At 43.6% G+C, this 72089-nt stretch overlaps 2 protein-coding genes across 8 annotated transcripts; both read left to right on the top strand.

Annotated features, from left to right (window-relative positions):
• Window positions 1-23458: 23458 nt before the first annotated feature.
• LOC122818774 (uncharacterized) lies at window positions 23459-58659 on the top strand. 7 transcript variants are annotated; one of them, XM_050890013.1, is made up of 3 exons: window positions 23461-24927; window positions 33062-33186; window positions 41687-41886. In XM_050890013.1, exons 1-3 carry the CDS (start codon window positions 24192-24194, stop codon window positions 41702-41704), a joined length of 879 nt encoding a protein of 292 aa, XP_050745970.1. In that variant the 5' UTR covers window positions 23461-24191; the 3' UTR covers window positions 41705-41886. The 7 variants fall into 7 exon arrangements, with proteins under 7 accessions (XP_050745968.1, XP_050745969.1, XP_050745964.1 ...); XM_050890011.1 differs by lacking the exon at window positions 41687-41886 and having other exon boundaries at window positions 23459-24927; window positions 33062-33429; XM_050890012.1 differs by lacking the exons at window positions 33062-33186; window positions 41687-41886 and adding an exon at window positions 58153-58659 and having other exon boundaries at window positions 23460-24927.
• A 12215-nt stretch (window positions 58660-70874) lies between these two features.
• Window positions 70875-71561, top strand: LOC122818776 (uncharacterized). Its single transcript, XM_044093881.1, has one exon. It carries the CDS (start codon window positions 70875-70877, stop codon window positions 71559-71561), a length of 687 nt encoding a protein of 228 aa, XP_043949816.1.
• The last annotated feature ends 528 nt before the right edge of the window (window positions 71562-72089 follow it).

The following is a 72089-nucleotide window of genomic DNA, read 5'->3' as shown; positions in this document are numbered from 1 at the left end:
ATTACTAAATGGAGAAAAATCTTTATGAAATAAAATAAGAGAAAATAAGAAAGGAAGTTAACTTTGGCAAGCCGAAGTTTGTATACCCTTGCAGTTATAAAAAATAATCGTATATGAGCGGTCAGTATGGGAACCATGCTGACTCGGCTCTAAACGCGGTATACTAAGAGTGCAGATTATATTACGTTTGCACTTGAAAAGGTTGTGGGCATTGGCACGCTGTCGCTGAGTGATAAAGGCAGTGCCCTATGTATATTATTGGCAAAACAACAAAGTACGCAATACTTCGGTTAACAAAGTGTTGCCGCTCAATATTTATGTTATGTGGTAAGAATGCATATGGAAATACATAACATCTCCCTCCTTTTGAAAAACTACGTAATTTCATGAAGTTATTTAAATTCTTATTATATATCAAATACAAATTTTTGGGTTTTGTTTTTTGTATTTGAGATTGTACTTAATAACGATAAAGAAAGTTAAATGATCAAAAATATTTATATATAAAAAAAAAATATCTATATATATAGTGACATATTCACATATTCAGTTATGTACCAAAAAATAAGAATATGCAGCGTAGGCGATCCCACGCTGAATCAATGTTAACAATCCACACGCGGAGCAGGCGGCGATACAATAAGAATAAGAATTGCACAAAATGAGGAATATATAATTTTGAATAGAACAAAAATACAGAAAACTGTAATAAAAATGCAAATACTCAGAATTCGAAAACACCAAAATTTAATACAAATACCGAAATCCCATATCAACCAAGTTACCCACAATATTCCCGACCATTCAAACCTAATTATAATCAATACATGCAATCATTTAGACCCAACTATACACAACAAATTCCTTACAACCAAGCTATGTGGCACGTACCAAATAATTTCGGTTCCAACCAATACATGAACACACAACAATAAATCATAAAAATCCTTTCCCACAACATTCCAATAAAATTCAAACTTCAAAACACTAACTTCCCGGTTACCTAACGACTAAGAACATCGGACAGTGAGCAAGTTAACAACCAACTCCCAACTTGGGCTGAGCAGGCCAATTCATATTCCCTTTATTAATATTAATCACTATTATTATATTATTATTACACTTCTTATACCACTCGTGTATGGTTCGCCTCAATTTGAGGTCCACCCTAATGAGCCCAAGTGCTGAGCCAACATATTGTGCCAACATATGGGCCGTGGCTTTGTCCCATTGGCTGACAGCGAACGTATGACTTCTGCAAAATGTGCATGGTCAGCGGTCTGCCACGGGCATCCGGTCATGCATGAGCCTTTGTTAATTCTTAAGTTCAGTTCATATAGGATATTCAATAAATAAAGAGCACCAGCTCCTATTAATGAAACTCCGGCACTTAGCCGTTAAATCTTTAATTAAAATATACTGACTGAGTCTCTAGGCCAGCAGGTAAAGAAGGGCAGTCACCCTTCCAACGTAAACTTCCTAATCTTCAGTGGATAGGAGTAGCCAGCCGGCTCCTCAAGAATCACCAACACCAAGTACGCGTGATCCCCCCTGGATCCAACACCCGTCCCATAAGAATTGGGACTGATATTAGTGACTGCTGCGTGGGACCTGCCCGCCAGCCGATCTGTATTATATAACAATTAGTGACTACTGCGTGGGACCTGCCCGCCAGCTAACCCCCATTAAATCTATAATTGGCGCCCAACTACTCTTCGAATCTCACCCTGAGGAAAACAAAATGTAAGTGACTGTGCGACGAAGATAGGTCACCCAGGTCAATACGAAATATTGTGACAGATAAGTGCCTACACAAATTCTCCATATTTACTTACAAACTTGTGCCAGAGCTAGCAATTTAAATTTAAAAATTTAAATTTAAAAATACACAAAGCAGTTATATGAAATATATATTTGTTTGCAATTTTAAGTGGTTATTACGCGTGGAAAATTTTCCCCTCCCCTATTCCCTTGATTATTCTATGATTATACTCGATTTGCATGCGTTTATTTAAAAAAAAAAAAAAAAAAACAGAAATTTTGTGTCCAGTGTACCTGTGTGATTACTAAGCCTGTTGTTTCGACCCAGCCATTTTCCAACCGGAATTTTTCTTGAGATATATAAATTCAGCGGGTTTTTTATTATAGTTTCTCTTCAAATTCGTTGTGCTTCACCCACCGCGCAGTTACTCCCCTAAATAATTGTCCATCGTCGCCTTTATTACTGCCGATTAACTCACTCAGCCCCATTTGCGGCCGATGAGTTGGGAATATAGGGAAGTTAAACAAGAAGTAGAGAGCGACGACAGTGAAGAAATCGGATTTTGCCCCACAACGACACAACCAGACTCAGAAATGAACCCAGAAATGATACAGGCCCTCATTACAAATGCTGTCAACGCCGCGCTAACCGCACAGGAGCAGCGCTGGCGGGCAGAAATTGAATCAGTTAGAAATCAGGTCAGCTCGTTAACTGTGCAGGCACCCCAAGTAGAAGTTTATGAAAGGGTAACACCGGACCCCGCCATAAAGTGCGATGTCAAATTAGATATTGTAAAATCGCTCCCAACCTTTAGTGGCAGCCACGATGAATACGTGTCGTGGAGGCAGGCCGCATCAGATGCGTATGAGGTATTCAAGAGATACAAAGGCAGCGAGGCCCACTATGAAGCAGTGGTTATTATCAAAAACAAAATTTGTGGTAATGCGCGATCGCTCCTCACGTTCCATAATACAGTGCTAAATTTCGATGCAATTCTGGCTAGGCTGGATTGCACATACGCGGACAAAACGTCCCTACGCGTACTGCGTCAAAATCTAGAGATGGTTCAACAGCGCGATGCCGATCTCATGGCATATTATGACGAGGTCGAGAGGAAACTCACGCTCGTCACGAACAAAATAGTTATGTCGCACACTGCAGACACGGCAACCATCCTGAATAAAGAAGTTAGGGGCGACGCCTTACACGCATTTATTGCTGGACTGAAAAGACCCCTTAGAGCACTGGTGCTGCCAGCACAGCCAAAAGACCTTCCGTCTGCGCTTGCGCTAGCGCGGGAGGCCGAAAATAGCATTGAAAGAAGTGCATTCGCGGCTTCCTACGCAAAAGCAATAGAAGACAAGTCCCTTGTCCACGATGGAAACAGGCGTAACAATAAATTTCAGGGAAAGCAATGGAAAGGAGAGGATAAAAATCCACACTTCGTTCCGAAGCAAAGCCAAAGCAAGCCCCAGGAGGACAGCCCCTGGCAGAAGCGCGGGGACCCCGAAGTTACAGACCATAACAAAGTACAGCCTATGGAGGTCGACCCTTCCACATCAAAGTTTAGGCAGGAGACTAATTGGGGAAAGCCTCAGAATAATAACAATCACAAAAGACAGAATTCATCTCAGCGTTATTCGGGGCAAAGACGCCAGCGCGTCAATAACATAACCCAGTCCCATGAGCAGGAGGAGGCAGATTACGCCGCCGCAGCTGAAGCGGAAGTCGCCAGCATTGAAGAAGGTAATGACTCCGACGAACTTAAGGACCTGCTACATTTTTTAGGGAGCGCTCCCGACTGCCGTTCATCGAACGACAGTTGGCTGATAGAACATTAAAAATACTTATCGACACGGGGGCGGCAAAAAATTACGTTAAGCCCGTAAAGGAGCTAAAAAACGTAATGCCGGTCGAGAACCCCTTTACTGTGAGCTCTATTCACGGCTCCAGTAGCGTCAAGCAAAAATGCATGATGCGCATTTTTGGGCTAAACGCCCCATTTTTTTTGTTAAATACGCTAAGCACGTTCGATGCCATAATTGGCTTTGACTCGCTAACGCGAGCAGGGGTCGCATTGGACTTAGGCAATGGCGTAATAAAATTCGCAAACTCCACGGAAAAACTAAAATTCTTTGACTGCGATAACGTGAATTTTACAAAAATCGACGACATCGTGGTACCAAATTCGGCGAAAGCCGAGTTCAAAAAAGTTATTCTGAAAAGAATAAAGGTGTTTTCGACCTCTAACGAGGCCCTAACATTCAACACCTCGGTCATCGCCACTATCCGAACTAAGAGTGACGAACCCGTCTACTCCAGGTTATACCCCTACCCCATGGGGGCAGCAGACTTTGTAAACAGCGAAATCAAGGAACTGCTGAGCAATGGCATAATCAGGCCTTCCAGATCCCCGTACAACAGCCCTACTTGGGTAGTTGACAAAAAAGGGACCGACGAGAATGGCATCAGGAAGAAACGTTTGGTAATCGACTTTAGGAAACTAAACGAGCAAACAATTGCCGATCGCTACCCTATGCCAAGCATTCCCATGATTCTAGCGAATTTAGGGAAAGCCAAATACTTTACTACCCTAGACTTGAAGTCAGGGTATCATCAGATATACTTGGCCGAGAAAGACCGGGAAAAAACCTCGTTCTCAGTTAACGGAGGAAAATACGAATTTTGTCGACTACCTTTCGGATTAAAAAACGCAGGTAGCATATTCCAAAGAGCCATCGATGATGTACTGCGGGAAGAAATAGGCAAGATATGTTACGTGTACGTCGATGACGTTATTGTTTTTTCCGAAAACGAAACCGAACATGTTAAGCACATCGATATAGTGCTTAAGCGACTGCTCGACGCCAACATGAAGGTGGCTCGAGAAAAGACTAAATTCTTTAAAGAAAGCGTAGAATTTTTAGGCTTCATAGTTACTAGAGGGGGAACAAAAACAGATCCCGAAAAAGTCAGGGCAATACAAGAATTCCCAGAACCTAAAACCCTCTTTAGCCTCAGGTCCTTCCTCGGCCTGGCGAGTTATTACAGAAGCTTTGTCAAAAATTTTGCCTCCATTGCCAGGCCCCTTACTCATATTCTCAAAGGGCAAAACGGAGCAGTCAGTAAAAACATGTCGAAAAAAGTTCCTATTACGTTTGATGAAGCCCAGCGCAATGCGTTTGACCACCTGCGCAATATCCTGGCATCAGAAGATGTCATTCTAACGTACCCCGACTTTAAATTACCATTCGACCTAACCACCGACGCTTCAGCCAGTGGAATAGGCGCGGTATTGTCCCAGAACAAGAGGCCCATTACAATGATATCGCGCACGCTTAAGGATTGCGAGCTAAATTACGCTACCAACGAAAGAGAATTGTTAGCGATAGTTTGGGCCATAGGCAAACTACAGAACTACCTTTACGGCACTCAGGAGGTTAGGATCTTCACAGACCACCAGCCGCTGACTTACGCGGTATCTGACAGAAACACCAACGCTAAAATCAAGCGATGGAAGGCCTTTATAGACGAAAACAACGGGAAGGTGTTTTACACGCCAGGGAAGCAAAACCTTGTAGCCGATGCGCTGTCTCGGCAACACTTGAACAACCTAGAGGCTGAGCCTCAGTCCGACGCTGCCACGGTGCATAGCGAGCTTTCGCTCTCATACACCATCGAGACTACGGATAAACCCCTAAACTGCTTCAGAAACCAAATTATTTTGGAAGAGGCAAACCAACCACTTCGGCGAGACTTCATTGTTTTTGGCAATAGAACTCGCCACGTCATTTACTTTAATAACAAAAACCTACTTGTCCAATCTGTTAAAGAAATTATCAACGCCAACGTCGTAAACGCGATCCACTGCGACTTTCCGACACTAGCTTGTGTTCAACATGCCTTGAGGCAGGAGTTCCCTGCAACGAAATTTTGGCATTGTAAAAACTTTGTCACTGACATTACAAATACCAATGAAAAGCTGGAAATTGTTAATGCCGAACACAACCGCGCCCACAGGGCTGCGCAGGAAAACGCCAAGCAAATTCTTCGCGACTACTATTTTCCCAACATGTCAAAGCTGGCCAGCGAAGTCGTCGCAAATTGCAAGGTCTGCAATAAAGCCAAATACGATCGCCACCCCAAACGACAGGAGTTAGGAAGCACCCCAATTCCTTCATATGTAGGGGAGATGTTACATATTGACATTTTTTCTACCGACAAAAAGATCTTCCTAACTTGCATCGATAAGTTCTCTAAGTTCGCCATCGTACAGCCCTTATCTTCTAGGGCAATAGTTGATGTACGGGCCCCTATACTCCAATTGGTAAATTTCTACCACAAAACTAAAACCATCTATTGTGACAATGAGGCTTCCTTCAATTCTGAAACGATTACGTCTTTGCTGAAAAATCAATACAGCATCGATGTCATTAATGCGCCACCGCTTCACAGTAGCTCCAATGGCCAAGTGGAAAGATTCCACAGTACCTTGGCAGAAATAGCCAGGTGCCTCAAAATCGATAAAAAAATTGACGACACTGTGGAATTAATTTTGCGGGCTACAGTAGAATATAATAGATCGTTGCACTCAGTCACGGATTGTAGGCCAGCAGAAGTTATCCATGCCAGCAGCGACGAGGCTAATTCGGCTATTAGAGCCAAGATCGACAAGGCGCAACAAACCAACCTCGATAGAATTAACACTTCAAGACAAAACAGAGTCTTTGAAGTTGGGGAAAAGGTCCTCGTGCGCAATAATAAAAGACTCGGAAATAAGCTGACGCCGCTCTACTCGGAAGAGCGCATAGAAGCAGACCTAAAAACGTCTGTTCTCATTAAAGGGAGGGTGGTCCATAAGGACAATATAAAATAAACATCTCCGCCATCCATACTCGCCCTTATGTTATTCAGAACTCAACATTACTACCATCTCCACAGGCTTGCCGTTATACTCGTCTTACTGCTGTCCATAGCGAATGCGAGAATTACCGACTTCTCTCACGCGAAGTATATTCCGGTACTGGACGGGAATGTCCTGGTGTGGGAACAATATGGCCTAGTTAGGCACTCGACAAATTTGTCTGAGTTCTCCAGCATAATTGACTCTACGGTCAGAATGCTGGAGCTGTTCCCACAGTCGCATATGAGGAAGTTATTGGAAGTGGACGTCGATCATGCCCAGAACATTCTGGATGAATTAACCGTGCACCATAGAATGGCCAGGAGCCTAGATTTCCTGGGCACTGCACTTAAGGTCGTGGCAGGCACGCCCGACGCGGAGGACCTCTATAGAATTAAGACTAACGAAGCAGCGCTGATCGAAGCAAACAATAGGCAGGTTGTAATCAATACAGAAACACAGAAACACATTAACCAACTTACAGATACAGTAAATAAAATCCTCAAGGAAAAAAGGGACGGGTTAGTTGACTCCGGCCACCTTTTCGAAACACTTCTAGCCAGGAATAGAATCCTCATTTCAGAATTACAAAATTGCATGCTCACAATCACACTTGCCAAGAACAACATTATAAATCCGGTTATATTTAATCACAATGACCTTAAATCTATCTTTGACGAACAGCTCACAGAGGTCCCCATAGTCAGTCTTATGGCTGTATCTAAGATTAAAATTTTTCAATCTAATGTCTTTATCCATGTCTTAGTTCAGTATCCTAAAGTTAAGCGTATTTGTAAAAAAGTCCTGCTCTTCCCGGTCGCGCACTACCATACTATTCTACAAATAGAAGATAACAGCGTGGCGGAATGCGACGACGAAGTCCTAGCAGTTTCCGACTGCGCCTCCACCAACTTGGCCACATTTTGTAAAAAGGCGCCGCACGACACCTGCGCCAGGCAATTACATGCAGGCGGGGCGGCTACATGCCGGACGCGGCCCAGTAATCTGGAACCACTTACAATCGTGGACGACGGAATAATGATCGTCAATGAAAAACTCACGAGGATCACCATCGATGACGGTCCCCCAACAACCATAATAGGGACCCACCTTATTACTTTCGAAAGGAAGGCGGCGGTTAATGACTCCGTGTTTTTGAACCTCGGCTTCTCTGTGAAAAAGAGCCCAGGGATCGCGGCCTCCCCATTAATCAACATAACGGGACATGATCACATATTGAGTTTGCCATTACTGCAACGGATGAACGAGCACAACCTGCGTCTGATGCAGGAACTCAGAGATGACGTGTCGGCGGGAGGTGCACCTAAGATGTGGTTCGCCGCGGGAGTTGCCGTCAGCTTTACATTATGCGGCCTGGTCCTGCTCCAACATCACTGCAGGCGCAAACGAGAGGCATCCCGATTACGAAAGTCCATCGACGAATTGGCTGTCACCGAGGACGGCGTCTAATTTAAAGGGGGGAGTAGTTAACAACCAACTCCCAACTTGGGCTGAGCAGGCCAATTCATATTCCCTTTATTAATATTAATCACTATTATTATATTATTATTACACTTCTTATACCACTCGTGTATGGTTCGCCTCAATTTGAGGTCCACCCTAATGAGCCCAAGTGCTGAGCCAACATATTGTGCCAACATATGGGCCGTGGCTTTGTCCCATTGGCTGACAGCGAACGTATGACTTCTGCAAAATGTGCATGGTCAGCGGTCTGCCACGGGCATCCGGTCATGCATGAGCCTTTGTTAATTCTTAAGTTCAGTTCATATAGGATATTCAATAAATAAAGAGCACCAGCTCCTATTAATGAAACTCCGGCACTTAGCCGTTAAATCTTTAATTAAAATATACTGACTGAGTCTCTAGGCCAGCAGGTAAAGAAGGGCAGTCACCCTTCCAACGTAAACTTCCTAATCTTCAGTGGATAGGAGTAGCCAGCCGGCTCCTCAAGAATCACCAACACCAAGTACGCGTGATCCCCCCTGGATCCAACACCCGTCCCATAAGAATTGGGACTGATATTAGTGACTGCTGCGTGGGACCTGCCCGCCAGCCGATCTGTATTATATAACAATTAGTGACTACTGCGTGGGACCTGCCCGCCAGCTAACCCCCATTAAATCTATAATTAGCAAACTAAAATGTCTATTGACGAATTGAGATTTCAAGACGGGCACGAAAACGAAGAATTACAACCCAATTATTATGAACAACAGTATTACAATCAATACCGTCTATTGATTAATGAAGGGCAACAACAGGTTAACAGCCCCGGACACCACCAGTACATAGAAATAGCATACAAAGGTTGCACATACAAATGCCTTATAGACACAGGATCTACAATAAATATAATCAATAAAATATATTTCATCTTCCTATACAAAATACTACATGTGAAGTTTTGACAAACAACTTGATTATGTTACCCAGCAATAGTATTTTTAAAACAAATGAACCATTTTATGTACACAGTTTTTCTAATAATTACGATATACTGTTTCGCAGAAAATTGTTGAAAAATGCACCATAAATAATAAATTATAGAAATAGCACAGTAAGCCTTTTTGATAAAACATACAAATTAATGACTTCAAAATCAGATAAAAACCAAAATTTTTATATTCAAAAGGCACCAGAAACAAATAAAAATTTAGCTCAGGAATCAATAAAAAAAAATTTTTTCAAAAACTGATGCTTCTGATAAAACTTAATATAGAGTAGTAATTAATTATAGGAAACTCAATGAAATAACCGTCAGATATCCCGACAGATATCCAATACCGAATATGGACAAAATCCTCGGTAAACTAGGAAATTGCCAATATTTTACTACTATTGATTTAGCAAAGGGATTTCATCAAATAGAAATGAACCAATATCTAAAACTGCATTTTCCGCCAAAGGCGGTCATTATAAATACCTCCGAATGCCATTTGGTCTTAGAAATGCACCCGCTACTTTTCGAAGGTGCATGAATAATAGCCTTCTACCGTGGCTTAACAAACACTGTTTAGTGTATTTAGATGTTATGATATTTAGACATTATAATTTTTCGACGTCTCTTACCGAACATTTAATTTCATTACTAGTTTTGCTTGCTTTGCAGAAGCTAATTTAAAATTGCAGTTAGACAAATGTGAATACTTAAAAAAAGAAGCTAGCTTTTTTGGTCACATCGTTACCCCTAATGGCATAAAGCCAAACCCCCCTTAAAGTTAAAGCCATAGTTTCATATCCAATTCCAACAAAAGTAAAAGAGATCCGAGCATTCCTTGGATTAACCGGCTATTATCGTAAATTTGTCCCAAACTGGGCAGATATCGCCAAACACATGATCAGATGTTTTAAAAAAGAAACAAAGATAGATACACAAAATCTCGAATACATAGAAGCATTCAAAAAACTTAAAGCTTTAATTATTAGAGAACCAATTCTTCAATTACCCGATTTCGCAAAAAAAATCACTTTAACCACAGATGCCAGTAATTTAGCCCTTGGAGCCTTGCTTTCTCAAAATGGCCATCCTATATCCTTTATTAGCAGAACACTCAATGAATTAAATTACAGTGCTATCGAAAAGGAGTTACTCGCCATAGTTTGGGCCACTTAAACTTTTCGACATTATTTACTAGGACGACATTTTCTCATTGCTAGTGACCATTAACCTCTTAGATGGCTGCATACATTAAAAGAACCGAATGCCAAGTTACAGAGATGGAGAGCTTTATTAAACGAATATCAATTTAAAATCGACTATATTAAAGGGAAGGAAAATTCATAATCAAGAATTAAAATTGAAGAAAATCATCATAGTGAAGTTACTCAACATAGTGCAGACAAAGATAATAGCAATCTTATTCATTTAATAGAAAAACCAATAAATTATTTCAAGAAAAAAATAATTTTCATTAAACCTGATAAAAATAAAGTAGAGAATTCAACAATATTTTGTAACTGCATTACCACAATTCAATATAATGAAACGACATTCGAAAAGGGCAAACAGATTTTACTAGATTATTTTATTCATAATAATTAATAATTCATTATTCATAATAATTAATTAATTAAAAAATAATAATTTATATTGAGAGCGATGTAGATTTTGAACTTATTCAAAGAGCACACAGAGAAATTATTAATACCACCTACACTAAAGTAATTCGCAGACTCTACCTTTTAAAGAATGTTTGTTCATATGCCGAATTTAAAGAAAATATACTTCAACCACATGAAAAACTCTTACATCCTGGTATACAGAAAATGAAAAAATTATTTAATGAAAATCACTTCTTTCCCAGTAGCCAGTTTTTAATTGAGAACATAATAAATAATGCAACATATGCAATCTGGCTAAAACAGAACACAGAAACACAAAAATCTCTTTTAAAATCACACCCAACCCTAAACATTGTAGAGAAAAATTTGTAATAGATATTTTTTCATCTGAGGGAAAACATTACATCAGTTGCATTGACATTTATTCTAAATTCGATACACTTGAACAAATTAAAAGTAAAATTAAGCAAGATAGAAACAATCCTTTACACATACAACCATAAAATTAAATATGACACTTCTGGACAAGCACCTGCTCAAATATTCTTATACGCCGGGCATCCAATATTAGACACTCACAATATTTAAGAAAGAAAAATAGATCAACTAAATGAAGATCGACAGGAATTTTACATTGACACTAGATACAGAAAAGGACCAATTCAAAAGGATAAACTAGAAAATCCATTTAAAGCAAATAAAAATGTAGAAAAATAGGCGAAGACTATTACAAAACTACTAATTGAAATAGACAAACCAAATACTACAAAACACATTTTAAGAAACGAAAGATAACTAATGCCGTTTAACTCCCACAGGAACCTCCTGTGCAATTATGTTGTTTCTATTATTCACCACGGGCCACACTCAACAAATTCAAATAACCAACCCAGATTCCGACCTTGGCTATTTACTCTTCTCAAGCATTCCAATTGAAATACCGGTAGTGTATGAACATTACTGGCTAAGAATTGTGAGGAGTTGAATAACTCCCCACAAATCCCAGCAGCAGATGGCCGGCCGCTCACCAGGTACGCGGCGAATTCGCGTAGTGGCGGCGCGTTGGAGATCGAGGACGGAGAACGTGAGAGTTTGGAGAACGTGAGAGTTTGGAGAGGAAGAGAGTTTGGAGAGAAAGAGAGTTTGGAGAGAAAGAGAGTTTGAAGACAAGGGAATTTGGAGAGCAGGAGAGTTTGGAGAGCAAAAGGGTTCGGAGACCAAGAGAGTTTGGAGACCAACAATGGAGACGGAGAGAGCGGAGACTTGGCGGGCGGAGCGAGAGTGCCGTGTGCAAAAAGGAGTAACGGGACGCCGCCGGACTTTGGACTATGGAAAGAGGGTGCCACATCTCAGCAACGGTGCGGCACACAAACATGTCGCATGCGTCCCCGGGATCAGCGGGACGGCAGCATCAGGCTGGACGGCGGCGGGAAGCAGTGCGTCAAGGACAAGAGGGTCAAACAGGGACCGTGGACTTTGGACCCGATGTGGAGAGTTTTGGCGTGCCGTGTGCAAAAGGGAAATAACGGTTCCCAGAGGCCCTATATAAACCCGCAGGGCGCTGGCAGCGAGATCAGTCAGTCAAGATCAATCGTTCGGGATCAGTCGTTGAGATCAGTCGGTCAAGAGCAGTCATTGAGAAGAGTCAGTCAAGTGAAGAGCATTCAGTCGAGAGCAGTCAGTCGAGATCAGTCAGTCAAGATCGAGCAGTCAGTCGAGAGCAAGGAGTCGTCGGAAGCAGCGCCGTGGGAGCCTACGAGGAGCAAGATCGTCACGTCGAGACGTTCGGGATTGGGATTACTAGGAATCTCCGAACTGAGACACAGGTGGCTGAGGTCTAAGGAGGCGCCACACGGCCAAGTTCTGTTCTGTCCTGCCGACGAAGTCCTGGCGGTACGCCTGGAGGGTCTACTAGACTGAGATTTGAAATCGAGAGTGGCAAGCCAGAAGGGAGTAGCGAGCCAGAAGGGAGAGAAGTCCCGGAGCGGCGCAACGGAACCCCTAGAGTAGCGGGCCAGAAGGGAGAGAAGTCCCGGAGCGGCGCAACAGAACCCCTAGAGTAGCGAGCCAGAAGGGAGAGAAGTCCCGGAGCGGCGCAACAGAACCCTAAGAGTCACGGGCCAGAAGGGAGAGAAGTCCCGGATCGGCGTATACCCTTGAACACAGCACAGCAGTCAAGACCTACAGCCACCTGTCAGGAGTAGTTCGCAGGACATCGCCACCAGCAAGCAGGACACCACACCGCAACGGCCACGCAAGGAGGATCGAGCCCGCAGAAACGGCACGGACAGTACGCGGAAGGGTGAGGCTAGGGTGGAACGTTCGTTTACACGAGGTACGGAAGCGAAGTGAAAAGCGAGGCAGCTTCCTGGCGTTCTGCCTTGACTGTCCGCACGATCTGAGCGGAAGCCCGTGGGACCATCCGGGACAGAGCAAGGGACAGGCGGTCGGGTATCGAGAGGAGTGATCCTGGAGAGCTCGTCAGTCTGTTCACCCTAGTCTGAGAACGGTGACGCTTCCCTAAGCCCGCACGTCTGACCCCATAGCGAGTCTGAACCGTGGCCGAGCAGTCACCGAGCCAGCGACGTCAGGAGCAATCAGCGGTCAAGGATCTTCGAGGAGCGACGAGACGACCCACACCGTCGGAGACAGCGAGACGAGCAAGTTATAAAGCCGACTCCAGTTATACCCGCAATAAACCCACTCCGAACCCGAGAATTCTGTGCTTTTTCACTGAACTACTGGCGGTCACGTTTATATAAATTTGGTGGGACGAACACACACAATCTACTGAGCTAGCCGCACAAATACCGTAGCGAGCAGAAACCAAAGAAATCAGTTCGTTACATCTGGCGCCCAAAACGTGATTGTCCCAGCGGTGAAAGCAAAATAAACAGAATGGGAAAGAAGTGGATTTACTGCCTTAAGAAGGAGGACTTCGCCCATGTCGCACAAAGGCTTAATGTCGTCCTGGACGGCAGATTAGAGGACATGAGGAGGACATTGTCGGAGTATTACTCCGAAACAGAGAACGACCCACAACTTGCCGACATCTGGGCGGAGCTGGAAGCCATGTATTACGACAGAACCGGCCCGAGTATCACGCTAACTAACGCTGAAGGGGATAACCTAGTAGCAAGCCTGAGCGTCGATAACATGCAAAGGGAGGCCCACAGGAGAGAGTCAAGCCAGGACAGGAAGACAACGGTGCTGACCTCTAGACACAGCCAGGAGGATTATGCAAGGGTCGCAAAACAAGTCCGCGAGTGGTCATTCAGGTTCGACGGGGCGGAGAAACCGTTCGAGTTCCTGGAACAAGTCGAATGGTCCGCCAACACCTACGGTTTAGACCTAGACATGATCCCCCGAGCAATGCCGGAGTTGCTGAAAGGAAGGGCGTTGAAGTGGTTTATCGCCAACAATAAACAATGGAAAACCTGGGCCGAGTTCATTGAGAGCTTCCATCTTTATTTTCTGCCGAGAGATTTCTTTACAAGGCTGTCGGACCAGGTCAGGCAACGGAAGCAGGGTTTCAGTGAGTCATTCAAAGACTACATGATCGACATGCAAACGATGTCGAGGCCACTAAACTATTCTGCGAAAGACACCTTAAAGATCATAAAGGAAAACTGCACCCCAAGCCTAAGGATCTTCTTAAGGGCGTACAAAGTGCCGGACCTGGACACGTTGATGCTATTAGCCGATGAATACGAAGAACTGGAAAAGGAGCGGGAAGCGTTCGCCCAAGAAAACAAGTTCTCAAAGGCAAAGTCGTCACCACCAACGCAGGTCACGTGCAGAAGATGCGAGGAGACAGATACTCAGGAGATACGGAGAAATGACCAATTTTCACCGCCGCAACGAATCCCACGACAGCAGGCAACAGGAGCACCACGAGGAGGCCAATGGACGCCACCACAGCAGCAACAGATACAATCAGCGAACACGGTGTGGAGACCGCCAAACACAACACATGGGCCGCGGGGCACGACACACATTGCAGATCCCCATGAGGCCTGCCGAAGGTGCGGCGGCCACGGACACTGGGCACGAGGATGTCGACTCCAACGCCTGCTGTTCTGCTGGGTGTGCGGGAGAATAGGTGTCAGGAGCGTCGAGTGCTGCCAGCAGGCGGGAAATGCCCAGCGACCTCAGCCGCAGAGAGGCGAGCGGGGGTCGCAAGATGCTACCTCTCCAAACTAACGGGCAAGCTAATCGAGGAGGAGCAGCAGTTGTCCGCAGCGGTGACGATTGGGGGAGGCACGTACATGGCCACGATCGACACCGGGGCAACAGCGAGCTTTATAAGCAAGGAACTGGCGGACAACCTGGCTGCCCTCGGGAGGATTACGAGGACACGGCGGCAAGTTAGGTTGGCAGACGGAAGGTGCGGCGAAATCGATGAACAGCTGGAGGTGGAGATCGCATTCGGAAACAAGCGACTAACCATGAACCTGTTGATACTACCAGGGGTAGTGGATTCATTGGTGTTAGGATGGGACTTTCTAACTCAAGTCGGAACCGAGATAAGGTGCGCTGGACTCGAGGTGAGAATACCGGCCAGGAACCGACACAATGGGTGGTTTGAGGAGAGGCTATCGGTAGCAGTCGTACAGCAGGAAGCAGAGTATGACGACACAGCGAAGTTCCTGGAGGCAGAGCTAGCCAGTTTTAAAACCATGACAGGAACGTCGAACATGGCAGAGCATCAAATAACGATGAAGGACGACAAGCCAATAAAACAGCGATACTACCCGAAGAATCCGGAAGTTCAAGGGGAGATCAATGCGAAGGTGGACGAGCTACTCCAAATGGGATGCATAGAGCACTCAACCAGCCCATACAGTTCTCCCATCGTGATGGTTAGGAAGAAGACGGGCAAGTGGAGACTGTGCGTCGACTTCAGGCAGATCAACGCCAAATCAATAAAGGATGCCTACCCGATGCCTCGAATAAATTATATCCTCGACCAGCTGAGAGAGGCACGGTACATAAACAGCTTGGACCTGAAGGATGGCTACTGGCAAATCCCGCTGAAAGAAAGCAGCAGGCAGTACACCGCATTTACAGTGCCGGGAAAGGGCTTATTCCAGTGGAGAGTAATGCCGTTCGGACTCCATTCGGCATCTGCGACCTTCCAGCGGGTGTTGGATCGGGTAATTGGTCCCGAGATGTCGCCGCACGCATTTGCGTACCAGGACGATATCATAGTGAACGGACGCACACTAGAAGAGCACAAGGCAAACTTGAAAGCGGTATTCCGGCGACTGAAAGAGGCTAATCTGAGATTAAACCCGGAAAAATGCCAGTTTTTCAAGAAGGAGCTGCTGTATTTGGGTCATAGAGTGACTAGCGACGGGATAGGCACGGATCCGGAGAAGGTAGCAGCCATTGCCGAGTTAGAGCCGCCGTCAACAGTAAGAGAGCTCCGACAGTACTTGGGAGTAGCTTCATGGTATCGGCGATTTGTACCTGACTTCGCAAAAATAGTCAAACCACTCAACGATCTGCTGCGCAAGGGCAACAAGTGGATGTGGACACAGGAACATCAGTCGGCATTCGAAGAGGTAAAGGCAAGGCTGGTGGCAGACTGGCTGGTGGCTGGTGTATTGGCGTGCCCGGATTTTGAAAAACCGTTTGTCCTGCAGACGGACGCAAGTGATTACGGTATTGGGGCCATTTTGACCCAGGAAACCGAACGTGGCGAAAAGGTGATCTCTTACTCAAGCCGAACGCTTAACGGGGCTGAGAAAAACTACTCCACGACCGAGAAGGAGTGTTTGGCAATAGTCTGGGCGATCCGGAAACTGAAGCCGTATTTGGAAGGGTACCACTTCAAGGTGGTAACCGACCACATGGCGCTGAAGTGGCTCAACAGCATCGAGAGCCCTTCAGGAAGGATCGCCAGATGGGCCCTGGAGTTGCAGCAGTATGACTTCGAAATAGCGTACAGGAAGGGACAACTCAATGTGGTGGCAGATGCATTATCAAGGCAGCCACTACCAGTAACACTGCGAGGGATCAAGGAGACATCGGCGACGGAAGCCTCCGCAGCATGCAGCTGGATTCAGGACATGCGCGAGAAGATAAGGACGCAGCCACAAAAGTACCCGGACTACGTAATGGAGGGAGACACTTTGTACAGGAACATTCCACACAGAGCTGGCAGTGAGGATGTCGCGACGTGGAAGATGTGCGTCCCGAGAGCTCTGCGAGAAGCAGTGCTGAAAGAGAACCACGACTCACCGGCAGCTGGCCATGTAGGAAGCAGAAAGACAATAGCACGTCTGGCAGCCCGGTACTACTGGCCAGGCATGCACCGAGACGCTCGAGCCCACGTAAGAGGATGCGAGACATGTATCAGATTCAAGCCAAATCAGATGCAGGCAGCTGGGAAAATGCTAACGCAGGTGCCAGAGGAACCGTGGGCTACAGTGTGCGCAGACTTCGTCGGACCCCTGCCGCGTTCAAAACACGGCAACCAAATGCTGCTGGTGCTGATAGACAGGTTCTCCAAGTGGACTGAATTGGTGCCGCTGCGGAGCGCGACAGCCGAGTCCCTAAAGAAAGCGTTCAGGGAGCGCATCATCGCAAGGTTTGGGGTCCCTAAGGTAGTTATAACGGACAACGGAGTGCTGTTTAACAGCAAAATCTTCAAGAGTTTCCTGGCCGAGATGGGAGCCAAGCAACAGTTCACGGCCCCATATACCCCGCAAGAGAAACCGACAGAAAGAGCAAACAGGACCGTGAAAACGATGATAGCGCAGTTCACAGGGCAGGATCAGAGAAACTGGGACGAGAAATGGCCTGAGATCATGCTGGCAGTAAATACGAGTGTTTCGGAATCCACAGGATACACGCCAGCGTTTGTTACTCAAGGCAGAGAACCGAGACTGCCGAGCGCCCTATACGACAGAGAGACCTTGGGAACAGGACGACCCACTGAGACCCCAGGGGAGAAGGCAAACAAACTCGTGGAAATCTTCGAGGTTGTAAGGCGGAATCTGGAGAGAGCCTCCCAGGATCAGGCTAGGCATTACAACCTGAGGAGGAGACAATGGACACCAGCGGTGGGAGACGTCGTGTGGGCCAAGGAACATCATTTGTCGAAGGCGGCCGAGGGGTTCGCAGCAAAGTTGGCCCCAAGATACGACGGACCTTACCAGGTCACGGATTTTGCGTCGCCAGTAATCTGCAAAATACGGCACGTTAACACAAAAAAGGAGAGGACCATCCACGTGAGCGAGCTGAAACAACAACAAACACAGAACACCATCGAGCAGCTACAAACAGAGACGCTAGACAAAAGGCAAGGATAACTCCAAGGATACCCGAAGGACACGAGAAAAAGGGTCCAAGGAGAGCTCCAAGGATACCCAAAGGACACGAAGAAAGGGGTCCAAGGATACCTCCAAGGATACCCGAAGGACACGAGGAATGGGGTCCCAGGATACCTCCAAGGATACCCGAAGGACACAAGGAAGAGGGTCCAAGGATACCTCCAAGGACACCCGAAGGACACGAGGAAAGGGGTCCAAGGATACCTCCAAGGATACCCGAAGGACACGAGGAAGAGGGTCGAAGGATACCTCCAAGGATACCCGAAGGACACGAGGAAAGGGGTCCAAGGATAGCTCCAAGGATACCCGAAGGACACGAGGAAGTGGGTCCAAGGATACCTCCAAGGATACCCAAAGGACACGAGGAAGTGGGTCCAAGGATACCTCCAAGGATACCCGAAGGACACGAGGAAAGGGGTCCAAGGATAGCTCCAAGGATACCCGAAGGACACGAGGAAGTGGGTCCAAGGATACCTCCAAGGATACCCGAAGGACACGAGGAAAGGGGTCCAAGGACACCTCCAAGGTTACCCAAAGGACATGACGGAAAACCCGAGGATACTTCCAAGGGTGCTCAGGAATAGAGAACATATCGAAGAAAAAAAAAAAAAAAAAAAAAAAAAGGAATTTTTCCAACTGGAGGGCAGGAAGACACAAACAGTAGACCGGCTGTGAGAAATAGCGGTACCGAGCAAAGTGTAAGGCTTAGAACCGAGGTGTCGAGGAAGGAAAGACCGGCGGCAGACGGTCATTTAGCGAGAACACCGTCATGAGTACCCGAGTAGCAAGGAGCGACGCGAAGAAGGCGATGTCTGCCCGCCAGCCGGCCGAGAGATCTTGCCCGGGGCAAGGGGGGTCCACCACACGGCCTACCCGAACCTCGCGGCTGATCTCGAGGCGAGAGAAGCCCGCTCCGGTGATCAGCTCCGACAGCGACGTCGAGCTGGTCGAGGATCCGCGGTTGGAGCAGAGGAGGTGGCGGCTTCAGAAGGCCACCAGCGACACCGACGGCCGCATCCCAACCGGCACCACCCATGTCGAGTGGGCCAGTGAGGAGCCACCTGCGGAGCAACGAACTCCCCGCAGCCACGAGGAGCAGGTGGCAGCCGCCACGCTGGAGTTTCGGCTGAGCCTGGAGGCGCGGCGGAAGACGGAGGAGGCTCAACTGCGAGAGATGGAGGAGGACCCGGACTGGCAGGCCCGTTTGCGACGGGCCGAGGAGGAGGAGCAGCAGTTGTGGGAGGAACCGGAATGCCCACCTACCCCGAGGTATGTCGACGAACCGTGGGTGCCGCCCCAGGAGGTGGCCGTCGTTCGGGCTGCCTCTTCGCCAGGCTGGTTGCCGGAGGTGCCGCTTACGCCGCGGTACGAGGGGTCGCCGACGCGACCACCCCACCGAGGGGCGAGGCGCTCCCTGCCCGGTCGCCATCACCGCCGCAACCGGATACGCCACCTTCACCGGCGAGGCACGGTGGGGAATCTCCCCGGTGGAAACCCGCGCGACCACCCACGCCGAGGTTCGAACGGCCGCCGGCGGTAGGATCGCACCCGCGGCCGGACACGCCGCAATGCCAACCCGGAGACCCGGTGGGACACCACGTCCGAACGGACATCCCGGCGGCGCACGTGACCCATAGCGTGCGGTCGTTCGTTGCCTAAGGTGTGAGGTGGCGGCAACAGACGGTCGTCTGGACATGGCCGGAGGGCCCCGCGGAGAAGACGACGGTGGAGGAGCCCAGGATTTGGGAGGAGACGGGACCTCGGGTGAGCCCGATGTATCCCAGGACCCGTGGACGGCAGGACCTATGGACCCCGCCGACACCGAGTACGCGGCCATCGACTCCAGGGACTGGGCCCACGACACCGGCAGCGACGCGAGACGAGGCGGAAGCGGCGGAGCCTCAGGATGGGGGACCGTGGAAATGGCCGGAACCGACGGGAGGTGGAAGGCCAAGCTTCAAACGGCAACATTCGGCGCCCGTGGAGCCCGCGTCGGCGGCGCGTCCTAAGTTGGCGCGGACGATGTCGGCGCCGGAAGGCCAGCGATGGCTGGGAGTCCCAGAGCAGGAGTGGCCCGCAGCAATCGCGGAGGAACCGGCGGTACGCGAGGCTCGCAACCTGGGCGGCAGGCGCAGCGTGCGGATCAGGAGTGGCGGACGCAAGTATCGCGTGAGGCTGGGGCTCGCGGGCATGAGGGTTTTCATGGAGCAGTAAGAAAAAAAAAAAATATACATCGTGAAAATTAACACGCAAAGCTAATGACCGGAGAGGGCGGGAGCGCGTGAAGAAGGGGGCATACACGGCAGCAACCTGAAAGCGAAGGGGAAGGGTTAGGGCGGAGGCAGAGACCAAAAAAAAAAAACTCCAGCTTACTTACCCGCTGCGAAGCGAATTCTGAGTCCTCTCCGCTCCCGCTCACGAAGAAGTCCGCGTGGAGCCGGGTCAGCCAGCTGAGGGCGAATGAAGGAGGAAAGTGAAGGAAAGTCGCCGAAAGGATAGGAGAGAAATTGGAAAAGGGAAATGGAAACTCACCTTGAGAAGTCGCCAATTTTGCAGACTCACCAGATAACAGGGAAGGGGGCGCCTCGATAGGCGGTCGATTGGCACTGGACGATAGTGCGATCGATGGGCACAAGAAAATGGAAATATCGGTGATGATGAACATCGCGGCTCGCAAGTGGCAACGCCGCACCTGCGATATCGATATCGTGAGCAGGCCCTCTGGGTATCGATAGCTGATTAATATCGGTGCCCAGTGGGAACAGATGGAGGATCGGCGCGGGAGATTCGAAATTGCTATACGGAGGACGACCGGCGCTGTGGAAAGGAAATAAGATGGAAAGCGTCGAGGGAACGTCGAGGGAGCAACGAGGGAGCACCGAGGAAACCGGAACGAGATGCGCCTTGACTCAATGGCTAGGATATACAAGGGAACGCCGGAGAGTGGGAGCGCTGAGTTTTCTCAATCTTTCCCGAAGTAAGGGGGGAATGTGAGAAGTTGAATAACTCCCCACAAATCCCAGCAGCAGATGGCCGGCCGCTCACCAGGTACGCGGCGAATTCGCGTAGTGGCGGCGCGTTGGAGATCGAGGACGGAGAACGTGAGAGTTTGGAGAACGTGAGAGTTTGGAGAGGAAGAGAGTTTGGAGAGAAAGAGAGTTTGGAGAGAAAGAGAGTTTGAAGACAAGGGAATTTGGAGAGCAGGAGAGTTTGGAGAGCAAAAGGGTTCGGAGACCAAGAGAGTTTGGAGACCAACAATGGAGACGGAGAGAGCGGAGACTTGGCGGGCGGAGCGAGAGTGCCGTGTGCAAAAAGGAGTAACGGGACGCCGCCGGACTTTGGACTATGGAAAGAGGGTGCCACATCTCAGCAGCGGTGCGGCACACAAACATGTCGCATGCGTCCCCGGGATCAGCGGGACGGCAGCATCAGGCTGGACGGCGGCGGGAAGCAGTGCGTCAAGGACAAGAGGGTCAAACAGGGACCGTGGACTTTGGACCCGATGTGGAGAGTTTTGGCGTGCCGTGTGCAAAAGGGAAATAACGGTTCCCAGAGGCCCTATATAAACCCGCAGGGCGCTGGCAGCGAGATCAGTCAGTCAAGATCAATCGTTCGGGATCAGTCGTTGAGATCAGTCGGTCAAGAGCAGTCATTGAGAAGAGTCAGTCAAGTGAAGAGCATTCAGTCGAGAGCAGTCAGTCGAGATCAGTCAGTCAAGATCGAGCAGTCAGTCGAGAGCAAGGAGTCGTCGGAAGCAGCGCCGTGGGAGCCTACGAGGAGCAAGATCGTCACGTCGAGACGTTCGGGATTGGGATTACTAGGAATCTCCGAACTGAGACACAGGTGGCTGAGGTCTAAGGAGGCGCCACACGGCCAAGTTCTGTTCTGTCCTGCCGACGAAGTCCTGGCGGTACGCCTGGAGGGTCTACTAGACTGAGATTTGAAATCGAGAGTGGCAAGCCAGAAGGGAGAGAAGTCCCGGAGCGGCGCAACAGAACCCCTAGAGTAGCGAGCCAGAAGGGAGAGAAGTCCCGGAGCGGCGCAACGGAACCCCTAGAGTAGCGGGCCAGAAGGGAGAGAAGTCCCGGAGCGGCGCAACAGAACCCCTAGAGTAGCGAGCCAGAAGGGAGAGAAGTCCCGGAGCGGCGCAACAGAACCCTAAGAGTCACGGGCCAGAAGGGAGAGAAGTCCCGGATCGGCGTATACCCTCGAACACAGCACAGAAGTCAAGACCTACAGCCACCTGTCAGGAGTAGTTCGCAGGACATCGCCACCAGCAAGCAGGACACCACACCGCAACGGCCACGCAAGGAGGATCGAGCCCGCAGAAACGGCACGGACAGTACGCGGAAGGGTGAGGCTAGGGTGGAACGTTCGTTTACACGAGGTACGGAAGCGAAGTGAAAAGCGAGGCAGCTTCCTGGCGTTCTGCCTTGACTGTCCGCACGATCTGAGCGGAAGCCCGTGGGACCATCCGGGACAGAGCAAGGGACAGGCGGTCGGGTATCGAGAGGAGTGATCCTGGAGAGCTCGTCAGTCTGTTCACCCTAGTCTGAGAACGGTGACGCTTCCCTAAGGCCGCACGTCTGACCCAATAGCGAGTCTGAACCGTGGCCGAGCAGTCACCGAGCCAGCGACGTCAGGAGCAATCAGCGGTCGAGGATCTTCGAGGAGCGACAAGACAACCAGCCACGTCAGGAGCAATCAGCGGTCAAGGATCTTCGAGGAGCGACGAGACGACCCACACCGTCGGAGACAGCGAGACGAGCAAGTTATAAAGCCGACTCCAGTTATACCCACAATAAACCCACTCCGAACCCGAGAATTCTGTGCTTTTTCACTGAACTACTGGGCGGTCACGTTTATATAAATTTGGTGGGACGAACACACACAATCTACTGAGCTAGCCGCACAAATACCGTAGCGAGCGGAAACCAAACAAATCAGTTCGTTACAGAATTAATTTAACGGAAATCAATATCATCACAAATTCTTTTGGTAACAAAATCACAGACTCGCCCAGAATAAAATACTTGTACAATAAACTACTAGAATAATTAAATGGTAGCTTTAGCAAAATGACATAATAGGTTCATTCTTTAAATATCTTTTTGGCACACTTGATGAAAATAATAGATTAAAAATTAACAAAAAGATAGATCTAATTGCAGAAAATTCAATTCAACATTATAAATTAAATGATGTTATAAGGTTTGTGAATGAAGGATTATAGCAACTTACTAACTACGAAAATAACCGCAATAGTATTGTTCATGAACAGTTGCAGTCCCTAATAACTTATCATCTTTAGGCGCATAATGCCATCACAATCCTATATATTCAATCTATGTAAAAAAAAACCCTCATATATCTTGATAACATATATCGTTTTTCGCCTCTGGCAATGCTGCTATGACGTTCCTTGGTGAAATTCAACTTAGTATCAAATAGGCTTCGAAACTGTCAAGAATAAAAATTAATACAGTCCACAACAAAATCTTATATATTTCTCACCATATTACTGGTCCGTCGTTCCGGATTCTTGGACAGTTTTTGAAGTGCTTTGATTCTCAGGGTAATTGCTTGCTATGGAACAATTAAAATCATTAGTGAAAAGCCGTGCCAGACTCAAGGCCAATATCACACGTGTCTTAGCATGGGCTGAACAAACGGAAAGTGCAGCACACACAGAGATCGTCACACGCATGGAGCTTCTAAACGAGGTTTGGAAGGAGTTTAACCAGTTCAGCGATTGCATTTCTCTTCACGAGGGAGTGGAGGTTATGTAGATCCAGAGATTGACAACGCGCTCTACGAGACAAAATACCTAAGAACGCTATACTCAAGGAACGAAGCAATGATCTACAACCGGCGACACCTCAAGGCAGTGGGAATGACAGCAATGGGCTACGTTCAAACAATGACGCAATCCTGAACTTGCTGCAGCAAAACCAACAACTATTTGTGCGACTTGCAGTAAGTCAGACCACACCGAACACGCCTGATCATGTTGGTGGTGACGTCACGTCGCCCAATTCTAACTCGGTACTCACGGCGAATTCAACTCTGAGCGAATTGCCGAAAATTCAAATCAAGCGGTTCTATGGAAACTACACAGAGTGGCACAATTCATAGCAAACAGCATTTGTCCAACACCCAGAAGTTCCATCACTTGAAAACACTTCTCGTAGATGAGGTTGCCAACTTAGTGCGACACTTGGCCATCACTGACGCGTCGTACAATACTGCATTGGAACGTCTTAAGGAGAGGTACAATCGTCCTCGGCACATTGTAAACTCATTTTTGGAGCAGTTTATGAGCCTGCCAACAACTACAAAGATCGATGCAACAGTCCTACGGAATGTCTCAGACGGAGCAAACGAAATTGTTCGTGGGTTGAATGCAGTCAATCAAAAGGGACGCGACTGTTGGATCATCTACCAAGCCCTAGAGAAACTCGATGCTGACACACGGCGCAGGTGGATTGAGCGTAGCATGGAGTCAGATTCACCCACCCTGGAGGCGTCCTTCAAATTTCTGGATTCTCGCTGCGAAGAACTGGAGCTGAGCAAGAGGGAGCTTGCGACTGGAAGCAAGACAACAACACATCCTGAAAAGCAAAAAAGGGTCACACAATCGATGGTTGCGGTTAAAAGCAGTGGCTGCACCAAATGTAGTTCTACAGAACATACTCTGTATGGATGTCAGCTGTTTCTGGATATGTCTGGGGTGCAGAGACGATCATTTGTGAAGGAGAAATCACTGTGCTACAATTGCTTTCGACCTGATCATGGGGTCAACAGGTGCAAGTCAACATTCAAATGCAGACAATGCAAAGGTAATCATCATACCCTTCTTCATCTTCAACCAAATCTACAGGTTATTGGGAATCTTGCCCAAATAGAAGAGCAGGACGAGCACAACATTAGCGCGTCTAACAGCAACACAGCGACACTCAGTCATCTTGTCCAAGGGGAGGACACACAAAAGGTTGTATGTGCGCAAGGCACTGCAATATCAACACATTTAACTGAATTAAAACGGAGCATATTACCAACTGCAATGGTTTATGTCAAAAACGCAAAAGGTGACCTCGTAACATGCTGGCTTCTATTGGACATGGATCAGAGCTGTCCTACGTATCCGAGCGTTGCATCCAAGGTCTCGGACTGACACGATCGGCATCACGCATCTTTTTGACGGGAATCTTTTCCGTAAAAGCAGACTAGGAAATATGTTGAACTTCACCAGTTGTATTCATTTGTTTACTTTTAATCTTTGACTTAATGCAAATTTTGCTTTACAAATTATGAAATATAAAATCTCGGTTAAAAACGCGGCCAGCTTCTCCTTATGTCTTCCTCGGTGTGTCGTGCTGCTAACATTAGCATCAGAAATTTAACATTCGCTGTTAAAACTGCTGTTGTCCACTGCTTCTTAGAGTCACCAGAAAACAGCTGTCCAGCTTCTCCTAATCGACAGAAACACCCGTTCATGCCGCCCCCAATACTGGACCCAGTATTCAAAGCCTTAGACCATGCTTAAACTCTGAAAAGATTGAAGTCTGTTATGGAGTGAATGCGGGTATATTCAAAGGTGCATGGGTTGTGTACTTGGGCTAGACTCTTCAGTAAATCTTGGCAAGGGCAAACGACATATCTTTGACACAGACCTCTTGTAAATACCCGTTGAGGTCTTAATTGTAGCTGCTCGAACGAGCCCATCGGCCCCAGGATGTAAGTCGATGATTCGCCCTAATTTCCAGTCAGAAGGACCAGTTCTATCATCCTTGATGATGATCATGTCGTTACGCTGAAGATTGTCAGTTTCGTGGCGCCACTTTGGGGTGCGCCTGCAGGTGAGATAGCCAATCTGCACTCCATTTTCTCCCAAAGAGGCGAAACATCCTTTGACCATTCAGGAACTCTGTGTTTAATGAAGAATCCTTAAGACTAGGTTCAGGGAGTGACATCATCGAATCCCCGATTAAAAAATGTGCAGGGATGAGAGCTTGCAAAACATCTAAGTCCGACGTTAAGGGGCATAATGGCCGAGAGTTCAAGCACGCTTCTATCTGGACAAGAATGGTAGACAGCTGCTCGTACGTCATCCGAATCCCATTAAACGATCGATAAAGATGGGTTTTAACAGCTTTTACGTTGGATTCCCAGAGTCCTCCAAAGTTTGGACTATGTGGAGGATTGAAATGCCACTGAATGTTTCGACGAGTAAGTTCAGGAACTGTCTCTTCAATTCCTTTATAGAATTCATTGGTCCACAGCTTTAGAGACTTATCATATGAGATAAAGTTGGTTCCACAGTCGCTGTATAGATGTTGACAAAAACCCCTACGTCCGATAAAGCGCTGCAGCGCCCACAGAAAATGCTGTGCCGACATTCCCGTGACTGCTTCCAAATGAATCGCTTTGCTCGCTAAACAAATGAAAACTGCAATGTATGCTTTATAGCAAGTGTGACCTCTGAATCTGGATGACTTTATCTGAATCGCACCAGTGTAATCAACTCCAGTTGCTTCCAACGCCCGTTTGGGCGGATTCACACGGTGCGCTGGTAAATCTCCCATCAGTTGGCTTGATGGTGACGGCCGGTGTTTGAAACACACTGAAACACACTTTCACTCTGTCGCGGAATCCTTTTTACTGCCTGTTTACCGTTGACGATCCAGAAAACTTGATAAATTATAGCTAAAGTTAGTTGCACACCGCCATGTAAGGTGTTGTGATGAGCGTTCCTTATAACCAAAATCGTCAGGTGGTGAGACTTTGGAAGGATTATTGGTGTGCGTTGAGACATGGAGAGCTGCAAAGCATTCTTAAGTCTGCCTTTAACTCTCATGAGCCCCTCATCGTCGAGAAACGGTGATAGCTGGCTGAGTTTGTTGTGTTTGGATAGAAATTTGTTGGATCGTAGTCTTGATAATTCTTCCGAATAGACTTCTTGTTAAACCATCCGCACCAGTGCGAACAAAGCCGTTGATCCAATACAGCACTATCATTGCATCCGACCAGTAGTGTACGGATATGGTGTGATGTGATGCTTGAAGTTGATTGACAATCCAATCGGCTAATTGTGTACACAGCAGGGCTCCGGATAACTCAACTCTCGGAATTGTTAGCGGCTTAACAGGTGTGACTCGACTGCGGGCGGCTAATAAGTTAACCTGCACGGAACCATCCGTACAACTAGCTCGAAGATAAGCGCATGCTGCATACGCCATGGCTTATCCATCACAAAACATGTGTAGTTGCAACGTCGAGACATGCCTTAAATCGAAGCCTAACCACCGAGGGATGTGGATCTCTTCAATGTCGGGGAGCTCTTGAATGAGCTGTCGCCACCGCTCGGCGAGTTGATCTGGCAATGGGTCGTCCCAATCTAATGATGCGGGGGGCTCATCCTTGCGCTCGATACGAAAATTCCAAACTTCCTTTAACAGGATTTTCGCAGCGATGATCACTGGTGCCAGGTATCCCAACGGATCGAATAAGCGTGCTACTGTGGATAGTATAGAATGTTTAGTGAATATCGGATTGAGAGAAAACTTAAGATTAAAACCAAAAACATCTTTGTTTGGATGCCAATACAACCCTAAAGTTTTAATGGAGTCCTTATTGTCTATCTCAAAAATGCTACTGTTAGAGAGATCTGTAGTTGGGATGCTTTCTAAGATATCTGGATGGTTGGATGCCCACTTCTTGAGCTCCATGCCTGCTGATTGCAGAGCTGCGATGACATCATTGCGAATTTTTAGAGCTCCGTCGATGGTCTCGTGTCCGGTTTGAACATCGTCCACATAGATTTCCTTTTTAAGGACATGCTCGGCCAGAGGATAGCGTTCGCGCTCGTCGGACGCAATCTGATGTATGACTCGAATCGCCGTGAAGGGTGCCGAGGCTGTGTCAAACGTTACTGTAGTCAAAAAATATTCCTTGATGAGTCCCTTTTCATCGCGCCAGAAAATTCGCTGATACTGTGCATCTTCTTCATGCATATCTATGCAGCGATACATTTTCTTTATATCGGCCACGAAGACATACCGATGGAAACGCCAGTTGAGTATAACTCCCCCAAGATCGTTTTGTAGGGCGGGACCCGTGCATAAAATATCATTCAAAGACCTCCCGTCAGACGTTTTGCACGAAGCGTCGTATAAGACGCGCATCTTTGTAGTTAAACTGTTGTCTTTAATCACAGCATGATGTGGAACGGTGCACGCAGAGATTGAGAGTTGCCTTTGAGCGTTGATCCTAGTGTGTTCTTCCTCACTACCTTTTACCTCTTTGATCTGCTTGAGATCAAAGTACTCTTGAATAGTGCTGACATACTGTTGACTGAAATCTGGCCGATGATTAATTTTCCTTTCCAGGGCGTGAAAACGGTTTAATGCGATTTGCCTTGACCGGCATATCACCTGTGTGGGGTCAAACAACGTTTTTAAAGGCAAACGAACCAGATATTTCCCATTCGGCTGACGGGTATGAGTTTGTTGAAAATGGTCTTCACACCATCTTTCCTCTGCGTTGAGTTGTCTTGTTGTGGAGACCTGATCCAATTCCAAAAACCTCTGTACCATGTTCTTTAGGTTTGCCAAATTACAACGGATGGAGATTGATGTCGTCTGGGCTGCTTCAGCTGGTCCAAAAACTATCCAGCCCAGGTGTGTGTTTTGTGCAATTGGTTCTGCCACCGTCCCCTTGCGTATGTTCGGAAGCATTAATTGCGGGATAATGTCGACACCGATAAGTAGGTCAATGCGACCCGACTTGATGAAATTAGGATCTGCAAAGGATAACCCTTGGAGATGTTAACAGGACTTAATGTTTACATTTTGTTTTGGTAAATGACCTGTTAGTGACCGAAGGATGAAGGCTGAGGATACGTAGGCGTTAAAATCCGATCCTGAACATGAGATTATGGTGAAGTCGGTGCTGTGCCTGCACTGATTATGCGACGTATTACCAATTCCCGTGATCTCAGCTCGAACAGGATGCCGTTTGAGTCTAAGCGCTTGAACGATGTTTTCCGTGATGAGGGTGCCTTCCGAGCCATGGTCGATGAGAGCTCGAACTAAAGCTGACTGTCCAGTGGAGTTATTTACGATCCGAACCAGTGCAGTAGCAAGAAGGGTCGTTGAGTTCAGATGGGAGGCAACTGCGCTGAAGAGTTGCGTTGATGGTGCATTTTGTACCGCGTCTGCGCTCCGACCAGAGTCTGAAGTATGCTGTCGGGATACTCCAGGAGTCAATGAAGGACTTTGTTGAGCATTCGGGAAATGTAACAAAGTGTGGTTCCGTTGACCACATTGCGAGCTGCTACATTGACTGAGAGAATGGGAAGCACTAAGGCAATTGATGCATGCCTTCGAGCGGTCGACTATAACCTTTCGCGCGAAACAATCCTTGGCAAGGAAGTCCGGGCACCGTCTTAGAACGTGATTCTGTTGGCAGAGCGAGCACCTGATGGATCCAGACTCAAGAGTACTGTGAAAGCTGTGTCCCCTAACAGTGGAGTTTCCCGATGGTCTGGTTGTCTGGCGATGGTTGGTCGATTGTATAGATGATCTAACTGGAACGGCTGGTTTCCTACTCTCAATTAGGTCGATGCTGACCAATCGATTGTGCAGAAACACCTCCAGCTTTGTGAAGGTGGGGATTTCCACGTTGTTGCCCAGGGAATGTTCCCAGGCCTGTGTTGTGCTGATAAGCAGCTTTGTGAGTAAGTGATGTACTAACCAATGATCACAGGAATCAATGTCAATGTGTAGTCGTCGGAATTCACTAATACATACATTTGCCAAGTTTAACAAATTCCTAAGGTCCACCGCGATCTCCTTGGACAGTGGCTCGATTCCGTACAGTGCATTCATATTGTACATGAACTGCATTCGAGGGTTGTTGTATCGTTTTACCACAAGGTTCCATGCCACTGCATAGTTGGTTTCTGTTAATGCCATATGGTTTATATCCTGGTCTCGTCCGGTAGTGCTCGTGCGGTAGTGCTTGCTTCAAGAAATGAAATTTTTGAATGTTTGAAAGAGATTGATTTTCATGTATTAGCTGCGTAAAGCTGTCATAAAAAGATGGCCAATCTGCAAAATTTCCTGAAAAGTGGGGTACGGGCAATTTGGGCAGCTGAATTGTGGAAACAGGACTGGGCACAAGGGTGTTGTTTAGGGATTGATCACCTGATACCTTTATTGGGACCGGAAACTTGGTTTTGTATTCATCGGCGAAAGAACAATAAATGTGGCTGTATGCTTGCTCAAAATTGTCTTCAACAGCATCCGCAAAATATGGATACGATCGTGGACATTGCTGTAAAATGAGCGATTTATGATTTGCGTAAAATTGTTTCGAAAGCTCGTTGAGCTTGTTGAGGCGAAACTCATAGTATGATTTAGTTTTCTTTATTTGACCGTCCTTTTTAGCATTTTTAATTAGTTGGGTCAACCTGGAAGATAAGTCTATCTGCATTGCGTACATGTCTGCAAAAGGCTCGACCACAGCCAAAGGTGCCGAGCTCTGTTGTGCCAAATCACTACCATTACTTTCATTTTTACCCATTTTAATGTTTTCCTATTGCACTCTGCTTTGAATAACCACGCACAAATACTCTCACAAACACACTCACCTTTTTCAGTCGTTCCGCTCGTGTTGCGATCAAGCTTTGAAGGGGACGGCAAACTTCACGAGACTAGTGTGTCGCATGAGATGGCAATAGGCATGGGTTGAATCCGCTATTCTCCTCGACTTCATGATTCCTCCGTTATTCGAGGCTCCGTTATGGGATGTACGTGGCAAAGGTTGCGTAACTTTGCTGGTTTAAATTAATAGTAGATTTGCACATAAGTAAGCACAAAGATTGAAGTATGTTTACAAATATTGTAAGCCGATGAAGTTATGAGTGTATGTTCCCCTCATGGGCCACCAAAATATTGTGACGGTTCGCACCCGATCGCATTCTCAGCGTACATCGTTAAAATGTTCCGCCAAATATGGGTCAACGAAAGGCACAGAAATTACCAGAAAATCGTTTGGAGAGAAGATCCATCCGATCCGATCAAGCATTTCCAACTGTGCACTGTAACTTACGGAACATCATGTGCACCATTCCTGGCGGTACGAGTTCTGGATATCGGGATAAATACCCTACCGCTTCAAAAATCCTACTGGAGGATTTTTATGTCGATGACGTTCTTACTGGGTCAAACAGTGAGGATGAGCTACTTGATAACCGAAACGAATTGATTCAGCTGATGTCGTGCGCAAATCTTGAACTCGTGAAATGGGTATCCAATAGCCCTTTCATACACACAAATGATGCCGACGCACAATTGTCCGACGTCTCGAGGATATTTGATCCTCTCGGACTCTTAGCACCCGTTGTCATCCAGTTCAAGATTATTTTCCAAAAACTTTGGCTCTTGAACTTGGATTGGGATGATCCACTCCCAACTAAACTAGCGGACACCTGGCTGAAGTGGAGGAAAGATCTACACACTCTACAAAAGTTCGAACTACAACGCTTCGTTGCTAACGACGCAGACAACATCGAGCTCCACTGATTTTCGGATGCTTCAACCAAAGCGTATGCTGCTGTGGTCTACAGCAGAGTAACTAACGACAATGACTCCATCTCGGTGTCCCTGGTGGCTGCGAAACAGTGCTATCGAAAAGAAGTTACTCACCATAGTTTGGGCCACTTAAACTTTTCGACATTATTTACTAGGACGACATTTTCTCATTGCTAGTGACCATCAACCTCTTAGATGGCTGCATATGGAGAGCTTTATTAAACGAATATTAATTTAAAATCGACTATATTAAAGGGAAGGAAAATTCAGTTGCTGATGCATTATCAAGAATTAAAATTTAAGAAAATCATCATAGTGAAGTTACTCAACATAGTGCAGACGAAGACTATAGCAATCTTATTCATTTAACAGAAAAACCAATAAATTATTTCAAGAAACAAATAATTTTCATTAAATCTGATAAAAATAAAGTAGAGAATTCAATAATATTTTGTAACTCCATTACCACAATTCAATATAATGAAATGACATTCGAAAAGGGCAAACAGACATTACTTGATTATTTTATTCATAATAATTAATAATTCATTATTCGTAATAATTAATTAATTAAAAAATAATAATTTATATTGAGAGCGATGTAGATTTTGAACTTATTCAAAGAGCACACAGAGAAATTATTAATACCACCTACACTAAAGTAATTCGCAGTCTCTACCTTTTAAAGAATGTTTGTTCATATGCCTAATTTAAAGAAAATATACTTCAACCACATGAAAAAATCTTACATCCTGGTATACAGAAAATGAAAAAATTATTTAATGAAAATGACTTCTTTCCCAGTAGCCCGTTATTAATTGAGAACATAATAAATAATGCAACATATGCAATCTGGCTAAAACAGAACACAGAAACACAAAAATCTCTTTTAAAATCACACCCAACCCTGAACATTGTAGAGACAAATTTGTAGTAGATATTTTTTCATCTGGAGAAAACATTACATCAGTTGCATTGACATTTATTCTAAATTCGATACACTTGAACAAATTAAAAGTAAAATTAAGCAAGATAGAAACAATCCTTTACACATACAACCATAATAAAATATGACACTGCTGGACAAGCACCTTCTCAAATATTCTTATACGTTGGGCATCCAATATTAGACACTCAAAATATTTAAGAAAGGAAAATAGATCAACTAAATGAAGATCGACAGGAATTTTACATTGACACTAGATACAGAAAAGGACCAATACAAAAGGATAAACTAGAAAATCCATTTAAAGCAAATAAAAATGTAGAAAAAATAGACGAAGACCATTACAAAACTACTAATTGAAATAGACAAACCAAATACTACAAAACACATTTTAAGAAACGAAAGATAACTAATGCCGTTTAACTCCCACAGGAACCTTCTGTGCAATGATGTTGTTTCTATTATTCACCACGGGCCACACTCAACAAATTCAAATATCCAACCCAGATTCCGACCTTGGCTATTTACTCTTCTCAAGCGTTCCAATTGAAATACCGGTAGTGTATGAACATTACTGTCTAAGAATTAATTTAACGGAAATCAATATCATCACAAATTCTTTTGGTAACAAAATCACAGACTCGCCCAGAAAAAAATACTTGTACAATAAACTACTAAAATAATTAAATGGTAGCATTAGAAAAATAGGCACAAACGTGGACTATTTGACATAATAGGTTCATCCTTTAAATATCTTTTTGGCACACTTGATGAAAATGATAGATTAAAAATTAACAAAAAAATAGATCTAATTGCAGAAAATGCAATTCAACTTTATAAATTAAATGATGTTATAAGGTTTGTGAACGAAGGATTATAGCAACTTACTAGCTACGAAAAAAACCGCAATAGTATTGTTCGTGAACAGTTGCAGTCCCTAATAACTTATCATCTTTAGGGGCATAATGCCATCACAATCCTATATATTCAATCTATGTAAAAGAAACCCGCCATATATCTTATATACATATATCTTTTTTCGCCTCTGGCAATGCTGCTATGGCGTTCCTTGGTGAAATTCAACTTAGTATCGAATAGGCTACAAAACTGGCAAGAATAAAAATTAATACAGTCCACACAACAAAATCTTATATATTTCTCACCATATTACTGGTCCGTCGTTCCGGATTCTTGGACAGTTTTTGAAGTGCTTTGATTATCAGGGTAGTTGTTTGCTATGGAACAATTAAAATCATTAGTGAAAAGCCGTGCCAGACTCAAGGCCAATATCACACGTGTCTTGGCATGGGCTGAACAAACGGAAAGGGCAACACACATGGAGATCGTCACACGCATGGAGCTTCTAAACGAGGTTTGGAAGGAGTTTAACCAGTTCAGCGATTGCATTTCTCTTCCCAGCAATGGGCTTCATTCAAACAATGACGCAATTCTGAACTTGCTGCAGCAAAACCAACAACTATTTGTGCGGCTTGCAGTAAGTCAAACCACACCGAACACGCCTGATCATGTTGGTGGTGACGTCACATCGCCCAATTCTAACTCGGTACTCACGGCGAATTCAACTCTGAGCGAATTGCCGAAAATTCAAATCAAGCGGTTCTATAGAAACTACACAGAGTGGCCTTCCTTTCAAGACATATATGAAAGCACAATTCATAACAAACAGCATTTGTCCAACACCCAGAAGTTCCATCACTTGAAAACACTTCTCGTTGATGAGGCTGCCAACTTAGTGCGACAGTTGGCCATCACTGACACGGCGTACAATACTGCATTGGATCGTCTTAAGGAAAGGTATAGTCGTCCTCGGCACATTGTAAACTCATTTTTGGAGCAGGTTATGAGCCTGCCAATAACTACAAAGATCGATGCAACAGTCCTACGGAAGGTCTCAGACGGAGCAAATGAAATTGTTCGTGGGTTGGATGCAGTCAATCAAAAGGGACGGGACTGTTGGATCATCTACCGCGCTCGATGCTGACACATGGCGCAGGTGAATTGAGCGTAGCATGGAGTCAGATTCACCCACCCTGGAGGCGTTCTTCAAATTTCTGGATTCTCGCTGCGAAGAACTGGAGCTGAGCAAGAGGGAGCTTGCAACTCGAAGCAAGACAACAACATATCCTAAAAAGCAAAAAAGGGTCACACAATCGATGGTTGCTGTTAAAAGCAGTGGCTGCACCAAATGTAGTTCTACAGAACATACTCTGTATGGATGTCAGCTGTTTCTGGATATGTCTGGGGTGCAGAGACGATCATTTGTGAAGGAGAAATCACTGTGCTACAATTGCTTGCGACCTGCTCATGGGGTCAACAGGAGCAAGTCAAAATTCAAACGCAGGCAATGCAAAGCCAAACCAAATCTACAGGTTATTGGGAATCTTGCCCAAATAGCAGAGCAGAACGAGCATAACATTAGCGCGTCTAACAGCAACACAGCGACACTCAGTCATCTTGCCCAAGGAGAGGACACACAAAAGGTTGTATGTGCGCAAGGCACTGCAAAATCAACACATTTAACTGAATTAAAACGTAGCATATTACCAACTGCAATGGTTTATGTCAAAAACGCAAAAGGTGACCTCGTAACATGCCGGCTTCTATTGGACACAGGATCAGAGCTGTCCTACGTATCCGAGCGTTGCATCCAAGGTCTCGGACTGACACGATCGGCATCACGCATCTTGGTTACGGGAATCTTTTCCGTAAAAGCAGACAAACCAAGGGGATGCACCACGCTGCATATCAAGTCTTGCATATCTAATGATCGATTGGTTGTCTATGCTCACGTGCTAGGCAGAATCACCTCTTCTCTGGAACGGCAAAACATCGACGCATCAACACTCGAGATGTTTAAGGATCTACAGTTGGCGGATACATAATTCAACACAAACACATCAGTTGATATACTATTGGGAAGCGAACAAGTATGGTCAGTGTTCACAGGACGAAAGATGTACGACAACAAGGGTAATCTTATCGCCATTTCTTCGGTATTCGTATGGGTTATAACCTCACTCATCACATCGAACGCAAGCAACGCTGTTGCACTTACTACAACAATGGAGATTGACCACACTCTTCAAAAGTTTTAGGAACTGGAGAATGTTCAAATCAGCACAAAAGCAGAACCGGAAGATGAAACGGTCGAGAAACACTTTCTCGCCACCGACAGTCGCGATAAAAATGGGAAGTATGTCGTAGAACTTCCACTCAACGCGGAAAATCCTGAGTTCGGAGACACTCTGCATGGAGCTCTTAAGCGCTTTAAATCGGTAGAGCGACTTCTACAACAAAATGAGCAGCTGCGGACACAGCACGTATACTTCATGAGGGAGTATATCAACCTGGGGCACATGAGTGAGGTGCCGCCAGAGGACCATGCTGCTGGAAATCGATTCTATCTTCTCCACAACCCGGTGCTCGGCCGAAAGCTGCGAGTGGTTTTTAATGGATCCTTTCGTGACGCTAATGGTAAGGCGTTAAATGACATTCTTTTTACAGGGCCCAGTATACAGCGTGATCTCTTTGCTGTGTGCCTACGCTTTCGTATGTACAAGTATGCATTCTCAGCGGACATCGTTAAAATGTTCCGCCAAATAAGGGTCAACGAAATGCACAGAAATTACCAGAAAATCGTTTGGAGAGAAGATCCATCCGATCCGATCAAGCATTTCCAACTGTGCACTGTAACTTACGGAACATCATGTGCACCATTCCTGGCGGTACGAGTTCTGGAACAACTCGCTGTGGATCATCGGGATAAATACCCTACCGCTTCAAAAATCCTACTGGAGGATTTTTATGTCGATGACGTTCTTACTGGGTCAAACAGTGAGGATGAGCTACTTCGAAACCGAAACGAATTGATTCATCTGATGTCGTGCGCAAATCTTGAACTCGGGAAATGGGTATCCAATAGCCCTTTCATACACACAAATGATACCGACGCACAATTGTCTTGTCCGACGTCTCGAGGATATTTGATCCTCTCGGACTCTTAGCACCCGTGGTCATCCAGTTCAAGATTATTTTCCAAAAACTTTGGCTCTTGAACTTGGATTGGGATGATCCACTCCCAACTAAACTAGCGGACACCTGGCTGAAGTGGAGGAAAGATCTACACACTCTACAAAAGTTCGAACTACAACGCTTCGTTGCTAACGACGCAGACAACATCGAGCTCCACTGATTTTTGGATGCTTCAACCAAAGCGTATGCTGCTGTGGTCTACAGCAGAGTAACTAACGACAATGGCTCCATCTCGGTGTCCCTGGTGGCTGCGAAACACTGCTATCGAAAAGAAGTTACTCACCATAGTTTGGGCCACTTAAACTTTTCGACATTATTTACTAGGACGACATTTTCTCATTGCTAGTGACTCTCAACCTCATAGATGGCTGCATACATTAAAAGAACCGAATGCCAAGTTACAGAGATGGAGAGCTTTATTAAACGAATATTAATTTAAAATCGACTATATTAAAGGGAAGGAAAATTCAGTTGCTGATGCATTATCAAGAATTAAAATTGAAGAAAATCATCATAGGGAAGTTACTCAACATAGTGCAGACGAAGACTATAGCAATCTTATTCATTTAACAGAAAAACCAATAAATTATTTCAAGAAACAAATAATTTTCATCAAATCTGATAAAAATAAAGTAGAGAATTCAACAATATTTTGTAACTCCATTACCACTATTCAATACAATGAAATGACATTCGAAAAGGGCAAACAGACATTACTTGATTATTTTAATCATAATAATTAATAATTCATTATTCGTAATAATTAATTAATTAAAAAATAGTAATATATAGTGAAAGCGATGTAGATTTTGAACTTATTCTAAGAGCACACAGAGAAATTATTAATACCACCTACACTAAAGTAATCGCAGTCACTATCTTTTAAAGAATGTTTGTTCATATGCCGAATTTAAAGAAAATATACTTCAACCACATGAAAAACTCTTACATCCTGGTATACAGAAAATGACAAAATTATTTAAAGAAAATCACATCTTTCCCAGTAGCCAGTTATTAATTGAGAACATAATAAATAATGCAACATATGCAATCCGGCTAAAACAGAACACAGAAACACAAAAATCTCTTTTAAAATCACACCCAACCCTGAACATTGTAGAGACAAATTTGTAGTAGATATTTTTTCATCTGAGGGAAAACATTACATCAGTTGCATTGCCATTTATTCTAAATTCGATACACTTGAACAAATTAAAAGTAAAATTAAGCAAGATAGAAACAATCCTTTACACATACAACCATAAAAAAATATGACACTACTGGACAAGCACCTGCTCAAATATTCTTATTGCTGGGCATCCAATATTAAACACTCAAAATATTTAAGAAAGGAAAATAGATCAACTAAATGAAGATCGACAGGAATTTTACATTGACACTAGATACAGAAAAGGACCAATTCAAAAGGATAAACTTGAAAATCCATTTAAAGCAAATAAAAATGTAGAAAAAATAGACGAAGACCAAAACTACTAATTGAAATAGACAAACCAAATACTATAAAACACATTTTAAGAAACGAAAGATAACTAATGCCGTTTAACTCCCACAGGAACCTTCTGTACAATTATGTTGTTTCTATTATTCACCACGGGCCACACTCAACAAATTCAAATAACCAACCCAGATTCCGACCTTGGCTATTTACTCTTCTCAAGCATTCCAACTGAAATACCGGTAGTGTATGAACATTACTGTCTAAGAATTAATTTAAAGGAAATCTATATCATCACAAATTCTTTTGGTAACAAAGTCACAGACTCGCCCAGAATAAAATACTTGTAATAAACTACTAAAATAATTAAATGGTAGCATTAGCAAAATAGGCACAAACGTGGACTATTTGACATAATAGGTTCATCCTTTAAATATCTTTTTGGCACACTTGATGAAAATGATAGATTAAAAATTAACAAAAAAATAGATCTAATTGCAGAAAATTCAATTCAACTTTATAAATTAAATGATGTTATAAGGTTTGTGAATGAAGGATTATAGCAACTTACTAACTACGAAAATAACCGCAATAGTATTGTTTGTGAACAGTTGCGGTCCCTAATAACTTATCATCTTTAGGCGCATAATGCCATCACAATCCTATATATTCAATCTATGTAAAAGAAAACCGCCATATATCTTATATACATATATCTTTTTTCGCCTCTGGCAATGCTGCTATGGCGTTCCTTGGTGAAATTCAACTTAGTATCAAATAGGCTACAAAACTGGCAAGAATAAAAATTAATACACAACAAAATGTTATATATTTCTCACCATATTACTGGTCCGTCGTTCCGGATTCTTGGACAGTTTTTGAAGTGCTTTGATTCTCAGGGTAGTTGTTTGCTATGGAACAATTAAAATCATTAGTGAAAAGCCGTGCCAGACTCAAGGCCAATATCACACGTGTCTTGGCATGGGCTGAACAAACGGAAAGTGCAACACACATAGAGATCGTCACACGAATGGAGCTTCTAAACGAGGTTTGGAAGGAGTTTAACCAGTTCAGCGATTGCATTTCTCTTCACAAGGGAGTGGAGGTTATGTAGATCCAGAGATTGACAACGCGGTCTAGGAGACAAAATACCTAAGGGCGAACGCTATACTCAAGGAACGAAGCAATGATCTAGAACCGGGGACACCTCAAGGCAGTGGGAACGGCAGCAATGGGCTTCATTCAAACAATGACGCAATCCTGAACTTGCTGCAGCAAAACCAACAACTATTTGTGCGACTTGCAGTAAGTCAGACCACACCGAACACGCCTGATCATGTTGGTGGTGACGTCACATCGCCCAATTCTAACTCGGTACTCACGGCGAATTCAACTCTGAGCGAATTGCCGAAAATTCAAATCAAGCGGTTCTATGGAAACTACACAGGGTGGCCTTCCTTTCAAGACATATATGAAAGCACAATTCATAACAAACAGCATTTGTCCAACACCCAGAAGTTCCATCACTTGAAAACACTTCTCGTTGATGAGGCTGCCAACTTAGTGCGACAGTTGGCCATCACTGACACGGCGTACAATACTGCATTGGAACGTCTTAAGGAGAGGTACAATCGTCCTCGGCACATTGTAAACTCATTTCTGGAGCAGTTTATGAGCCTGCCAATAGCTACAAAGATCGATGCAACAGTCCTACGGAAGGTCTCAGACGGAGCAAACGAAATTGTTCGTGGGTTGGATGCAGTCAATCAAAAGGGACTCGACTGTTGGATCATCTACCGAGCCCTTGAGAAACTCGATGCTGACACACGGCACAGGTGGATTGAGCGTAGCATGGAGTCAGATTCACCCACCCTGGAGGCGTTCCTCAAATTTCTGGATTCTCGCTGCGAAGAACTGGAGCTGAGCAAGAGGGAGCTTGCGACTGGAAGCAAGACAACAACACATCCTAAAAAGCAAAAAAGGGTCACACAATCGATGGTTGCGGTTAAAAGCAGTGGCTGCACCAAATGTAGTTCTACAGAACATACTCTGTATGGATGTCAGCTGTTTCTGGATATGTCTGGGGTGCAGAGACGATCATTTGTGAAGGAGAAATCACTGTGCTACAATTGCTTGCGACCTGATCATGGGGTCAACAGGTGCAAGTCAACATTCAAATGCAGACAATGCAAAGGTAATCATCATACCCTTCATCATCTTCAACCAAATCCACAGGTTATTGGGAATCTTGCCCAAATAGAAGAGCAGGACGAGCATAACATTAGCGCGTCTAACAGCAACACAGTGACACTCAGTCATCTTGTCCAAGGGGAGGACACACAAAAGGTTGTATGTGCGCAAGGCACTGCAAAATCAACACATTTAACTGGAAACGGAGCATATTACCAACTGCAATGGTTTATGTCAAAAACGCAAAAGGTGACCTCGTAACATGCCGGCTTCTATTGGACACAGGATCAGAGCTGTCCTACGTATCCGAGCGTTGCATGCAAGCTCTCGGACTGACACGATCGGCATCACGCATCTTGGTTACGGGAATCTTTTCCGTAAAAGCAGACAAACCAAGGGGATGCACCACGCTGCATATCAAGTCTTGCATATCCAATGATCGATTGGTTGTCTATGCTCACGTGCTAGGCAGAATCACCTCTTCTCTGGAATGGCAAAACATCGACGCATCAACACTCTAGGTGTTTAAGGATCTACAGTTGGCGGAAACATAATTCAACACATCAGTTGATATACTATTGGGAAGCGAGCAAGTATGGTCAGTGTTCACAGGACGAAAGATGTACGACAACATGGGTAATCTTATCGCCATTTCTTCGGTATTCGGATGGGTTATCACCTCACTCATCACATCGAACGCAAGCAACGCTGTTGCACTAACTACAACAATGCAGATTTACTACACTCAATCTCAAAAGTTTTGGGAACTGGAGAATGTACATGAAAATCTCTTACATCCTGGTATACAGAAAATGAAAAAATTATTTAAAGAAAATCACTTCTTTCCCAGTAGCCCGTTATTAATTAAGAACATAATAAATAATGCAACATATGCAATCTGGCTAAAACAGAACACAGAAACACAAAAATCTCTTTTAAAATCACACCCAACCCTGAACATTGTAGAGACAAATTTGTAGTAGATCTTTTTTCATCTGAGGGAAAACATTACATCAGTTGCATTGACATTTATTCTAAATTCGATACACTTGAACAAATTAAAAGTAAAATTAAGCAAGATAGAAACAATCCTTTACACATACAACCATAATAAAATATGACACTACTGGACAAGCACCTGCTCAAATATTCTTATACGCTGGGCATCCAATAATAGACACTCAAAATATTTAAGAAAGGAAAATAGATCAACTAAATGAAGATCGACAGGAATTTTACATTGACGCTAGATACAGAAAAGGACCAATTCAAAAGGGTAAACTAGAAAATCCATTTAAAGCAAATAAAAATGTAGAGAAAATAGACGAAAGATAACTAATGCCGTTTAACTCCCACAGGAACCTTCTGTGCAATGATGTTGTTTCTATTATTCACCACGGGCCACACTCAACAAATTCAAATAACCAACCCAGATTCCGACCTTGGCTATTTACTCTTCTCAAGCATTCCAATTGAAATACCGGTAGTGTATGAACATTACTGTCTAAGAATTAATTTAACGGAAATCTATATCATCACAAATTCTTTTGGTAACAAAATCACAGACTCGCCCAGAAAAAAAATACTTGTACAATAAACTACTAAAATAATTAAATGGTAGCATTAGCAAAACAGGCACAAACGTGGACTATTTGACATAATAGGTTCATCCTTTAAATATCTTTTTGGCACACTTGATGAAAATGATAGATTAAAAATTAACAAAAAAATAGAATAGCAGAAAATTCAATTCAACTTTATAAATTAAATGATGTTATAAGGTTTGTGAATGAAGGATTATAGCAACTTACTAACTACGAAAAAAACCGCAATAGTATTGTTCGTGAACAGTTGCAGCCCCTAATAACTTATCATCTTTAGGCGCATAATGCCATCACAATCCTATATATTCAATCTATGTAAAAGAAAACCGCCATATATCTATATACATATATCTTTCTTCGCCTCTGGCAATGCTGCTATGGCGTTCCTTGGTAAAATTCAACTTAGTATCAAATAGGCTTCAAAACTGGCAAGAATAAAAATTAATACAGTCCACACAACAAAATCGTATATATGTCTCACCATATTACTGGTCCGTCGTTCCGGATTCTTGGACAGTTTTTGAAGTGCTTTGATTATCAGGCTAGTTGTTTGCTATGGAACAATTAAAATCATTAGTGAAAAGCCGTGCCAGACTCAAGGCCAATATCACACGTGTCTTGGCATGGGCTGAACAAACGGAAAGTGCAACACACATAGAGATCGTCACACGCATGGAGCTTCTAAACGAGGTTTGGAAGGAGTTTAACCAGTTCAGCGATTGCATTTCTCTTCACGAGGGAGTGGAGGTTATATAGATTCAGAGATTGACAACGCGGTCTACGAGACAAAATACCTAAGGGCGAACGCTATACTCAAGGAACGAAGCAATGATCTACAACTGGGGACATCTCAAGGCAGTGGGAATGGCAGCAATGGGCTTCATTCAAACAATGACGCAATCCTGAACTTGCTGCAGCAAAACCAACAACTATTTGTGCGACTTGCAGTAAGTCAGACCACACCGAACACGCCTGATCATGTTGGTAGTGACGTCACATCGCCCAATTCTAACTCGGTACTCACGGCGAATTCAACTCTGAGCGAATTGCCTAAAATTCAAATCAAGCGGTTCTATGGAAACTACACAGAGTGGCCTTCCTTTCAAGACATATATGAAAGCACAATTCATAACAAACAGAATTTGTCCAACACCCAGAAGTTCCATCACTTGAAAACACTTCTCGTTGATGAGGCTGCCAACTTAGTGCGACAGTTGGCCATCACTGACACGGCGTACAATACTGCATTGGATCGTCTTAAGGAAAGGTATAGTCGTCCTCGGCACATTGTAAACTCATTTTTGGAGCAGGTTATGAGCCTGCCAATAACTACAAAGATCGATGCAACAGTCCTACGGAAGGTCTCAGACGGAGCAAACGAAGTTGTTCGTGGGTTGGATGCAGTCAATCAAAAGGGACGGGACTGTTGGATCATCTACCGAGCTCGATGCTGACACATGGTGCAGGTGAATTGAGCGTAGCATGGAGTCAGATTCACCCACCCTGGAGGCGTTCTTCAAATTTCTGGATTCTCGCTGCGAAGAACTGGAGCTGAGCAAGAGGGAGCTTGCAACTCGAAGCAAGACAACAACACATCCTAAAAAGCAAAAAGGGTCACACAATCGATGGTTGCTGTTAAAAGCAGTGGCTGCACCAAATGTAGTTCTACAGAACATACTCTGTATGGATGTCAGCTGTTTCTGGATATGTCTGGGGTGCAGAGACGATCATTTGTGAAGGATAAATCACTGTGCTACAATTGCTTGCGACCTGATCATGGGGTCAACAGCTGCAAGTCAACATTCAAATGCAGACAATGCAAAGGTAATCATCATACCCTTCTTCATCTTCAACCAAATTCACAGGTTATTGGGAATCTTGCCCAAATAACAGAGCAGGACGAGCACAACATTAGCGCGTCTAACAGCAACACAGCGACACTCAGTCATCTTGCCCAAGGAGAGGACACACAAAAGGTTGTATGTGCGCAAGGCACTGCAAAATCAACACATTTAACTGAATTAAAACGTAGCATATTACCAACTGCAATGGTTTATGTCAAAAACGCAAAAGGTGACCTCGTAACATGCCGGCTTCTATTGGACACAGGATCAGAGCTGTCCTACGTATCCGAGCGTTGCATCCAAGGTCTCGGACTGACACGATCGGCATCACGCATCTTGGTTACGGGAATCTTTTCCGTAAAAGCAGACAAACCAAGGGGATGCACCACGCTGCATATCAAGTCTTGCATATCTAATGATCGATTGGTTGTCTATGCTCACGTGCTAGGCAGAATCACCTCTTCTCTGGAACGGCAAAACATCGACGCATCAACACTCGAGATGTTTAAGGATCTACAGTTGGCGGATACATAATTCAACACAAACACATCAGTTGATATACTATTGGGAAGCGAACAAGTATGGTCAGTGTTCACAGGACGAAAGATGTACGACAACAAGGGTAATCTTATCGCCATTTCTTCGGTATTCGTATGGGTTATAACCTCACTCATCACATCGAACGCAAGCAACGCTGTTGCACTTACTACAACAATGGAGATTGACCACACTCTTCAAAAGTTTTAGGAACTGGAGAATGTTCAAATCAGCACAAAAGCAGAACCGGAAGATGAAACGGTCGAGAAACACTTTCTCGCCACCGACAGTCGCGATAAAAATGGGAAGTATGTCGTAGAACTTCCACTCAACGCGGAAAATCCTGAGTTCGGAGACACTCTGCATGGAGCTCTTAAGCGCTTTAAATCGGTAGAGCGACTTCTACAACAAAATGAGCAGCTGCGGACACAGCACGTATACTTCATGAGGGAGTATATCAACCTGGGGCACATGAGTGAGGTGCCGCCAGAGGACCATGCTGCTGGAAATCGATTCTATCTTCTCCACCAACCGGTGCTCGGCCGAAAGCTGCAAGTGGTTTTTCGCGACGCTAATGGTAAGGCGTTAAATAACACTCTTTTCACAGGGCCCAGTATCCAGCGTGATCTCTTTGCCGTGTTCCTACGCTTTCGTATGTACAAATATGCATTCTCAGCGGACATCGTTAAAATCTTCCGCAAAATATGGGTCAACGAAATGCACAGAAGTTACCAGAAAATCATTTGGAGAGAAGATCCATCCGATCCGATCAAGCATTTCCAACTGTGCACTGTAACTTACGGAACATCATGTGCACCATTCCTGGCGGTACGAGTTCTCGAACAACTTGCTGTGGATCATCGGGATAAATACCCTACCGCTTCAAAAATCCTACTGGAGGATTTTTATGTCGATGACGTTCTTACTGGGTCAAACAGTGACGATGAGCTACTTCGAAACCGAAACGAATTGATTCAGCTGATGTCGTGCGCAAATTTTGATCTCGAGAAATGAGTATCCAATAGCCCTTTCATACACACAGATGATCCCGACGCACAATTGTCGCCAGTTAAGGTTCTTGGACTATACTGCCATCCTGGCAAAGACATTCTAACTTACAATGTAGGCCTGGTGGCAAATCCTGATTGCTCCAAGAGGCAAGTCTTGTCTGACGTCTCAAGGATATTTGATCTTCTCGGACTCTTAGCACCCGTTGTCATTCAGTTAACTGAGGGTAGGCGGACGACTGCTAAAATCGCAACTGACAAGAGAGGCAAAACACCCAGTTTTGCTACCAAAACGCATCGAATCTCAAAGCTGATCCTGGAACACGAGCACCGAGTAAACCTTCACCCTGGCGTTTCCTCCCTGTTTGTAATCATTCGGCAAAATTTTTGGATAATTGGAGCACGTTCTCATTCGCAAAATAACACACGACTGTTTGTCCTGCTTTCGTCAACGCTACCACACATCTCAACAGCAGACGGCTGATTTACCCAGCATTCGTGTCACCCAAGCGCTTCCATTCGTAAACACTGGTTGTGATTAAGCCAAGTATAAACAAGGGCTACATTTGCGTGTTTGTTTGTGTGGTCACCTCCGCCATATACCTGAAACTTGCCACAGACCCGACAACCGAAACCTTCTTGGCTGCCTTGCGTCGCTTCATATCTCTGCGTGGCAAATGTAGTAAAATATACAGCGACAACGGAACCAACTTCATTGGAGCAAATGGGAGTCGGCAGTTCGTTGTGTAAAACTTCATCTCCGCAGGATCACCGGCAATTCAACGCTCACCTTCGAACAGATGCACACCCTGCTTGCTCAAATCAGCGCTGTGATAAATTCACGCCCCTTATGCTATGCACCGGATACCGAAACCAATTACTTATCACCCGCACACTTCTTAATTGGGCGACCGTTAACCACCGTTCCAGATCCCGACTTAAGCCACATCCCCGTGGGCCGATTAGCTTATTGGCAAAGCATCCAGGCTATGCTTCAGGGATTCAGAAGAAATGGCATCAGGAGTATCTGACTACTCTGTTCTCCCTGTACTCTCTCTCTGTTCTCTGTACTCTTGTTCTCGTTAAGGAGTCCAATACGCCACCAGCATCTTGGCACATCGCACGGGTTATGGAAACCTATCCTGGAAAGGACAACCTCGTTCGAGCAGTCAAATTGAAGACACCAATAGGAGAGATGACCAGACCCATCACGAAGGTTGCAGTTTTTCCCAATTCACAAACTGTGTTTCAGGGCGGAACTTCGTCCTTCCTAAAGGGGTGCAGGTCCTTCTTGTTCGCCTCGTTTTCTATTTATGGGAATGCAGGGAATGCAGCAGTTAATGTACTTTTCAATCTTAACCTCGACGTTAGGAGTGAAAAAGTCCTATATATTCAATCTATGTAAAAGAAAACCGCCATATATCTATATACATATATCTTTCTTCGCCTCTGGCAATGCTGCTATGGCGTTCCTTGGTGAAATTCAACTTAGTATCAAATAGGCTTCAAAACTGGCAAGAATAAAAATTAATACAGTCCACACAACAAAATGTTATATATTTCTCACCATATTACTGGTCCGTCGTTCCGGATTCTTGGACAGTTTTTGAAGTGCTTTGATTCTCAGGGTAGTTGTTTGCTATGGAACAATTAAAATCATTAGTGAAAAGCCGTGCCAGACCCAAGGCCAATATCACACGTGTCTTGGCATGGGCTGAACAAGGCAGTGGGAATGGCAGCAATGGGCTTCATTCAAACAATGACGCAATCCTGAACTTGCTGCAGCAAAACCAACAACTATTTGTGCGACTTGCAGTAAGTCAGACCACACCGAACACGCCTGATCATGTTGGTGGTGACGTCACATCGCCCAATTCTAACTCGGTACTCACGGCGAATTCAACTCTGAGCGAATTGCCGAAAATTCAAATCAAGCGGTTCTATGGAAACTACACAGGGTGGCCTTCCTTTCAAGACATATATGAAAGCACAATTCATAACAAACAGCATTTGTCCAACACCCAGAAGTTCCATCACTTGAAAACACTTCTCGTTGATGAGGCTGCCAACTTAGTGCGACAGTTGGCCATCACTGACACGGCGTACAATACTGCATTGGAACGTCTTAAGGAGAGGTACAATCGTCCTCGGCACATTGTAAACTCATTTCTGGAGCAGTTTATGAGCCTGCCAATAGCTACAAAGATCGATGCAACAGTCCTACGGAAGGTCTCAGACGGAGCAAACGAAATTGTTCGTGGGTTGGATGCAGTCAATCAAAAGGGACTCGACTGTTGGATCATCTACCGAGCCCTTGAGAAACTCGATGCTGACACACGGCACAGGTGGATTGAGCGTAGCATGGAGTCAGATTCACCCACCCTGGAGGCGTTCCTCAAATTTCTGGATTCTCGCTGCGAAGAACTGGAGCTGAGCAAGAGGGAGCTTGCGACTGGAAGCAAGACAACAACACATCCTAAAAAGCAAAAAAGGGTCACACAATCGATGGTTGCGGTTAAAAGCAGTGGCTGCACCAAATGTAGTTCTACAGAACATACTCTGTATGGATGTCAGCTGTTTCTGGATATGTCTGGGGTGCAGAGACGATCATTTGTGAAGGAGAAATCACTGTGCTACAATTGCTTGCGACCTGATCATGGGGTCAACAGGTGCAAGTCAACATTCAAATGCAGACAATGCAAAGGTAATCATCATACCCTTCATCATCTTCAACCAAATCCACAGGTTATTGGGAATCTTGCCCAAATAGAAGAGCAGGACGAGCATAACATTAGCGCGTCTAACAGCAACACAGTGACACTCAGTCATCTTGTCCAAGGGGAGGACACACAAAAGGTTGTATGTGCGCAAGGCACTGCAAAATCAACACATTTAACTGGAAACGGAGCATATTACCAACTGCAATGGTTTATGTCAAAAACGCAAAAGGTGACCTCGTAACATGCCGGCTTCTATTGGACACAGGATCAGAGCTGTCCTACGTATCCGAGCGTTGCATGCAAGCTCTCGGACTGACACGATCGGCATCACGCATCTTGGTTACGGGAATCTTTTCCGTAAAAGCAGACAAACCAAGGGGATGCACCACGCTGCATATCAAGTCTTGCATATCCAATGATCGATTGGTTGTCTATGCTCACGTGCTAGGCAGAATCACCTCTTCTCTGGAATGGCAAAACATCGACGCATCAACACTCTAGGTGTTTAAGGATCTACAGTTGGCGGAAACATAATTCAACACATCAGTTGATATACTATTGGGAAGCGAGCAAGTATGGTCAGTGTTCACAGGACGAAAGATGTACGACAACATGGGTAATCTTATCGCCATTTCTTCGGTATTCGGATGGGTTATCACCTCACTCATCACATCGAACGCAAGCAACGCTGTTGCACTAACTACAACAATGCAGATTTACTACACTCAATCTCAAAAGTTTTGGGAACTGGAGAATGTACATGAAAATCTCTTACATCCTGGTATACAGAAAATGAAAAAATTATTTAAAGAAAATCACTTCTTTCCCAGTAGCCCGTTATTAATTAAGAACATAATAAATAATGCAACATATGCAATCTGGCTAAAACAGAACACAGAAACACAAAAATCTCTTTTAAAATCACACCCAACCCTGAACATTGTAGAGACAAATTTGTAGTAGATATTTTTTCATCTGAGGGAAAACATTACATCAGTTGCATTGACATTTATTCTAAATTCGATACACTTGAACAAATTAAAAGTAAAATTAAGCAAGATAGAAACAATCCTTTACACATACAACCATAATAAAATATGACACTACTGGACAAGCACCTGCTCAAATATTCTTATACGCTGGGCATCCAATAATAGACACTCAAAATATTTAAGAAAGGAAAATAGATCAACTAAATGAAGATCGACAGGAATTTTACATTGACGCTAGATACAGAAAAGGACCAATTCAAAAGGGTAAACTAGAAAATCCATTTAAAGCAAATAAAAATGTAGAGAAAATAGACGAAAGATAACTAATGCCGTTTAACTCCCACAGGAACCTTCTGTGCAATGATGTTGTTTCTATTATTCACCACGGGCCACACTCAACAAATTCAAATAACCAACCCAGATTCCGACCTTGGCTATTTACTCTTCTCAAGCATTCCAATTGAAATACCGGTAGTGCATGAACATTACTGTCTAAAAATTAATTTAACGGAAATCAATATCATCACAAATTCTTTTGGTAACAAAATCACAGACTCGCCCAGAATAAAATACTTGTAATAAACTACTAAAATAATTAAATGGTAGCATTAGCAAAATAGGCACAAATGTGGACTATTTGACATAATAGGTTCATCCTTTAAATATCTTTTTGGCACACTTGATGAAAATGATAGATTAAAAATTAACAAAAAAATAGATCTAATTGCAGAAAATTCAATTCAACTTTATAAATTAAATGATGTTATAAGGTTTGTGAATGAAGGATTATAGCAACTTACTAACTAACTACGAAAATAACCACAATAGTATTGTTCGTGAACAGTTGCGGTCCCTAATAACTTATCATCTTTAGGCGCATAATGCCATCACAATCCTATATATTCAATCTATGTAAAAGAAAACCGCCATATATCTTATATACATATATCTTTTTTCGCCTCTGGCAATGCTGCTATGGCGTTCCTTGGTGAAATTCAACTTAGTATCAAATAGGCTTCAAAACTGGCAAGAATAAAAATTAATACAGTCCACACAACAAAATCGTATATATGTCTCACCATATTACTGGTCCGACGTTCCGGATTCTTGGACAGTTTTTGAAGTGCTTTGATTCTCAGGGTAGTTGTTTGCTATGGAACAATTAAAATCATTAGTGAAAAGCCGTGCCAGACTCAAGGCCAATATCACACGTGTCTTGGCATGGGCTGAACAAACGGAAAGTGCAACACACATAGAGATCGTCACACGTATGGAGCTTCTAAACGAGGTTTGGAAGGAGTTTAACCAGTTCAGCGATTGCATTTCTCTTCACGAGGGAGTGGAGGTTATGTAGATCCAGAGATTGACAGCGCGGTCTACGAGACAAAATACCAAAGAACGCTATACTCAAGGAACGAAGCAATGATCTACAACCGGGGACATTTCAAGGCAGTGGGAATGGCAGCAATGGGCTTCATTCAAACAATGACGCAATCCTGAACTTGCTGCAGCAAAACCAACAACTATTTGTGCGACTTGCAGTAAGTCAGACCACACCGAACACGCCTGATCATGTTGGTAGTGACGTCACATCGCCCAATTCTAACTCGGTACTCACGGCGAATTCAACTCTGAGCGAATTGCCGAAAATTCAAATCCAGGCGTTCTATGGAAACTACACAGAGTGGCCTTCCTTTCAAGACATATATGAAAGCACAATTCATAACAAACAGCATTTGTCCAACACCCAGAAGTTCCATCACTTGAAAACACTTCTTGTTGATGAGGCTGCCAACTTAGTGCGACACTTGGCCATCACTGACACGGCGTACAATACTGCATTGGAACGTCTTAAGGAATGGTACAATCGTCCTCGGCACATTGTAAACTCATTTTTAGAGCAGTTTATGAGCCTGCCAATAGCTACAAAGATCGATGCAACAGTCCTACGGAAGGTCTCAGACGGAGCAAACGAAATTGTTCGTGGGTTGGATGCAGTCAATCAAAAGGGACGCGACTGTTGGATCATCTACCGAGCCCTAGAGAAACTCGATGCTGACACACGGCACAGGTGGATTGAGCGTAGCATGGAGTCAGATTCACCCACCCTGGAGGCGTTCCTCAAATTTCTGGATTCTCGCTGCGAAGAACTGGAGCTGAGCAAGAGGGAGCTTGCGACTGGAAGCAAAACAACAACACATCCTGAAAAGCAAAAAAGGGTCACACAATCGATGGTTGCGGTTTAAAGCAGTGACTGCACCAAATGTAGTTCTACAGAACATACTCTGTATGGATGTCAGCTGTTTCTGGATATGTCTGGGGTGCAGAGACGATCATTTGTGAAGGAGAAATCACTGTGCTACAATTGCTTGCGACCTGCTCATGGGGTCAACAGGTGCAAGTCAAAATTCAAATGCAGGCAATGCAAAGGTAATCATCATACCCTTCTTCATCTTCAACGAAATCTACAGGTTATTGGGAATCTTGCCCAAATAGCAGAGCAGGACGAGCATAACATTAGCGCGTCTAACAGCAACACAGCGACACTCAGTCATCTTGCCCAAGGAGAGGACACACAAAAGGTTGTATGTGCGCAAGGCACTGCAAAATCAACACATTTAACTGAATTAAAACGTAGCATATTACCAACTGCAATGGTTTATGTCAAAAACGCAAAAGGTGACCTCGTAACATGCCGGCTTCTATTGGACACAGGATCAGAGCTGTCCTACGTATCCGAGCGTTGCATGCAAGCTCTCGGACTGACACGATCGGCATCACGCATCTTGGTTACGGGAATCTTTTCCGTAAAAGCAGACAAACCAAGGGGATGCACCACGCTGCATATCAAGTCTTGCATATCCAATGATCGATTGGTTGTCTATGCTCACGTGCTAGGCAGAATCACCTCTTCTCTGGAACGGCAAAACATCGACGCATCTAGACTCGAGATGTTTAAGGATCTACAGTTGGCGGATACATAATTCAACACAAACACATCAGTTGATATACTATTGGGAAGCGAGCAAGTATGGTCAGTGTTCACATCACGAAAGATGTACGACAACAAGGGTAATCTTATCGCCATTTCTTCGGTATTCGGTTATAACCTCACTCATCACATCGAACGCAAGCAACGCTCTTGCACTAACTATAACAATGGAGATTGACCACACTCTTCAAAAGTTTTGGGAATGTTCAAATCAGCACAAAAGCAGATCCGGAAGATGAAACGGTCGAGAAACACTTTCTCGCCACCGACAGTCGCGATGAAAATGGGAAGTATGTCGTAGAACTTCCATTCAACGTGGAAAATCCTGAATTCGGAGACACTCTGCATGGAGCTCTTAAGCGCTTCAAATCGGTAGAGCGACGTCTACGACAAAATGAGCAGCTGCGGACATAGCACGTATACTTCATGAGGGAGTATACCAACCTGGGGCACATGAGTGAGGTGCCGCCAGAGGACCATGCTGCTGGAAATCAATTCTATCTTCCCCACCACCCGGTGCTCGGCCGAAAGCTGCGAGTGGTTTTTAATGGATCCTTTCGCGACGCTAATGGTAAGGCGTTAAATGACACTCTTTTCACAGGGCCCAGTATCCAGCGTGATCTTTTTGCTGTGTGCCTACGCTTTCAGATGTACAAGTATGCATTCTCAGCGGACATCGTTAAAATCTTCCGCCAAATATGGGTCAACGAAATGCACAGAAATCACCAGAAAATCGTTCGGAGAGAAGATCCATCCGATCCGATCAAGCATTTCCAACTGTGCACTGTAACTTACGGAACATCATGTGCACCATTCCTGGCGGTACGAGTTCTGGAACAACTCGCTGTGGATCATCGGGATAAATACCCTACCGCTTCAAAAATCCTACTGGAGGATTTTTATGTCGATGACATTCTTACTGGGTCAAACAGTGAGGATGAGCTACTTCGAAACCGAAACGAATTGATTCAGCTGATGTCGTGCGCAAATCTTGAACTCGGGAAATGGGTATTCAATAGCCCTTTCATACACACAAATGATACCGACGCACAATTGTCTTGTCCGACGTCTCGAGCATATTTGATCCTCTCCCAACTAAACTAGCGGACACCTGGCTGAAGTGGAGGAAAGATCTACACACTCTACAAAAGTTCGAACTACAACGCTTCGTTGCTAACGACGCAGACAACATCGAGCTCCACTGATTTTCGGATGCTTCAACCAAAGCGTATGCTGCTGTGGTCTACAGCAGAGTAACTAACGACAATGGCTCCATCTCGGTGTCCCTGGTGACTGCGAAACAGTGCTATCGAAAAGAAGTTACTCACCATAGTTTGGACCACTTAAACTTTTCGACATTATTTACTAGGACGACATTTTCTCATTGCTAGTGACCATCAACCTCTTAGATGGCTGCATACATTAAAAGAACCGAATGCTAGGTTACAGAGATGGAGAGCTTTATTAAACGAATATTAATTTAAAATCGACTATATTAAAGGGAAGGAAAATTCAGTTGCTGATGCATTATCAAGAATTAAAATTTAAGAAAATCATCATAGTGAAGTTACTCAACATAGTGCAGACGAAGACTATAGCCATCTTATTCATTTAACAGAAAAACCAATAAATTATTTCAAGAAACAAATAATTTTCATTAAATCTGATAAAAATAAAGTAGAGAATTCAATAATATTTTGTAACTCCATTACCACAATTCAATATAATGAAATGACATTCGAAAACGGCAAACAGATTTTACTTGACTATTTTATTCATAATAATTAATAATTCATTATTCGAAATAATTAATTAATTAAAAAATAATAATTTATATTGAGAGCGATGTAGATTTTGAACTTATACAATGAGCACACAGAGAAATTATTAATACCACCTACACTAATATAATTCGCAGCCTCTACATTTTAAAGAATGTTTGTTCAAATGCCGAATTTAAAGAAAATATACTTCAACCACATGAAAAACTCTTACATCCTGGTACACAGAAAATGACAAAATTATTTAAAGAAAATCACATCTTTCCCAGTAGCCAGTTATTAATTGAGAACATAATAAATAATGCAACATATGCAATCTGGCTGAAACAGAACACAGAAACACAAAAATCTCTTTTAAAATCACACCCAACCCTGAACATTGTAGAGACAAATTTGTAGTAGATATTTTTTCATCTGAGGGAAAACATTACATTAGTTGCATTGACATTTATTCTAAATTCGATACATTTGAACAAATTAAAAGTAAAATTAAGCAAGATAGAAACAATCCTTTACACATACAACCATAATAAAATATGACACTACTGGACAAGCACCTGCTCAAATATTCTTATACGCTGGGCATCCAATATTAGACACTCAAAATATTTAAGAAAGGAAAATAGATCAACTAAATGAAGATCGACAGGAATTTTACATTGACGCTAGATACAGAAAAGGACCAATTCAAAAGGGTAAACTAGAAAATCCATTTAAAGCAAATAAAAATGTAGAAAAAATAGACGAAGACCATACAAAACTACTAATTGAAATAGACAAACCAAATACTACAAAACACATTTTAAGAAAGGAAAGATAACTAATGCCGTTTAACTCCCACAGGAACCTTCTGTACAATTATGTTGTTTCTATTATTCACCACGGGCCACACTCAACAAATTCAAATAACCAACCCAGATTCCGACCTTGGCTATTTACTCTTCTCAAGCATTCCAACTGAAATACCGGTAGTGTATGAACATTACTGTCTAAGAATTAATTTAAAGGAAATCTATATCATCACAAATTCTTTTGGTAACAAAGTCACAGACTCGCCCAGAATAAAATACTTGTAATAAACTACTAAAATAATTAAATGGTAGCATTAGCAAAATAGGCACAAACGTGGACTATTTGACATAATAGGTTCATCCTTTAAATATCTTTTTGGCACACTTGATGAAAATGATAGATTAAAAATTAACAAAAAAATAGATCTAATTGCAGAAAATTCAATTCAACTTTATAAATTAAATGATGTTATAAGGTTTGTGAATGAAGGATTATAGCAACTTACTAACTACGAAAATAACCGCAATAGTATTGTTTGTGAACAGTTGCGGTCCCTAATAACTTATCATCTTTAGGCGCATAATGCCATCACAATCCTATATATTCAATCTATGTAAAAGAAAACCGCCATATATCTTATATACATATATCTTTTTTCGCCTCTGGCAATGCTGCTATGGCGTTCCTTGGTGAAATTCAACTTAGTATCAAATAGGCTACAAAACTGGCAAGAATAAAAATTAATACACAACAAAATGTTATATATTTCTCACCATATTACTGGTCCGTCGTTCCGGATTCTTGGACAGTTTTTGAAGTGCTTTGATTCTCAGGGTAGTTGTTTGCTATGGAACAATTAAAATCATTAGTGAAAAGCCGTGCCAGACTCAAGGCCAATATCACACGTGTCTTGGCATGGGCTGAACAAACGGAAAGTGCAACACACATAGAGATCGTCACACGTATGGAGCTTCTAAACGAGGTTTGGAAGGAGTTTAACCAGTTCAGCGATTGCATTTCTCTTCACGAGGGAGTGGAGGTTATGTAAATCCAGAGATTGACAACGCGGTCTACGAGACAAAATACCTAAGGGCGAACGCTATACTCAAGGAACGAAGCAATGATCTACAACCGGGGACACCTCAAGGCAGTGGGAATGGCAGCAATGGGCTTCATTCAAACAATGACGCAATCCTGAACTTGATGTAGCAAAACCAACAACTATTTGTGCGACTTGCAGTAAGTCAGACCACACCGAACACGCCTGATCATGTTGGTGGTGACGTCACATCGCCCAATTCTAATTCGGTACTCACGGCGAATTCAACTCTGAGCGAATTGCAGAAAATTTAAATCAAGCGGTTCTATGGAAACTACACAGAGTGGCCTTCCTTTCAAGACATATATGAAAGCACAATTCATAACAAACAGCATTTGTCCAACACCCAGAAGTTCCATCACTTGAAAACACTTCTCGTTGATGAGGCTGCCAACTTAGTGCGACACTTGGCCATCACTGACGCGGCGTACAATACTGCATTGGAACGTCTTAAGGAAAGGTACAATCGTCCTCGGCACATTGTAAACTCATTTTTGGAGCAGTTTATGAGCCTGCCAATAGCTACAAAGATCAATGCAACAGTCCTACGGAAGGTCTCAGACGGAGCAAACAAAATTGTTCGTGGGTTGGATGCAGTCAATCAAAAGGGACGCGACTGTTGTATCATCTACCGAGCCCTAGAGAAACTCGATGCTGAAACACGGCACAGGTGGATTGAGCGTAGCATGGAGTCAGATTCACCCACCCTGGAGGCGTTCCTCAAATTTCTGGATTCTCGCTGCGAAGAACTGGAGCTGAGCAAGAGGGAGCTTGCGACTGGAAGCAAGACAACAACACATCCTGAAAAGCAAAAAAGGGTCACACAATCGATGGTTGCGGTTAAAAGCAGTGGCTGCACCAAATGTAGTTCTACAGAACATACTCTGTATGGATGTCAGCTGTTTCTGGATATGTCTGGGGTGCAGAGACGATCATTTGTGAAGGAGAAATCACTGTGCTACAATTGCTTGCGACCTGCTCATGGGGTCAACAGGTGCAAGTCAAAATTCAAACGCAGGCAATGCAAAGGTAATCATCATACCCTTCTTCATCTTCAACCAAATCTACAGGTTATTGGGAATCTTGCGCAAATAGCAGAGCAGGACGAGCATAACATTAGCGCGTCTAACAGCAACACAGCGACACTCAGTCATCTTGCCCAAGGAGAGGACACACAAAAGGTTGTATGTGCGCAAGGCACTGCAAAATCAACACATTTAACTGGAAACGGAGCATATTACCAACTGCAATGGTTTATGTCAAAAACGCAAAAGGTGACCTCGTAACATGCCGGCTTCTATTGGACACAGGATCAGAGCTGTCCTACGTATCCGAGCGTTGCATGCAAGCTCTCGGACTGACACGATCGGCATCACGCATCTTGGTTACGGGAATCTTTTCCGTAAAAGCAGACAAACCAAGGGGATGCACCACGCTGCATATCAAGTCTTGCATATCCAATGATCGATTGGTTGTCTATGCTCACGTGCTAGGCAGAATCACCTCTTCTCTGGAACGGCAAAACATCGACGCATCTAGACTCGAGATGTTTAAGGATCTACAGTTGGCGGATACATAATTCAACACAAACACATCAGTTGATATACTATTGGGAAGCGAGCAAGTATGGTCAGTGTTCACAGGACGAAAGATGTACGACAACAAGGGTAATCTTATCGCCATTTCTTCGGTATTCGGATAGGTTATCACCTCACTCATCACATCGAACGCAAGCAACGCTGTTGCACTAACTACAACAATGCAGATTTACTACACTCAATCTCAAAAGTTTTGGGAACTGGAGAATGTACATGGAAATCTCTTACATCCTGGTATACAGAAAATGAAAAAATTATTTAAAGAAAATCACATCTTTCCCACTAGCCAGTTATTAATTGAGAACATAATAAATAATGCAACTTATGCAATCTGGCTAAAACAGAACACAGAAACACAAAAATCTCTTTTAAAATCAAACCCAACCCTCAACATTGTAGAGACAAATTTGTAGTAGATATTTTTTCATCTGAGGGAAAACATAACATCAGTTGCATTGACATTTATTCTAAATTCGATACACTTGAACAAATTAAAAGTAAAATTAAGCAAGATAGAAACAATCCTTTACACATGCAACCATAATAAAATATGACACTGCTGGACAAGCACCTTCTCAAATATTCTTATACGTTGGGCATCCAATATTAGACACTCAAAATATTTAAGAAAGGAAAATAGATCAACTAAATGAAGATCGACAGGAATTTTACATTGACACTAGATACAGAAAAGGACCAATTCAAAAGGGTAGACTAGAAAATCCATTTAAAGCAAATAAAAATGTAGAAAAAATAGACGAAGACCATTACAAAACTACTAATTGAAATAGACAAACCAAATACTACAAAACACATTTTAAGAAACGAAAGATAACTAATGCCGTTTAACTCCCACAGGAACCTTCTGTGCAATGATGTTGTTTCTATTATTCACCACGGGCCACACTCAACAAATTCAAATAACCAACCCAGATTCCGACCTTGGCTATTTACTCTTCTCAAGCATTCCAATTGAAATACCGATATACCTATATATTCAATCTATGTAAAAGAAAACCGCCATATATCTTATATACATATATCTTTTTTCGCCTCTGGCAATGCTGCTATGGCGTTCCTTGGTGAAATTCAACTTAGTATCAAATAGGCTTCAAAACTGGCAAGAATAAAAATTAATACAGTCCACACAACAAAATCGTATATATGTCTCACCATATTACTGGTCCGTCGTTCCGGATTCTTGGACAGTTTTTGAAGTGCTTTGATTCTCAGGGTAGTTGTTTGCTATGGAACAATTAAAATCATTAGTGAAAAGCCGTGCCAGACTCAAGGCCAATATCACACGTGTCTTGGCATGGGCTGAACAAACGGAAAGTGCAACACACATAGAGATCGTCACACGTATGGAGCTTCTAAACGAGGTTTGGAAGGAGTTTAACCAGTTCAGCGATCTCATTTCTCTTTACGAGGGAGTGGAGGTTATGTAAATCCAGAGATTGACAACGCGGTCTACGAGACAAAATACCTAAGAACGCTATACTCAAGGAACGAAGCAATGATCTACAATCGGAGACACCTCAAGGCAGGGCGAACGGCAGCAATGGGCTTCATTCAAACAATGACGCAATCCTGAACTTGCTGCAGCAAAACCAACAACTATTTGTGCGACTTGCAGTAAGTCAGACCACACCGAACACGCCTGATCATGTTGGTGGTGACTTAACATCGCCCAATTCTAACTCGGTACTCACGGCGAATTCAACTCTGAGCGAATTGCCTAAAATTCAAATCAAGCGGTTCTATGGAAACTAGACATATATGAAAGCACAATTCATAGCAAACAGCATTTGTCCAACACCCAGAAGTTTCATCACTTGAAAACACTTCTCGTTGATGAGGCTGCCAACTTAGTGCGACACTTGGCCATCACTGACACGGCGTACAATACTGCATTGGAACGTCATAAGGAAAGGTACAATCTTCCTCGGCACATTGTAAACTCATTTTTGGAGCAGTTTATGAGCCTGCCAATAGCTACAAAGATCAATGCAACAGTCCTACGGAAGGTCTCAGACGGAGCAAACAAAATTGTTCGTGGGTTGGATGCAGTCAATCAAAAGGGACGCGACTGTTGTATCATCTACCGAGCCCTAGAGAAACTCGATGCTGAAACACGGCACAGGTGGATTGAGCGTAGCATGGAGTCAGATTCACCCACCCTGGAGGCGTTCCTCAAATTTCTGGATTCTCGCTGCGAAGAACTGGAGCTGAGCAAGAGGGAGCTTGCGACTGGAAGCAAGACAACAACACATCCTGAAAAGCAAAAAAGGGTCACACAATCGATGGTTGCGGTTAAAAGCAGTGGCTGCACCAAATGTAGTTCTACAGAACATACTCTGTATGGATGTTAGCTGTTTCTGGATATGTCTGGGGTGAAGAGACGATCATTTGTGAAGGAGAAATCACTGTGCTACAATTGCTTGCGACCTGCTCATGGGGTCAACAGGTGCAAGTCAAAATTCAAACGCAGGCAATGCAAAGGTAATCATTATACCCTTCTTCATCTTCAACCAAATCTACAGGTTATTGGGAATCTTGCCCAAATAGCAGAGCAGGACGAGCATATTATTAGCGCGTCTAACAGCAACACAGCGACACTCAGTCATCTTGCCCAAGGAGAGGACACACAAAAGGTTGTATGTGCGCAAGGCACTGCAAAATCAACACATTTAACTGAATTAAAACGTAGCATATTACCAACTGCAATGGTTTATGTCAAGAACGCAAAAGGTGACCTCGTAACATGCCGGCTTCTATTGGACACAGGATCAGAGCTGACCTACGAATCCGAGCGTTGCATCCAAGGTCTCGGACTGACACGATCGGCATCACGCATCTTGGTTACGGGAATCTTTTCCGTAAAAGCAGACATAACAAGGGGATGCACCACGCTGCATATCAAGTCTTGCATATCCAATGCTCGATTGGTTGTCTATGCTCACGTGCTAGGCAGAATCACCTCTTCTCTGGAACGGCAAAACATCGACGCATCTAGACTCGAGATGTTTAAGGATCTACAGTTGGCGGATACATAATTCAACACAAACACATCAGTTGATATACTATTGGGAAGCGAGCAAGTATGGTCAGTGTTCACAGGACGAAAGATGTACGACAACAAGGGTAATCTTATCGCCATTTCTTCGGTATTCGGATGGGTTATAACCTCACTCATTACATCGAACGCAAGCAACGCTGTTGCACTAACTATAACAATGGAGATTGACCACACTCTTCAAAAGTTTTGGGAATGTTCAAATCAGCACAAAAGCAGAACCGGAAGATGAAACGGTCGAGAAACACTTTCTCGCCACCCACAGTCGCGATGAAAATGGGAAGTATGTCGTAGAACTTCCATTCAACGCGGAAAATCCTGAATTCGGAGACACTCTGCATGGAGTTCTTAAGCGCTTCAAATCGGTAGAGCGACGTCTACGACAAAATGAGCAGCTGCGGACACAGTACGTATACTTCATGAGGGAGTATATCAACCTGGGGCACATGAGTGAGGTGCCGCCAGAGGACCATGCTGCTGGAAATCAATTCTATCTTCCCCACCACCCGGTGCTCGGCCGAAAGCTGCGAGTGGTTTTTAATGGATCCTTTCGCGACGCTAATGGTAAGGCGTTAAATGACACTCTTTTCACAGGGTCCAGTATCCAGCGTGATCTTTTTGCTGTGTGCCTACGCTTTCGGATGTACAAGAATGCATTCTCAGCGGACATCGTTAAAATGTTCCGCCAAATATGGGTCAACGAAATGCACAGAAATTACCAGAAAATCGTTTGGAGAGAAGATCCATCCGATCCGATCAAGCATTTCCAACTGTGCACTGTAACTTACGGAACATCATGTGCACCATTCCTGGCGGTACGAGTTCTGGAACAACTCGCTGTGGATCATCGGGATAAATACCCTACCGCTTCAAAAATCCTACTGGAGGATTTTTATGTCGATGACGTTCTTACTGGGTCAAACAGTGAGGATGAGCTACTTCGAAACCGAAACGAATTGATTCAGCTGATGTCGTGCGCAAATCTTGAACTCGGGAAATGGGTATCCAATAGCCCTTTCATACACACAAATGATACCGACGCACAATTGTCTTGTCCGACGTCTCGAGGATATTTGATCCTCTCCGACTCTTAGCACCCGTTGTCATCTAGTTCAAGATTATTTTCCAAAAACTTTGGCTCTTGAACTTGGATTGGGATGATACACTCCCAACTAAACTAGCGGACACCTGGCTGAAGTGGAGGAAGATCTACACACTCTACAAAAGTTCGAACTACAACGCTTCGTTGCTAACGACGCAGACAACATCGAGCTCCACTGATTTTCGGATGCTTCAACCAAAGCGTATGCTGCTGTGGTCTACAGCAGAGTAACTAACGACAATGACTCCATCTCGGTGTCCCTGGTGGCTGCGAAACAGTGCTATCGAAAAGAAGTTACTCACCATAGTTTGGGCCACTTAAACTTTTCGACATTATTTACTAGGACGACATTTTCTCATTGCTAGTGACCATCAACCTCTTAGATGGCTGCATACATTAAAAGAACCGAATGCTAAGTTACAGAGATGGAGAGCTTTATTAAACGAATATTAATTTAAAATCGAGTATATTAAAGGGAAGGAAAATTCAGTTGCTGATGCATTATCAAGAATTAAAATTTAAGAAAATCATCATAGTGAAGTTACTCAACATAGTGCAGACGAAGACTATAGCAATCTTATTCATTTAACAGAAAAACCAATAAATTATTTCAAGAAACAAATAATTTTTATTAAATCTGATAAAAATAAAGTAGAGAATTCAATAATATTTTGTAACTCCATTACCACAATTCAATATAATGAAATGACATTCGAAAACGGCAAACAGATTTTACTTGCCTATTTTATTCATAATAATTAATAATTCATTATTCGAAATAATTAATTAATTAAAAAATAATAATTTATATTGAGAGCGATGTAGATTTTGAACTTATACAATGAGCACACAGAGAAATTATTAATACCACCTACACTAAAGTAATTCGCAGCCTCTACCTTTTAAAGAATGTTTGTTCAAGTGCCGAATTTAAAGAAAATATACTTCAACCACATGAAAAACTCTTACATCCTGGTATACAGAAAATGACAAAATTATTTAAAGAAAATCACATCTTTCCCAGTAGCCAGTTATTAATTGAGAACATAATAAATAATGCAACATATGCAATCTGGCTAAACAGAACACAGAAACACAAAAATCTCTTTTAAAATCACACCCAACCCTGAACATTGTAGAGACAAATTTGTAGTAGATATTTTTTCATCTGAGGGAAAACATTACATTAGTTGCATTGAGATTTATTCTAAATTCGATACACTTGAACAATTAAAAGTAAAAATAAGCAAGATAGAAACAATCCTTTACACTTACAACCATAATAAAATATGACACTACTGGACAAGCACCTGCTCAAATATTCTTATACGGTGGGCATCCATTATTAGACACTCAAAATATTTAAGAAAGGAAAATAGATCAACTAAATGAAGATCGACAGGAACTTTACATTGACACTAGATACAGAAAAGGACCAATTCAAAAGGGTAAACTAGAAAATCCATTTAAAGCAAATAAAAATGTAGAAAAAATAGACGAAGACCATTACAAAACTACTAATTTAATTTGAACGAAATCAATATCATCAGAAATTCTTTTGGTAACAAAGTCACAGACTCGCCCAGAATAAAATACTTGTAATAAACTACTAAAATAATTAAATGGTAGCATTAGCAAAATAGGCACAAATGTGGACTATTTGACATAATAGGTTCATCCTTTAAATATCTTTTTGGCACACTTGATGAAAATGATAGATTAAAAATTAACAAAAAAATAGATCTAATTGCAGAAAATTCAATTCAACTTTATAAATTAAATGATGTTATAAGGTTTGTGAATGAAGGATTATAGCAACTTACTAACTACGAAAATAACCGCAACAGTATTGTTCGTGAACAGTTGCAGTCCCTAATAACTTATCATCTTTAGGCGCATAATGCCATCACAATCTTATATATTCAATCTATGTAAAAGAAAACCGCCATATATCTTATATACATATATCTTTTTTCGCCTCTGGCATTGCTGCTATGGCGTTCCTTGGTGAAATTCAACTTAGTATCAAATAGGCTTCAAAACTGGGAAGAATAAAAATTAATACAGTCCACACAACAAATTCGTATATATGTCTCACCATATTACTGGTCCGTCGTTCCGGATTCTTGGACAGTTTTTGAAGTGCTTTGATTATCAGGGTAGTTGTTTGCTATGGAACAATTAAAATCATTAGTGAAAAGCCGTGCCAGACTCAAGGCCAATATCACACGTGTCTTGGCATGGGCTGAACAAACGGAAAGTGCAACACACATAGAGATCGTCACACGAATGGAGCTTCTAAACGAGGTTTGGAAGGAGTTTAACCAGTTCAGCGATTGCATTTCTCTTCACAAGGGAGTGGAGGTTATGTAGATCCAGAGATTGACAACGCGGTCTAGGAGACAAAATACCTAAGGGCGAACGCTATACTCAAGGAACGAAGCAATGATCTAGAACCGGGGACACCTCAAGGCAGTGGGAACGGCAGCAATGGGCTTCATTCAAACAATGACGCAATCCTGAACTTGCTGCAGCAAAACCAACAACTATTTGTGCGACTTGCAGTAAGTCAGACCACACCGAACACGCCTGATCATGTTGGTGGTGACTTCACATCGCCCAATTCTAACTCGGTACTCACGGCGAATTCAACTCTGAGCGAATTGCCGAAAATTCAAATCAAGCGGTTCTATGGAAACTACACAGAGTGGCCTTCCTTTCAAGACATATATGAAAGCACAATTCATAACAAACAGCCTTTGTCCAACACCCAGAAGTTTCATCACTTAAAAACACTTCTCGTTGATGAGGCTGCCAACTTAGTGCGACACTTGGCCATCACTGACACGGCGTACAATACTGCATTGGAACGTCTTAAGGAAAGGTACAATCGTCCTCAGCACATTGTAAACTCATTTTTGGAGCAGTTTATGAGCCTGCCAATAGCTACACAGATCGATGCAACAGTCCTACGGAAGGTCTCAGACGGAGCAAACGAAATTGTTCGTGGGTTGGATGCAGTCAATCAAAAGGGACGCGACTGTTGGATCATCTACCGAGCCCTAGAGAAACTCGATGCTGACACACGGCGCAGGTGGATTGAGCGTAGCATGGAGTCAGATTCACCCACCCTGGAGGCGTTCCTCAAATTTCTGGATTCTCGCTGCAAAGAACTGGAGCTGAGCAAGAGGGAGCTTGCGACTGGAAGCAAGACAACAACACATCCTGAAAAGCAAAAAAGGGTCACACAATCGATGGTTGCGGTTAAAAGCAGTGGCTGCACCAAATGTAGTTCTACAGAACATACTCTGTATGGATGTCAGCTGTTTCTGGATATGTCTGGGGTGCAGAGACGATCATTTGTGAAGGAGAAATCACTGTGCTACAATTGCTTGCGACCTGCTCATGGGGTCAACAGGTGCAAGTCAAAATTCAAACGCAGGCAATGCAAAGGTAATCATCATACCCTTCTTCATCTTCAACCAAATCTACAGGTTATTGGGAATCTTGCCCAAATAGCAGAGCAGGACGAGCATAAGATTAGCGCGTCTAACAGCAACACAGCGACACTCAGTCATCTTACCCAAGGAGAGGACACACAAAAGGTTGTATTTGCGCAAGGCACTGCAAAATCAACACATTTAACTGAATTAAAACGTAGCATATTAGCAACTGCAATGGTTTATGTCAAGAACGCAAAAGGTGACCTCGTAACATGCCGGCTTCTATTGGACACAGGATCAGAGCTGACCTACGTATCCGAGCGTTGCATCCAAGGTCTCGGACTGACACGATCGGCATCACGCATCTTGGTTACGGGAATCTTTTACGTAAAAGCAGACATAACAAGGGGATGCACCACGCTGCATGTCAAGTCTTGCATATCCAATGATCGATTGGTTGTCTATGCTCACGTGCTAGGCAGAATCACCTCTTCTCTGGAACGGCAAAACATCGACGCATCAAGACTCGAGATGTTTAAGGATCTACAGTTGGCGGATACATAATTCAACACAAACACATCAGTTGATATACTATTGGGAAGCGAGCAAGTATGGTCAGTGTTCACAGGACGAAAGATGTACGACAACAAGGGTAATCTTATCGCCATTTCTTCGGTATTCGGATGGGTTATAACCTCACTCATTACATCGAACGCAAGCAACGCTGTTGCACTAACTATAACAATGGAGATTGACCACACTCTTCAAAAGTTTTGGGAATGTTCAAATCAGCACAAAAGCAGAACCGGAAGATGAAACGGTCGAGAAACACTTTCTCGCCACCCACAGTCGCGATGAAAATGGGAAGTATGTCGTAGAAATTCCATTCAACTCTCTGCATGGAGCTCTTAAGCGCTTCAAATCGGTAGAGCGACGTCTACGACAAAATAAGCAGCTGCGGACACAGTACCTATACTTCATGAGGGAGTATATCAACCTGGGGCACATGAGTGAGGTGCCGCCAGAGGACCATGCTGCTGGAAATCAATTCTATCTGCCCCACCACCCGGTGCTCGGCCGAAAGCTGCGAGTGGTTTTTAATGGATCCTTTCGGGACGCTAATGGTAAGGCGTTAAATGACACTCTTTTCACAGGGCTCAGTATCCAGCGTGATCTTTTTGCTGTGTGCCGACGCTTTCGGATGTACAAGTATGCATTCTCAGCGGACATCGTTAAAATGTTCCGCCAAATATGGGTCAACGAAATGCACAGAAATTACCAGAAAATCGTTTGGAGAGAAGATCCATCCGATCCGATCAAGCATTTCCAACTGTGCACTGTAACTTACGGAACATCATGTGCACCATTCCTGGCGGTACGAGTTCTGGAACAACTCGCTGTGGATCATCGGGATAAATACCCTACCGCTTCAAAAATCCTACTGGGGGATTTTTATGTCGATGACGTTCTTACTGGGTCAAACAGTGAGGATGAGCTACTTCGAAACCGAAACGAATTGATTCAGCTGATGTCGTGCGCAAATCTTGAACTCGGGAAATGGGTATCCAATAGCCCTTTCATACACAGAAATGATACCGACGCACAATTGTCTTGTCCAACGTCTCGAGGATATTTGATCCTCTCCGACTCTTAGCACCCGTTGTCATCTAGTTCAAGATTATTTTCCAAAAACTTTGGCTCTTGAACTTGGATTGGGATGATCCACTCCCAACTAAACTAGCGGACACCTGGCTGAAGTGGAGGAAAGATCTACACACTCTACAAAAGTTCGAACTACAACGCTTCGTTGATAACGACGCAGACAACATCGAGCTCCACTGATTTTCGGATGCTTCAACCAAAGCGTATGCTGCTGTGGTCTACAGCAGAGTAACTAACGACAATGACTCCATCTCGGTGTCCCTGGTGACTGCGAAACAGTGCTATCGAAAAGAAGTTACTCACCATAGTTTGGACCACTTAAACTTTTCGACATTATTTACTAGGACGACATTTTCTCATTGCTAGTAACCATCAACCTCTTAGATGGCTGCATACATTAAAAGAACCGAATGCTAAGTTACAGAGATGGAGAGCTTTATTAAACGAATATTAATTTAAAATCGACTATATTAAAGGGAAGGAAAATTCAGTTGCTGATGCATTATCAAGAATTAAAATTTAAGAAAATCATCATAGTGAAGTTACTCAACATAGTGCAGACGAAGACTATAGCAATCTTATTCATTTAACAGAAAAACCAATAAATTATTTCAAGAAACAAATAATTTTCATTAAATCTGATAAAAATAAAGTAGAGAATTCAATAATATTTTGTAACTCCATTACCACAATTCAATATAATGAAATAACATTCGAAAACGGCAAACAGATTTTACTTGACTATTTTATTCATAATAATTAATAATTCATTATTCGAAATAATTAATTAATTAAAAAATAATTATTTATATTGAGAGCGATGTAGATTTTGAACTTATACAATGAGCACACAGAGAAATTATTAATACCACCTACACTAAAGTAATTCGCAGCCTCTACCTTTTAAAGAATGTTTGTTCAAGTGCCGAATTTAAAGAAAATATACTTCAACCACATGAAAAACTCTTACATCCTGGTATACAGAAAATGATAAAATTATTTAAAGAAAATCACATCTTTCCCAGTAGCAAGTTATTAATTGAGAACATAATAAATAATGCAACATATGCAATCTGGCTAAAACAGAACACAGAAACACAAAAATCTCTTTTAAAATCACACCCAACCCTGAACATTGTAGAAACAAATTTGTAGTAGATATTTTTTCATCTGAGGGAAAACATTACGTCAGTTGCATTGACATTTATTCTAAATTCGCTACACTTGAACAAATTAAAAGTAAAATTAAGCAAGATAGAAACAATCCTTTACACGTACAACCATAAAATTAAATATGACACTACTGGACAAGCACCTGCTCAAATATTCTTATGCGCTGGGCATCCAATATTAGACACTCAAAATTTTTAAGAAAGGAAAATAGATCAACTAAATGAAGATCGACAGGAATTTTACATTGACACTAGATACAGAAAAGGACCAATTCAAAAGGATAAACTAGAAAAAATAGACGAAGACCATTACAAAACTACTAATTGAAATAGACAAACCAAATACTACAAAGTGAAAGATAACTAATGCGAAAGATAACTAATGCCGTTTAACTCCCACAGGAACCTTCTGTGCAATGATGTTGTTTCTATTATTCACCACGCCCAGAATAAAATACTTGTACAATAAACTACTAGAATAATTAAATGGTAGCATTAGCAAAATGACATAATAGGTTCATTCTTTAAATATCTTTTTGGCACACTTGATGAAAATGATAGATTAAAAATTAACATAAAAATAGATCTAATTGCAGAAAATTCAATTCAACTTTATAAATTAAATGATGTTATAAGGTTTGTGAATGAAGGATTATAGCAACTTACTAACTACGAAAATAACCGCAACAGTATTGTTCGTGAACAGTTGCAGTCCCTAATAACTCATCATCTTTAGGCGCATAATGCCATCACAATCCTATATATTCAATCTATGTAAAAGAAAACCGCCATATATCTTATCTACATATATCTTTTTTCGCCTCTGGCAATGCTGCTATGGCGTTCCTTGGTGAAATTCAACTTAGTATCAAATAGGCTTCAAAACTGGGAAGAATAAAAATTAATACAGTCCACACAACAAAATCGTATATATGTCTCACCATATTACTGGTCCGTCGTTCCGGATTCTTGGACAGTTTTTGAAGTGCTTTGATTATCAGGGTAGTTGTTTGCTATGGAACAATTAAAATCATTAGTGAAAAGCCGTGCCAGACTCAAGGCCAATATCACACGTGTCTTGGGATGGGCTGAACAAACGGAAAGTGCAACACACATAGAGATCGTCACACGTATGGAGCTTCTAAACGAGGTTTGGAAGGAGTTTAACCAGTTCAGCGATTGCATTTCTCTTCACGAGGGAGTGGAGGTTATGTAGATCCAGAGATTGACAACGCGGTCTAGGAGACAAAATACCTAAGGGCGAACGCTATACTCAAGGAACGAAGCAATGATCTAGAACCGGGGACACCTCAAGGCAGTGGGAACGGCAGCAATGGGCTTCATTCAAACAATGACGCAATCCTGAACTTGCTGCAGCAAAACCAACAACTATTTGTGCGACTTGCAGTAAGTCAGACCACACCGAACACGCCTGATCATGTTGGTGGTGACTTCACATCGCCCAATTCTAACTCGGTACTCACGGCGAATTCAACTCTGAGCGAATTGCCGAAAATTCAAATCAAGCGGTTCTATGGAAACTACACAGAGTGGCCTTCCTTTCAAGACATATATGAAAGCACAATTCATAACAAACAGCCTTTGTCCAACACCCAGAAGTTTCATCACTTAAAAACACTTCTCGTTGATGAGGCTGCCAACTTAGTGCGACACTTGGCCATCACTGACACGGCGTACAATACTGCATTGGAACGTCTTAAGGAAAGGTACAATCGTCCTCAGCACATTGTAAACTAATTTTTGGAGCAGTTTATGAGCCTGCCAATAGCTACAAAGATCGATGCAACAGTCCTACGGAAGGTCTCAGACGGAGCAAACGAAATTGTTCGTGGGTTGGATGCAGTCAATCAAAAGGGACGCGACTGTTGGATCATCTACCGAGCCCTAGAGAAACTCGATGCTGACACACGGCACAGGTGGATTGAGCGTAGCATGGAGTCAGATTCACCCACCCTGGAGGCGTTCCTCAAATTTCTGGATTCTCGCTGCGAAGAACTGGAGCTGAGCAAGAGGGAGCTTGCGACTGGAAGCAAAACAACAACACATCCTGAAAAGCAAAAAAGGGTCACACAATCGATGGTTGCGGTTTAAAGCAGTGACTGCACCAAATGTAGTTCTACAGAACATACTCTGTATGGATGTCAGCTGTTTCCGGATATGTCTGGGGTGCAGAGACGATCATTTGTGAAGGAAAAATCACTGTGCTACAATTGCTTGCGACCTGCTCATGGGGTCAACAGGTGCAAGTCAAAATTCAAACGCAGGCAATGCAAAGGTAATCATCATACCCTTCTTCATCTTCAACCAAATCTACAGGTTATTGGGAATCTTGCGCAAATAGCAGAGCAGGACGAGCATAAGATTAGCGCGTCTAACAGCAACACAGCGACACTCAGTCATCTTGCCCAAGGAGAGGACACACAAAAGGTTGTATGTGCGCAAGGCACTGCAAAATCAACACATTTAACTGAATTAAAACGGAGCATATTACCAACTGCAATGGTTTATGTCAAAAACGCAACATGTAACATGCCGGCTTCTATTGGACACAGGACCAGAGCTGTCCTACGTATCCGAGCGTTGCATCCAAGCTCTCGGACTGACACGATCGGCATCACGCATCTTGGTTACGGGAATCTTTTCCGTAAAAGCAGACATAACAAGGGGATGCACCACGTTGCATATCAAGTCTTGCATATCCAATGATCGATTGGTTGTCTATGCTCACGTGCTAGGCAGAATCACCTCTTCTCTGGAACGGCAAAACATCGACGCATCAACACTCGAGGTGTTTGAGGATCAACAGTTGGCGGATACATAATTCAACACAAACACATCAGTTGATATACTATTGGGACGAAAGATGTACGACAACAAGGGTAATCTTATCGCCATTTCTTCGGTATTCGGATGGGTTATAAACTCACTCATCACATCGAACGCTGTTGCACTAACTACAACAATTCAAATCAGCACAAAAGCAGATCCGGAAGATGAAACGGTCGAGAAACACTTTCTCGCCACCCACAGTCGCGATGAAAATGGGAAGTATGTCGTAGAACTTCCATTCAACGCGGAAAATCCTGAATTCGGAGACACTCTGCATGGAGTATGTCGTAGAACTTCCATTCAACGCGGAAAATCCTGAATTCGGAGACACTCTGCATGGAGCTCTTAAGCGCTTCAAATCGGTAGAGCGACGTCTACAACAAAGTGAGCAGCTGCGGACACAGTACGTATACTTCATGAGGGAGTATATCAACCTGGGGCACATGAGTGAGGTGCCGCCAGAGGACCATGCTGCTGGAAATCAATTCTATCTTCCCCACCACCCGGTGCTCGGCCGAAAGCTGCGAGTGGTTTTTAATGGATCCTTTCGCGACGCTAATGGTAAGGCGTTAAATGACACTCTTTTCACAGGGCCCAGTATCCAGCATGATCTTTTTGCTGTGTGCCTACGCTTTCAGATGTACAAGTATGCATTCTCAGCGGACATCGTTAAAATCTTCCGCCAAATATGGGTCAACGAAATGCACAGAAGTTACCAGAAAATCGTTTGGAGAGAAGATCCATCCGATCCGATCAAGCATTTCCAACTGTGCACTGTAACTTACGGAACATCATGTGCACCATTCCTGGCGGTACGAGTTCTCGAACAACTTGATCCACATGATCCACATCGGGATAAATACCCTACCGCTTCAAAAATCCTACTGGAGGATTTTTATGTCGATGACGTTCTTACTGGGTCAAACAGTGTGGATGAGCTACTTTATAACCGAAACGAATAGATTCAGCTGATGTTGTGTGCAAATCTTGAACTCGGGAAATGGGTATCCAATAACCCTCTCATACACACAGATGATCCCGACGCACAATTGTCGCCAGTTAAGGTTCTTGGACTATACTGCCATCCTGGCAAAGACATTCTAACTTACAATGTAGGCCCAGTGGCAAATCCTGATTGCTCTAAGAGGCAAGTCTTGTCTGACGTCTCGAGGATATTTGATCTTCTCGGACTCTTAGCACCCGTTGTCATTCAGTTTGCTGAGGGTAGGCGGGCGACTGCTTAAATCGCAACTGATACGAGAGGCAAAACACCCAGTTTTGCTACCAAAACGCATCGAATCTCGAAGCTGATCCTGGAACACGAGCACCGAGTAAACCTTCACCCTGGCGTTTCCTTCCCGTTTGTAATCGTTCGGCAAAATTTTTGGATAATTGGAGCACGTTCTCATTCGCAAAATAACACACGACTGTTTGTCCTGCTTTCGTCAACGCTACCACACATCTCAACAGCAGATGGCTGATTTACCCAG

Source organism: Drosophila biarmipes, unplaced genomic scaffold (genome assembly GCF_025231255.1).
Source record: "Drosophila biarmipes strain raj3 unplaced genomic scaffold, RU_DBia_V1.1 ptg000013l, whole genome shotgun sequence".
Lineage (NCBI taxonomy): Eukaryota > Metazoa > Arthropoda > Insecta > Diptera > Drosophilidae > Drosophila > Drosophila biarmipes.
This window is presented reverse-complemented; position numbering and strand designations above follow the sequence as displayed.

Excerpts from the sequence above, each read along its gene's own strand:
- LOC122818774 (XM_050890007.1), top strand. The coding sequence starts at position 24,192 with ATGGAAACTACACAGAGTGGCACAATTCATAGCAAACAGCATTTGTCC.
- LOC122818776 (XM_044093881.1), top strand. The coding sequence starts at position 70,875 with ATGGAGTATGTCGTAGAACTTCCATTCAACGCGGAAAATCCTGAATTC.